At 39.7% G+C, this 51415-nt stretch overlaps 4 protein-coding genes across 6 annotated transcripts; 1 reads left to right on the top strand and 3 right to left on the bottom strand.

Moving 5' to 3' along the window:
- Positions 1-3031: 3031 nt before the first annotated feature.
- vstm4b (V-set and transmembrane domain containing 4b) lies at positions 3032-20353 on the bottom strand. Its single transcript, XM_035667913.1, has 8 exons — positions 20302-20353; positions 17614-18021; positions 8356-8409; positions 8010-8117; positions 7776-7809; positions 7561-7685; positions 6221-6285; positions 3032-5563 (listed from the first exon to the last, which is right to left on the bottom strand). Exons 1-8 carry the CDS (start codon positions 20351-20353, stop codon positions 5438-5440), a joined length of 972 nt encoding a protein of 323 aa, XP_035523806.1. The 3' UTR covers positions 3032-5437.
- A 2905-nt stretch (positions 20354-23258) lies between these two features.
- LOC118332110 (transmembrane protein 273-like) lies at positions 23259-29860 on the bottom strand. The gene is made up of 6 exons (XM_035667268.1): positions 29760-29860; positions 29584-29637; positions 25544-25597; positions 24009-24116; positions 23761-23786; positions 23259-23555 (listed from the first exon to the last, which is right to left on the bottom strand). The coding sequence occupies exons 3-6, from the start codon at positions 25584-25586 to the stop codon at positions 23478-23480; spliced, it is 255 nt and encodes an 84-aa protein (XP_035523161.1). The 5' UTR covers positions 25587-25597; positions 29584-29637; positions 29760-29860; the 3' UTR covers positions 23259-23477.
- A 1855-nt stretch (positions 29861-31715) lies between these two features.
- LOC118329468 lies at positions 31716-41031 on the top strand. Of its 3 annotated transcripts, none has more exons than XM_035663677.1 (3): positions 31716-31875; positions 31961-32067; positions 33351-41031. In XM_035663677.1, exon 3 carries the CDS (start codon positions 33484-33486, stop codon positions 39832-39834), a length of 6351 nt encoding a protein of 2116 aa, XP_035519570.1. In that variant the 5' UTR covers positions 31716-31875; positions 31961-32067; positions 33351-33483; the 3' UTR covers positions 39835-41031. The 3 variants fall into 3 exon arrangements, with proteins under 3 accessions (XP_035519570.1, XP_035519578.1, XP_035519588.1); XM_035663685.1 differs by having other exon boundaries at positions 31735-31875; positions 31964-32067; XM_035663695.1 differs by lacking the exons at positions 31716-31875; positions 31961-32067 and adding an exon at positions 32442-32463.
- Positions 41032-41785: 754 nt separating this feature from the next.
- Positions 41786-44495, bottom strand: LOC118329490 (bone morphogenetic protein 2-like). Its single transcript, XM_035663706.1, has 5 exons — positions 44183-44495; positions 43760-43899; positions 43403-43519; positions 43076-43235; positions 41786-42366 (listed from the first exon to the last, which is right to left on the bottom strand). The coding sequence occupies exons 1-5, from the start codon at positions 44493-44495 to the stop codon at positions 41951-41953; spliced, it is 1146 nt and encodes a 381-aa protein (XP_035519599.1). The 3' UTR covers positions 41786-41950.
- Between the last annotated feature and the right edge of the window lie 6920 nt (positions 44496-51415).

Here is a 51415-nt window from a genome sequence, read left to right on the forward strand (position 1 = left end):
CCTGTATACTTACGGAAGGGATAAAAGAAGAAGAGGTCACTCTTCCAACATGGACTGACCATTCAACACTGGACACTGGATCCGAGTTACTTACAGGACATCCAGTTCCGAGCCTTAATCGTATTCCTACTTCCTGTGATTTCCCCTTGCTGAAGTCTTTCATTATAACTTCTTTTTTGCCTCGGGTCAGTGTAGCTATGCATTACTGTAACCACACAGGATGTGTTGGTTGTAGACTGTGTTTACTATGCATTGTATTTCTATGGACTGAGATGATGGCATGCATGGGTTAGAAAGAGCGCAGACACACGCAAGGGATTCAGCTTTAACAATAGGTTTTGTTTGGCTGTTTGACTGGTGACATCAGTTGTTCAGTTGAGCGTCTGCAAAGCCTGCTGTTTTGTGCTCAGACAGGAAACCAGCGTCAGTCTGTCCCACACCTCGAAGTCTATCTTTTCCCATACAAATGTGGAACTTCTTTTACCTCTGTCTCGCTTCCTTTTAATCTCTCCTATCCTCTCTATACTTCCTTTCCTTTCTTTTTCTACAATCCCACCCACTTGGACATTTTTATTTATCTTACTGATCATATTTTATTGCTATTGAACCACTTCCCTCCAAACTAAGTCTTCTACTGATTGTCTTTGTGTCAACTCCGTGTGTTTTCTTTGTGGGTGAGACATTTTTAAAAGACCTCTGGGGTCCCTTTTGTCCCACGCACACAGTGAGCTTCCTCTCTCTTTTCCTTTTGAAAATAATTTAGAGGTTGCAAGTAAACTAAACCTAACATTTAAATCTCCCCCTCTCTCATTACAGCGCCTCCACCACCACAAGAGTAGCTGACACCCATCCAGGCTGCTAACGGCTGCACCCCTCTCATGTCTCCTCTTTATGTCAACATGGAGGTGAATAATAACTGGAGCACCGGACTCTGAGCTTTGATCACTGTGTTGATATTAATGACTAACAGTGAATGCATATTAATAGCATGTGGAAGCTTGAAGAATACAGTTTTGTTGGCTCTCTTCCTGTAGAGTTCAAGGCATGCTTTAATCCAGTCCATTATATCAGTCAAAATATTTTCACTAGTTGAACTAGGATCATACATCTTTCATGGAGTTAATGGCGCATGGTACAAGCAGGGTCCAAGCCATATAACTTTAAAAACAACTATAGTATATGAGTTTTCTTTGACCAAGAAAAGAGCCAAGCTGCTGCTTTTTAAAAAGATGAAAAGAATCAGCTTGATGTCAATAAAATATATATTTTTCAAAAGCCAGAGACGTTTGCCATTTTACCATTTCTGCATAGAAAAACAATCTCGTATGTGTCTTATATTTGTCATGCTAAATCATATCCACATAATAAAATGCTAGTTTAGCCGTCAGGGAAGCTAAGCATGCTGATATATTCACAGTGACAATGTTACCATGCTTATGTGTAGCAGGTATAATAAAAACAGCATCTTAATTTAGCATATTAGCATGCAAACATTTCAGAATTAACTTTGACCTGATGATGGCTGGGGATGAAAAGCCAAGTTATCTATCGTTTCACTCTAAGGGGAACAATGAAAAAGATGGTGGACAACCAAAGCTAAGAAAAGCTAAGAGTGACACATTTTGACCTTCTGGTGACACTAGAGGAAAAGTCAGGGGATCACCAAAGAGGCCTTCATCCTATGAATGTCTTTATAAAACATTATGGTAATCTATCCAGTTGCAAAGTGATGACCATCGGCATCCAAAGAGCAGCGCCACTAGCATGGATAAAAACACCTCTCTGGTAGTATACTGCATCCACTTTTATATTTATTTCACTTACTGATACACAGTTTACAGATGAAATGAACAAAAGCAGAAATGCTGGAATGTTGATGAATGCAGAGGTCAGTGGTGGGCAGAGAGAGAGAAAAGAGAGAGGGAGTCAGCAGAGAGGCACAATTCACACACATGGTTCTAGTTATCGGACTCCCATTAAGGACAATGTGGTCTGGAACAAACTTTACATTTCACAGTTTAAGGGCATTTTTAAGACACTTCTGCCCGCCACTGAAAGGTCACTTTCAGTCATTTCATATGGATAATACACACTGTGCAAATGAAATATACATAAGAGAACAACAATGGAAAACTGGAATAGTGACAAATGGAGGTTGATAGTGGTTTGAATTGAAATGTAATATATAGGCAAGAGAACAAAGAATGTCAAAGTCCACAACCACCAGCTTGCTGTAAAAATAGGTTATAAATTTGTGGTAACAGCTAAAAATATCTGTCTTGTATTGTACTTCGTTGGGATTTGTCAAGTGATAGGGCCCCTGGCTGGCAGCCATATTGGAAGTTGTAGCTTTTGTGCTACAACTGCTGATTCAGGGTACAATGACTTTCAAGAGACATGGATAACTTCAGTCTTTTTGTTGGTTGAGACGGACTCTTTCATCACACCAATCCAATAAATTGAACATGTATATCAGCTGTTAGCTAGCTAACCATAGTTGCTACATAGTTTCTCAGAAAGTCATAATGTAATGCTAAAGCAAATACCACATATAAGTTCATTCTTAAATGTTTCACAGAAGAGTCAAATCATTTTACTCAAGTTGCTAAATAGATAAATAGCTGGTTTAGCTAACATTTGACGAAAAGGGGGCAAAACAAGGACTTCAGCAGGCATGCAGCGGTTAGTGAGACTTGTATTTGTGAAGGGCTCCATCTCAGTGGTGGGAAATAACTAAGTACATTTACTCAAGTACTGTACAGTTCTGAAGTACTCTGAGTACTTGCATTTTCTGCTACAGTACTTAAAGGTGACAGCAGTCATTCAAAGCTCTAGTATTTGAAGACCTGGGAGCACAAACACCACCTGTTGTGTTCGCTCGCTCCAAACCACTTTGTTTGTTTCCATAACCCAAAGCATCGGTATTTGACAACCTGGGGATGAGACTCAACAATCAACTATCTTTTTCCAAAATGACGGACCCCACCTTTAATACTTACTGCAACACATTTTAGAGGAAATTATTTTATCCAATGTTGTATCTGCGTAATTATTAGTTAACAAATGAAAGATTTTACATAAGAAACATTTAATAAGCTTATAAAATACATTATAAAGAATATACCAGTGGTTCCCAAAGTTTTTGAAATCTGTCCTCTTGTCATGTTTCAGATGTGAATGAGTTGTTATCTTGTCTACAAATGTGACTTTTCCCCTTTAACTTTGATTTCATTTCAATAACAGTTCGAGGCCTGAAAATGTAAACTTATCCAAAGAACCCAAAAATGTATTCAAGTCCCTAAAAAAGGAATCAGAGCTTTGTTTTTCCTTCCTTTGTCTCCCATGAATCAACCCAGGATCCCTTATATTTATCTGGTGGCCCTTGGAGACCTAGGTTGGAAACCACTGAACTAATCTACCAAAGTGATGCAAAAGTAAAATACTTCTTACACACTGATGCATCAGTAAAAATAACTAATAATGTAATATATAATAATATAACACGCTAAGGAGCTAATCTTCTGTGGAACGAGTACTTCCACTTTGAGATTTTACACTGTGCTGATAATACTCTGTACTATTACTTAAGGAAAATAATTTTATGTGTAATGAGGTACTTTAACATTGTTGTATTGGTGCTTAAGTAAAATATCTTCTACCACTACTCCAATCTTCATGGATAACTCCACGCAAGATAGTGGGAGTCTTGGGGGAAGGGAGGGATCCGGTGCCTTTCTGTCTGGGTTTCAAGTTCACTGTTTAAAAAACTCTCCTTTGCTTTTCCATGCCTGAATCCAGAGGATCATTAAATGGAAAAAGAGGCCTAAGCACTTTCACACTCAGATTCATGGAAAGTGAGAAAGCAAGGAGACCGTATGAAGGTATGCAGGATTACAACTGATATGGCTTCTGGCTCTTATCACATCTCAAACAACAAAATAACTTTCATTCAAAGTAAACTATGACTTACATTAAGTTGAAATAGTCGACACAGATGTTAGTTTGCCCCTGTATGTAGATCAGGTGTCACAGTTGTTTACAGCCTTCTGGTTTTATAGTATGTGCCTTTGTATGTTTGAAGGGTGTTTAGCCTACATGTAACTCCACCCTTGTATGTATGTATATATGTTTGTGTGTGTGTCGCCAACAGCCTGTTAAGTTGATGTTGGCACCAGATGAAAGGGCTCGCATGGTCTCACATACTCGCCTGTGGGGGGAGGTCGGAGGGCTAATAGCTACTTTAATATCAACTCTGTGGAGCTGTGGTCATTGTAAACTGCGGCCTGACACACAAAAACAGACTGAACACAGATGTTGTGAGGCAGACAATGCTGGGAACACACTAGAGGTAAATCACATTTGAAAATGCATTGATTCACATCCAGTAAAAGCGGATGTGTTTCATTTTTTTTGTCTCACCTTCATAAATCTGCTTTCTCTAGATGGGGGTTCCCACAATTCACTGTGTAAATGAATTAACTGGCTGCCTTAAGAAATGTCAAAAGATTTCACAGGGACCAGAATATCACATGACATTTTGTTGCATGACAAGTGTCAGCATCAAGAATAGTGTGTATTTAGGAATTTAAAGGAATGATTTGACATTTTGAGAAATAGCTTAGATGAGAATACCGATATTCATGTCTACATTATGCTAAAGTCCGGAGGCAATTAGCTTAGCTGGGGAAAGTCCCAAGCAGGGGAAAACAGCTAGTCTGGTTTTCTTCATAGTTCAATAATAAACCTATCAACACCTCTAAGGCTCACCAGTTAACACAATAATTAACACATTGCATCTTGTTTGTTTTATACACATACATAAATGGAAAAACAACAATTTGTGGTTTTAAATCGAGTTAAGTGTACATACTTCTGTTTGTGGCAAATAACTGGAAGACATTCATCAAGGAACAGTGACAGCACGTAACTTCCCCTAGCCATCTTAGCCAGCTAGCTAGCTAGAGTCAGGCTAGCTGTTTTCCCCTGCTTTGACTCTTTATGCTAAGCTAAGCTATTCACCTCCTGTTTCTGGGTCCGTACTTAACACACAGACATTAGAGCAATACCAACTATCTATCGCACTTCAACTTGGAACCTGTTTGATATGAACTGGAAGGCTCAGATTAACCTGCAAATTCAAATCTCCAATCTCTTCTACAATTGTTAAACTGTTCCGTGTTTAAACTACACAGGATTCAAACATGGGTGCAAAAGAAAAATTCCTCATGAAATACTCCAGTATACAAAACATTTCCTTTTGCATCTTGGTCTTATAAAAGTAAGTTATATCAAAGAACATATAAAATCATATGTACAATAATTGTGAGACATTACACATTTTGCCCTTCACAAATCATCTTAATACAAAATAATACAGACCATAAATAGACAATACTTTTTACATAAGGCAGGGTTACTAGTGGTGTGTGTGTTTCTCTCATAGCTGCTGCTCCCCAAACAGTATCTGAGCGTACACAGTGCCGCTACATGACGCTTTTGCTTCTGGAATTGGCTTCACCAGATCCAGCTCTGCGTAGGTCAGATTCTCTTCCACTATCTTTGGCTGGAGATGTGGAGAAGAGGGAAACGGCGAGGGAAGTGGTATCAGTGGTTAGAAAGACTTTTATGCCAAACTCCATCATTAATCTTAAGCTTAAGATTTCTTGTCAGTCAAAAAGTATTCTAGCTCCAAAAAGTTAGATGTTTTCCTCTCCCATGTCCTTTCTCTGCTTTACAGCATTGGTTTGGTACATTTGAATAGGCTGTGTGCAGACGTCCCTGTACAGGATTCATGGGTTGAGGTTGCCAAAATTCAATTACCTCTTGCCGCATTTGGTACCATTAAAATGCCAAGTTGCCACAGAGCCACTTCATTCCAGTGACAATTACAGAATTAAACCAAGGTTATGTGGCACATTTTATGACATTTTCTGGTACTTTTGTTTGCAGACATTCCTGTCACGCGTTAGTTGTTTTCCATTGAATTTGGCACAATAGCAATGGTAGGATGTCACGAGGAATGCCTTGCTTGGTCTGGTAGTTTTAGACAAAAGGTACCAATGCATCATAGAAAGGATTTCTCCAAAATTATATATGCCACACATACTGTACATATCAAGGTTACACACAGGTGAAATTATATATTATATATAATATTTGGCAACAATAAGAAATGATGATTAAAGTAAACAATGTATAAAAGGGTATGTATGGTACTCACCAACACTACTTTCCTTGGTTGCGGTTTTAAAAGTTTGGGTTTCCGTGTTTTGTCTCCAATGGGAGCTGCAGGGGCAGAACTAATGTTAGTGGTTTTGCAGAGATCTATTTAGCAAATATAATGTATATATTTATGTGCACAACAAGAACCAGACCTCTTTTTCATAACAAACATGACATGTGCTCCCCTTCACATAGTGTTTACACAGATAGTTCTGATTATAATAGAAAAATGTCTCAAGGCCCTTACTGATTCTAATATTTAAAATTCAATCCCACTTCTAAAGCGGCTGCTCTTATGAGTGGAGTTCTGAATGATACACAAGAATCATTCACCTCTTTGGCTTAAAGCTGTGTTTTTATATGAACAGTCGATAAAATAACTGTGTAATGTGAGTTTGGGTCGCCTTTAGTGATGAACCAACAAAGGATTATCACCCGACCCTGTTGTCCCTCTCAGCTTTACAGCATTATAGCGTCTTTTAGCTCAATGTTTTGATGTTGCTAGCTACAATTTAAAGGAATAGTTTGACATTTTGGGAAACATATTTACTCACTTTCTTCCTGCAAGTTATATGTGATGATTGATGCCACTCTTGTCTAGTCTGTACAGTGTATGACTAGAAACAGTGGAAAACAGCTAGCCTGGCTTTGTCCAACACTAACAACCACCTACCAGCACTGATTAGCATGTTATGTCTTGTTTGTTTTATCTGTACAAAAGCCAAAGTGTAAAAACGACTGTTCGATGCCTGGCAACAGTCAGAATAGTAACCTTCCATAAAACGGCAAATTTAGGTTTTTACACAGGTTTTTGTTCTGATTAAACAAACAAGATAGAACATTTTAATTAGTAAGCTTTTAATGATAAGATTAGTTGCACAAAACAGCAACAAACAGCTAAATATAATCAGCACTAAAACACTTCAAAACCTTCCTTCAGGAGTATTTCCTTGTCAACACAGTTCCCACTCAAATCTTTCAACCGTGAGTTGGGAGGAAATAAAGGGATTTGGGAGCTCTACCACAACATGATGACCGTGAAGACTGTGCTGAAGTTTTTTGCTTTCAGTGAAAGCCCCATCACCCGAAACTTTATGTGTGGAAGGGGTGGATGTTGGCCTCACATACCAGCACATAGTCATGTTTGGAAAGCCAAGTAGAACAAAGTGAACCAAGAGTAAACCTCAGTTTGGACCGATGCTCATTGAAGCTATTTACGTTGTACAGTTGATGAGCTACTTGTGAGTCCTGTCTTTTGTTGACAAGGTGTGGCTCGCTTGTGATTGGACAGTTTGCATTTAAACAAATGTGACAAAACTGTGGTTGTCTCTGGCTTACCTTTTGCTGGTATCTCTGGTGGTATCTCCTCTTGATAGTCTCTGCTCCTTTTCTTCCTGTACCTCCTCTCTTTCTTAGGCAGAGCGGGAGACATACTGACCACACTGGTGACTGTCTCTCCTGAGCTGGATTAAGACAAGATTATGAGAACTTCAGTGCAGTTAAGAACACTTGAGTGTTTGTTAGCTTTTTGTGTGAGGCTTTTTAAATCTTACCTGTTCTGCTGACTTTTGACCAAGTGGTAATTATCTGTAGAGATATAACACATTTAACAAGATATGTAATATCTGGTGTGGAGATTATTGTTCTTGTGTAAGCTCTGAATGACTCTTCAGAGAAAAAAGATGAAGAACATAATGCAGATGGCACAAAAGAGAAAACACAGACATGAGAACTAGATTGATAAAGGTCAAAAGTCAGTGGGGAGTTATCTTGATGTGGCTGCTAACCTTTTAACCTCTGCTTCCTCTGTATGTACTGGCAGGTTACCGTCACCGTGAACATGCACATACACAGCAGACCCACTGAGCAGATCAGCACTGCACACAGGTACACATCTGAAACACAAAAATACACACACACACACACACACACACACACATCAGTCCAACAGTGCATCAGCCTCATGCCTATTGCTTGACTCTACACAAAAATCTGAAGGAAAAAAAGTACATGTTTTTGCTGAGCTATTTAAGGCACTGTACTATATCGTTTGGGTTGGGCTATTTTTGCCTGCCAAGGACGATACAGTGCCAGTCCACCACAAACACACACACTAAAAATATGACGACTTACCTTCAAACAAGCTCCACAGGCTTTCTTTGGCCTTGGTGACCGGTAGGACATGCACTACAAGAAGGAAAGAGAGAAGAGAAGCATGTTAAGTCCACAGTCATCACTGTGGCCTCCCTGCCGCCTGATTACACGCTGGTTAGAGTTTAAATAAAGCTAATTGTAGGAAGACAACGAGCCGAGGTTGGCCTCCTCCCTGCCTGATCCCGTCTCTGAATCACTGTCTCAACGATGAAAAAGCATAAATAACTTACTAACTCAGACATTAATGCAAACAGTTTAGAGTTTAGAGATATTCATCATCACAAACATTTACCTCACACTCCCCAAAGCTCTGGCAGTTACCCTCTCTTTCACCTTCACAACAAACTGTTGTGGTAAACAAAGCAACCCGTCCCCATTTTGGTAATGCAGTGGTTGCATGTCCCACCTCAGACTTGTTTTTTTTTTTATTGTGATATCAACAACATCAAATTGTTCAGATCAGATCAGGTCCAATTGATCTACAGGTATTCAAACATTTTGAATTTAAAATTGGAGTTTCCTTGTTTCACATGGTGGTAAGTAAAATTCATAGCAGTTGCCTGAGACAGTTCTTGTAATTGTTAGATTACTTTTTTGGCTTTTATTTTATAGTGACAGTATAGAGAGACATGGTTAGAGAAAGGTATGACATGCAATGAAGGTCCTTAGCCAGGAATCAAACCGTGTTGCATTTAAGGGGTACACACATTAAGGCTACCCAGGAACAATGGGTCCTTCATTTGGGACAGAGGAAAAATAGACTTCTCATTTTCAACTGGTGACCTTTGATGGCCAGTATAGATGACTGCTGCTGGCTAATTATTAACATTAAACACTAACATTAACCCCCGTAAGTTGGAAGCTCTTTCTATGGTTGACTTTCTAATGTCTTAGCTGGCTCAGATAAAATTAGAACCTTGCAAAAGGTCATAAATATATGCATTTTGGTTCTGTCGGTTCATATCATGATATCTGATAACCAAGTTGTTACGATGCAGAACAGACTTAAGTTAAAACTTGTATCAAAAAAAGTTAGTATCCTCACCAGTTAATGATGATCACTGTATAAGTCCTGGACATAAAATGTAAAGTTAATTAGCCCTAGTGTTATTGTATTATTAGAAAATATGTAATGTCAAACTGCTTGACAGACCTACCATGCCTAATTACGGTTGCTAAGCTTTGACTGGACATGATGGGAAGAATTAAAAGCAGTTAGTTCACACAAACCTTAAAGTGTGCATCATTCACTCAAATGCATGTGACTTAAATTGTCTTTTCAGTGTCAACATATCTTTGCAAGATATGGCTTACTGGTCATCCCAGCACAGACCAGATAACTGTTACACCCCAAAAATTAATGGGGAATAAAGGCAGCCTTAATCTGTGTAATGAGAATCCCAGCTATGTGCTGCTTGTGTTTAAAATGAGTGAGAAAATGTTTCCCATACTCCAAACCTGAAATCTGGCCTCACACACTCACTCATTTCTCCACCCCATCTGACCACAGTAGTCTTAACACCGCTGTACTCTTGCTGAGCTGGTGGTAGGAAGCTTGTGAAGTGACACCCACCGGGTCATCTTGAAATACCCCAAACCACCAGCAGCTGATGACAGGCAGGCCCGCCACGCCGGCTGGATACTTTCCCACAGGCAGACTGGCTGTGCTACATGCTGACTGACTGACTGACTGACTTGCCATAAGCATGCTTCAGAAATTTCCAAAACACATCTACACAGTGGGAGCTATTGCATGCATTGACCCTGCATTTGACAATTTAAACTAGCGTATGGAACCCTAAAACTCTAAGGTATAAAGCAGGGCGCCCGGTTAGCTCAGTGGGTAGAGCTGGCGACCCATGTACAAAGGCTGAGTCCACTCTCTCTCTGCCCCACTTTGCTGTCTACCTTCGGCTGTATCAATTAAAGGCAATAAAAAAAAGTCCCAAAAAATACAAAAAAAAAAGAAGCTATATAGCAACGTAAGTAATCAAAACTGCCCTTGTGATAGCTGACAACAACTTAAAATTGCTTTCACATTAGTTCCTATTGAACACCAAGGACGACTGCCCAATCACAACTTTCATTGGGGAAAACTGAGATTAGATTTACAGCCGGTGCCATAAAGCTGTGTGGAACAGAGTGCGAATTAAACTGCCAAACATCACATAAAGCAGTGGGATGTTTACTGCAAAGCCTGCAGCTCTGAGAAAACTAAGATTAAATCCTAGAAAAGAGTTTCTTCAAAATGCTGCATCATCTTTATACCGCTACAGTCAAACTACTTATTCTGTTATAGGATAACATTTATTAAAACTAAATGTCACTACAAGGCCAGCAATAACAGGGTACCGTTATACAAAAGAAAGACAGACAGCACATATTTCACTGCTTCACAGAGCACTACAATGCCAACTTTTAAAATTAATGCAATAAACAGCAGTGTTACCATTTTGCCCAACCCATATTCAACTGCTTTCTATATTCATATCAACCACATATGGGATGAATTTTACTTCAAAATCCACTAAAATGCTGTGCAAAGTGATTGACATTTCAGGTTGTTTCAATACTTTCCTGAAGACTGTTGGTTGAAAGGCTTTTATCAACAGACTGTTTCTTGAACTTCCCTTCAGATTCGGTCCCCATCTGCGAAACCGCTAACCTTACGCTGACCATATGTGACCTATTTCTGCTGTTTGGAAAAGACTGGCCTTAAAGGACCAGAGTGTAGGATTTAGTGACATCTAGCAGTGAATTTGCAGATTTCAACTAACTGAACGCCACTCGTGGGAATCAGAACGGGCTGTGAAGTGTGTAAGAGAAACTCAAGGCGATCTGCAGCATCTGTAGCTAAACACATCTCATTCTAAGGTTACAAAAACACAACAATTCCTATGTTCAGGTGATTATACACTAATGAACATGGTTTATATTATATTCCATTTCTGCCATTGATCCTCCTAAATGTTACACACAGGACCTTTAATCATTTTAAAGGGAAGATAGACACAAATAAGAGTGGATTATTACGTTTTTTGCAAAATATTTACAGTTTAAAAGGGTTTAGGGTTGTGCTAAAAAGGGCTGTCAAAGGTTCACTTGCCTCCTCAACTTGTTTCTTGGGATTTTCAGACTTTCAAAAATTGCCACCAATCCAAAATATAAAGCAAAACAACATGAACAAAAGTGCCCTAATAATCACAGAGATTTCAATGTAGACATGTCTATTTTTGCTGATCAAGCTACAAACTACAAACTAATTATAAATGACATCATATAGTTTGGAAGCTTGTGAGGCATATCTTATATGATAACACTGATGCTGTAATGTTCCCTTTCCCCATTACGTCATTGTTCATGAAACTCTCAAACCCCCAGTGTACGTTACAGACAATGCTGTTGGTGGTAAAACTACAGCACCTACATCGGTACATGGCACATACACTGTCTCTTTGAAGGCTGCACAATCAATAATAATTTAAATGTACAATATGTAATTTTTGCCACTCAGGAGGTTTTTACCAGAAGCCGAATTAATCACAGAGGTCTCCTCCTCTCCACAGCGAACGGACACAATCATTAAAACAAGTAAAAACACTGGTTCACAAAATCAGTGTCTCTCCGATGCTGTTTGGTGGACAAAGGTCGAGCTCAGCTTGTTTCTCTGATAACTTAAGATCCAGACATTCGATGACATCATCTGGTTAAAATACATAGTTATAATTGACCAAAATCTAAAAAATATCAATAAAATGTGCCTTAAAACTGGATAAAGAGTCAGTTTATGACAGCTTCTGGTAGACAACTACATTGCTGATGCATGCACTAAGAGCATGAAACGCACCGTTACCTGAATAAAATAATTTTTTTCTGGGTTTGTTGAAAACGTTTGGGATAATGTAAGTACACAACAACAAATTACCGTATGTAAGATAGCTCTACCATTTATAGAAATTTCACTGCAGAAATATAGAGCTTTAAAACAGAAATTCTCCCACCAAATGGCAGACCTGCCCTCCCTTCACAGTAAATTATTCACAACGTAAATCTTGATGACATCTATGACGTTTATGTGGTGTTTTTGCCTCAGGTTCTGTGTAGCCCTGTCAGTGTGGCAGCTGTACATGTTGGAATAATCAGACATGAGATAAATCTGTTGTACTGCATGCCATAAAACTGGCTTTTATGCCAATCTAGAAAATGTCTTCTTTTCACAGCGACATTTGAATGGCTGACAACTGCATCGGACTACCGTGGAAACATTCGAACAAACTGCGTTTTGTTCAAAAGAGCCACAGAGTTGCATTCATTTGCAGACTGTATTTCAGTTTTGTGGCTCTTTTTTGTGCCCCAACAAACCCAACACTGTAAACTTCAATACACAGACGTGAACTAGAGTGAATAATGATCCTCTGTGTCTTCACCATCTACTTGGTAAGTCACTGCTCTAATTTACTATATTAGAAAAGACTGGAGACACACAGCAACGTTGTGTGTCTCAACAAAGCTTTGAATAACTAACCCTTTAACTTCCTGTTGTCTCTTTGTATCTTTTCTTCCAAGAATTAGCGTAGTCCTGTGTTCCCATTATGGCAATAGGTCTATTTTGTTGGCTTCTTATTCATACTGTATGTCCCTTTTTTATGTCTATGGAGATGTTTGTGAACCCAGAACTGTGATATTTCTGATTTTTTTTCCCTTTTGAAGCTGTCAATAGAGTTCTGTGTTCACTACACTTAAACCCACGCCACATCCGTGTCCCGCGTACCCCTTGTTAACTTGCAATCGCCCACACGTTATAAAAAATACCTAAGAGTTCACTTTGTTTATGCCAAGAGGAGACTGTCCACACTGTGCACTGCCTTCAGTTTTTCTACCAAACCCTCTGACCTCACTGGTTGTGTTTATTCTAGTAGTAGTGAGCAGAGTAATGGGAGTTTTGTGTGCGAGAGAGATTGTGGAAACACCTGGTCACCTAATGTTATCTGACCACAAGAATTCGACAAAACACACACATTGGTGCACATAAAGTCTCAGTCATCTGCTGGTTCTCATCTGAAGTGGGGACCAGGAGCAATAGTCCCAGCGGGGTTTTAAACTTTCAGATGTGTAGCTGATGTTTATCATAGCTGTCAACTGTTGGTGTGGATACTGGGAAGAAATACCACTGCCTGCTGGTCCCCGGGGCAGAAATAATGAGATTTTCCGGTGTTGTTGGAGCTTTGGCCTGTCCATTACAATTACCCAACTTAGATCCTGGACAGTATATTTCAAAGTGTTTGGTATTAACAACTCACAATTCAAATGGTGATGAAACTGATTAGTTTATCTTAGAGTTAATTTTGGTTTCACTGAATTTTAAAGGCTTAAAGTGGAAAGCCAGCATGACAAACTGGGGGTATGACATTTGTAAGATTTAAGGGTCCAATGGAGGATGGGAAATGTAGCATCCAGCATTTTTGGGGCTAAAGTCACACAAAGAACTTGAAGTCAGAATATCTCAGGCTGTACTGCTTTTGACTATTCTTTTCATAAATCTGTCTCTTTGAACTTTGTGGAAGTACAATATTAATCTGGTAGAGTACCCTTTAAACTGGTTGTCACCTAAATTATACTTCTCCATCTAACTAAACTTATCATCCTTCCAAGAGGACACCATTCAGTGATGTTTATTCTTATATTCCTAACCATTGACAATAAACATTTCCAGATTCAAAACAAAATTCTCCTTTTTCACTATTTTTCTTTTTAATAATATCTGAAAATAATTAGTTTCACTAATTCACCCAGAATTAGTTTTTCATTTGTTTCCAAATCCCCATAAAACAAACCCAGACCTAACTTTAATCAATCTCTATTTATTCAGAGACATTGTCATATGTAACAGAAATTGTATAGGTGTATGGGAAAATACAGCCTTCATTCAAATTTGATGTTAAAAGCAGCAAAGTATAGAACTAAATCAAAATCAATATGTAACCAGTGTAATTGCAAGAGGCTGCAAAGCTATATTTGGAGGTAAACAAGGAATTTATTCTAGTCTTGACCAGAATTGTGCGCTTCCACTTCCTTCTGTCGTGTAATGAAAAATGAATGATGTAGTTTCATTTTCTACACGTATTGCCATTCATGTCATAATTGCAGTATCCATTTAAAAAAATGTCGCAGAGGCTTTTTTTATTAATATCTCTGAAACCAGAATGGCTGGCGCTTCCTTGGATAAAAATAGCTCACCACATCCTTGACCACAAAAGGTTCAGAGCCAGACAGAGCCAGCTGCCCACTCGACTGTCACTGCAGACAAACATTAGAGCTTTACCTTCCTCAGCACAACTATCTCTTGTTCCATTTCTGCTGAGTCTCTCTGGACTCCTGTCTGGTCTACTTTTGGGAGGAAACTCCATGTCAGGTCCAATGTCAACAGCTCTCGGTAGGGACTGCGTGTCTGCCTGGGCCCAGACTTGGCTGTGGACAACCCGAAAGTCACAGCCTGTACAACGCTTCAATGGAAAATGTGGTGAGCAACGTCTAGTGTTGTTGAACACTGACAGCACTACAGCAATGAGATTCAATTAGATGAATTGTCTTTAGATTCTTTAATTAAACTACAGATAAATGCCTCTCCAACTGCTTTCTGCTGACCTTTGATGTAACACTATCATGATTGAATGTACAACCATTTCACAAAGGTTTCTAAATTCTAAAATCAACCATAACTAGGCACGGGAGGTTGATACCTATCTCTACACTATTTATGGTGTCTTTCCAAAAACCAAAAAACCAGGATGGATTAAACTGTGTGTTTATCTGCTCTAACATGAGCTGTGCGTTATTTCCAAGGCAATCATTGACTAATTACATGAAGTTGCACTCCAGCTATCTCAGCCAATGTTACCCCAGATAGTGTTAGGTTAGACCTCATCCTGAAAGCCCTTTCTTGTCGTCATATTGTCAGATGTGTTTTCAAATTGAACTAAAGTATGTAAGGTGAAAAACGAAACTGTGATATGTTATTATGAATTAGAGATGCACTGATTAATTTTTTTTTTTGTTCCAATCTGATTCCGAATTTGGATATGTACCGATATCTGATACCGCTTCATTAAATTGGTAGTACTGTATGATGCAGCGCTGCCACCCTTAGGAATGTTGGCAGGACATAATCTTTAAGCAGGATATCGTGTATGGAACCACTGAGTGCATATTGAGGCCCTTTTACAAGACTCTGATTTGAAAAGAAAGAAAGAAAGTCAGCAGAAGATGCCATTTTCATCTCATTCAGGAAGCTAATGGGGAGAGGGGCAGTCAATTCACAATCTTCAAACAAACAAACAAATGAAAAGTTGGGCGAAAAAAACTGCTTTTTAAGAACGTTTCTGGTTTTGTGAAAGTGAAGGGATTTCTGGGCAATATCTGGTACCAGTCGGATTTGTCATCCATTCCGTTGTGTGAACGTCTCTTGTGCCAGCGGTGGCATTGAAACCTTGCACTCTCTCTGCTCTTTCTCCAAGATCATCTGCTCAGTCAAAGCCGCAACTTATTGCGATGGATAATCCTTTTATCTCCAGACTTGCTCCTAACCAATGACATTTCCCCTCCGCAAATCAAAAGCAGGACAGTGTTTTTGGTCAGTGAATCAACTTCACTGCCTCTTCAGCCAGATGAATTACATCATCCAGTTGTGGTCAGAGAAAATGCTACTACTGGAGACACAAAATTGCTTCCCTAGGACAAATAGTTTATCTGCTATCTTCAATGTACTGCTGTAATGATGTTAATTTAACTGGGGCGCCTCTTTGAGTCTGTAAGCCTTGAATCATCTTCCCGTTTTTTTAAACCGACATTTGGAGACAGAATTATTAACACAACTGCGGTGGCACAAAGAGCTGTTAACGCCCCTTCCCTCTCCTTCAGATCCAGTCATATTTTTGAGGTCTAAATTACTGAGAGAGAGTTTAGCATCTATGCTCTTTTTCCATGCTCATCTTGCTAAAGCCTCAAACAGTTTCATGTGTTCAAAGCTGGGAGCTGCTCAAAAGCAGTCACAGTTTTTCTGCTGCTGGCCCTGGAAGGTCTCTGCAGACAAACCTGGCATCTGTGTAAAACTTTTTGTGGTCTTACTATTATCAAAACAGCATTTGTCATTGCTTCTGTTGTGGTTGCAGAAATAGTTAAGTCTCCACCCTGCACCATCAAAAGCAGTGATGTCATTCTGTGAGAAACTGGGCTACAGCTACTGGTTTCTTCTACCAAGAATAAACTGGAACAGCCTAATGAAGAGGTTCCCCACCTTTTTTGGCTCAATTTTAAGTCTGACAATTTCCACATACAGTAAGATTCATGCATTCCTGAGTATAGCACCCAAAAGGTTTGGAACAAATCAGGAGCAAATTGTTAATTAGCAAATAGCTAATAGCTAAAGCCTGAAGAACTTGGGTCAAATAGTAGATAGATAACAGACAGCTAGAAGTTATGTTAATGAGCCAGTATCTAATGATTAGTTCAGAGTTATTCTGTGAATCTGCACTAACTAATTTTCTAATGAATCAGTCCTGATTAGTGACACATAAGACTTTATTATAAGGTGTTTGTATTTACAAAAGTTTGCTCAAGTAAAGTGGTACATGCAAGTTGTTAATGGCCATTTTAGTCTAGTTTGATTTAGCTCAGGCTTGAATTATTTTTTATATATATTTTGCCTAAATGTGGCTAGATACGCTGTCACACTGATGAGTAGATGTGGTTGGTTTGGAGAACCAATGTCCTGTTCTTCCATTGGTCTATCCAGGATTACTCATTTGGCAAAATACTGTATGAGTGTACTGAGTGTTTGGAACATACTGAACAAATGCGTGGACAGTGGAAAACTGGGTTTCTTTAAAATATTTGATATTTTTGTCTGACATAAAAGCTTGAATGAATAAATGAGTCCAGGCTAACCATGCTCTCTGTGAAGCAGCAAAATGCAAAGAGTTTAAAGCCATCTTTGATGCCTGTGTGTGTGTATGTGTGTTTCGTACTAAAAAGAATGAGTGAAGCAACCTTTAGGAAACCCTATAAGCACTACAAGATGTGTCCACTGTTTCTTGCCTCACATTGACTTCACTGAGGTATTCTTGGCCTTTATCGTCTTATCTGCATCTCGACAAATGTGAAGCAGAGCGCTTGCTTGGCAAATCATTCCAGTGATAAGAAAAAGACAGGATAAAATAACACAATAAATCCAGCCCTCACCTCTGAGCTCAGTAGCGGCGGTGCAGTTCGATGAGGCCTTCCAGCGGTCCTGGTGCTTTTTAAACTCCTGCACCCGGCACATGTAGAGCCCCCGGTCCCCTTCAGACACATTCAAGATCAGCAGGTCAAAGATCTTCCCCTGCTTCACCACCGTCAGCTTCAGTTTGGGCCAAGGGAAACTCTTAGTGTAGTTGCCATAAAAACGGGCCTTCCTCATGTTGACGCGGGCGATGAGGAGTTCGTCCTCTGGCCGGTCTGTGCCTGCTGGCAGGAAGGTCCATTTTACTACTGGCAGAGCAGCGTTGCGGCGCCGCTGGGACACGACACAGGAGAGTGTGATATTTTGACCCTCCTGAGCCACTGTGAAGGGGGAAGGGGTGATGGTGACGTTGACGGCCAAACACAATTCTGGAGAAGAAAGATTTACTTATTTAATTTATTTTAGAGTCTGTATTTGGTGCATTATGTATGTTATGTATTTTGTAGGGATGACTGATTCTCTATTATTTACAATCTGATCACATCCAATCCTTCATAAGCTGAAAAAGATGTCAGGAAGTGGATGCTGGTTATGTCCTAACAAAACACATGTGACTTTGAAGACATGCTCCTATCATGTTTCGGCTGCATGTTAGTTACAGCGACCCTTTGATTATGACAGAGTTGAGGCATCTCTCTAAACACATTCAGCTGTCTTCCTGTCCCTCCATTGTTTTGTCCATGCCGCAGATAGATAGCTGACTACACTGGAAAACAGAATTATGTGAAACTACAGTATACATTTATTTGCTTTGTTTGATTGTTAGTTGTTCTAATGTAAAACTGAGTTAAGAAAAGTTGAACAAATCTTTAGTGACCTTGAGAAACAGAAAGAGTTCGAGTATCTTTTCTAGAAAGTGAGGGAGTTTTACAGTCAGTTCTTCATATGATGCGTTTTTCTGTAATGTTAGCAGCCACAGTATCATTGGGTCATTTTTACAAGAGAAATTACAGAAGAAAAGACATCCCTTTCTTCATTTTGTTCTCCTGTTCAGGTTTAACAACTGTATCATGATAAACTGAGACTATCGACTATATATATATAATTAACACTCCCTGCCAAAAGTAGAGGGAGCAGAAAGAAGAGAAAAAAACTGTTTTCCTATTCTTCAGTCATTGTGGCATTTTTTTTTTAGTCTGGACATGTTTATAGTAAATGGTAAATTCAGATTTACCTGCCTTAGGACGTAGTCTGACAAAGCTTGAGTTCATTTTTGACCTTGAAAACAGCAGTTGGCCAAACAAGTCCCCTTCAAGGTCAGTTTACTTGAGCTTTTGACTGTATCACAGTGTATCTTCAGCGTTAGATGACTTTCCTCAGTTGTTATAAAACTGGAGATGTTAAAACTTGACATTATTTTCATTATCTCAGTTTTGTCAAAATATTTTTCCCAGTTTTGTCAAAATAATTTTCCCAGGGTCTAGAACTCATAAAAAGTGCTCTGTATAATTAATTAATTAATAATAAGTCATAGGTTCAGTCTGCATGCTTTTAGATCAGTGTAACAGTTATTGTCAGATCTGTGTCAAATGGGAGGGGAACAATTTAATTCATATACTCAAAGTGTGAGTGTGTTTATGACAAATTATTGAACAGTTACCAAGAATGCAAGGAAATGTTTATTCTAAACTATTTCCCTAAAATAACAAGTACTTGGGTAAAGGAAGCCCTTTTCATTCCACTTCCAAACGTAAAGTAAAGTTGACTGCAGCTCTAAGGGTTTAAAAATAATTTACAACTGAGTTTTCAGCAGAGCAGCATGAAAATATATCAACGTAACAAATATAGTGAAAATGTGTTCCAGGAACGTAAGCTAGACGTCATGTCTGAAATCCATACAGTCCCCATCTCCTGTGGGTTTGTTGTTGCTCAACGGTCCTCTTTCCTGTCACGCTGACAGCTGCGTTGTTTTTGGCAGCGTGACGACATACGTAGGTGAATATTGAGGAAGAAACTTTATTGCTGCAAGCGTTGCATGACAATATATCACACATCAGTTTTTCCAATCCTGGGCAATTTCATATTGCACACTTTCCGTGACACGCAAGCATTTTACTGTCACACAGCTCAGATGCTTTCAGCTCAGTGCGTAATTAAAATCTGTGGCACTTTTACAGTTTTGTCTATCATTTAGTTTTCAGTGACAGAACAAAACAAAGGAAATATAGTTGAGTGGATGGAAAGTGGTGTTTTTGTGTTGCATGTTGATTTTGAGCTCCCAAACATTTAATAAACTGCTGTGACAGATGAAACTGAAATCAAAGTTAATTAATGTAGAAGTGAGACTGCAAGCTCTGTTTTACTTTCAAACACTCAGGAAAACCACCCATTTTCACTTTGGAATCCCCTCTCATCTCTGCAAACACATGCAACTTTGATAAACTTGTTATTTTCTTGCCAACATACCCTGCAATCTTACTTGGATCTGTATTTATTTCAGCAGAAACTGGACTGGGCAGAGACTGTGTGAAAGAAGTTTTATTTGACAGACCATCTTATCCTCCAAAAAGATTTCTCTTAATCTCCTCAACCATCACCCCAACATCCTCTCTGATTCTGTTTTCTGTGAAGCTTCTCTGAAAAATATTGGGAAACACTTTGTCTCCACCACATCCACTCTGGTATGAAACAAAATAAACTTTTCCTACCTCCAAGCAGTGCTCGAGTCAGGAGAGCGAAGACCACAGAGGAGATCTTCATTTTCCACGGCTGCAGCCTCCATAAACTCCCAGTTAAATGCCTCTGAAGAAAAGAAGCCCCAGGTTTCCTCCTCCTCCTCTTCTTCTTCTACTCTTTTTTTCTCCCCCAGCCGAGGAGTGTAATATGAAACATTGGACGCTCTGTTTCTACTCAGAACCTCCCTCTGCCCCTCCCTCCCCTCCTGTCACACACAGTGAAAACACATTTGGCAGGCTTACGTGCCCCCACACACAAACATATGCACATGCACACAGAGCAGACGGAAACAGACAGGTGAGCATGTGCGAGGACATCGGCACACACACACACACACACACACACCTCTGCTTCTGGCGAGTGAGTGGGAAATGTAATTTCCTGTGCAGGATGGAGGGGAGGGAGGGCTTGTGCTGTTGAGATTGACGCAGAGCAAATCACACTTCCAGCTGTGGAGGACAGCGGGCGCAGACCAAAGTCAGGGCTTTTATTTGGGAACACACACACAGATGCTGACAAAGACGGAGGAGGGCGGGTTGCAGTCTGGGTTTGTGTGTGGGCATCTTTGTTGCCAGTGAAATGATGGAGAAGAACATTTAACATAATTCTGCATTTAAAGTTACTCATTTATCCCAGAGTTTCCTCTAGTGTTAAACCAGCGTGGTTGCTCCCAAAATTACTCCTCAAACACCATATTGGTTAAATTGTTGCATCTGCCTGCGTGTCTACATTAATCTCCCCTCATGTCTTGTCTGGGGTAACAGGATCCCACAGTGAATCTTTGTCAGCTCGGGGTTTTTGGGACACTTTGCTGGCTTTTATCAAACCCCAGAGAGCAGCTCTGTGAAGATCTGGGACACTTTTGATTTACAGATAATGGAAGAGACGGCCTGCAGGGCCTCATAAGTGCTTCTAGCCTGGCGACAGTTTTGACAAACATGGCTGTTCCCTTGACAAAGAAGTCCCCACTTTACCAAAGCTCTAGAACCTTCTGGGATTCATCAAATTAGGGCTCTAAACACAGCGAGTGCTTCTAATGCAGTTTTTTCAGCCTTATTATCAATTCTGCTGACAGATCTTTCCTTAATGTTCAGAAAAAATAAAGCTCTTGTATTCCTTCACTAGCTAGAGTGTACGTCCAATATTCACTATCTTTTAGCTCCACCAACGCCTAAGAAAAATATCTGGCTCTATAGCTGCTAAATTCTGAACTATGTCCACCAGCTAGTTGCAAACTTTGTCTGCCATTTGGTGCTGGACATGTAATGTACAATGGGATTGTTTTTTCTTAAAACAGCTACCTATTACGGCTGGAAACCAGTTTAATGATTGCCAAAACATTAAAGTTGGGGGTCCGTAAAACCAAAACAATGAGCTGAAAGATGCTAAAATGTCCAGTTTAGCTGAGAGAAACTGCAGAATTGGGTAATAAGTCCCTGATTCATCACTACAATACACAGTAATTTGATCCATTGCTAATATAAAGATATTGATTACAGCAATTTTTCTTTCAGGCAGTAAACATGACTTTTACACCTGCAGCTCTGTCTGTGTGAACTGTACAGTACAGTGGAATGATTAATAAATAGAGGAAGTAACAGCTGGAGTCAGTCATTGTATATTTTTCTGTGCAATGTCTTATAACTACAAATAGATTCCGCGCAGGAATAGGGCAGCAGTTGTCCATCGTCAGTGCAGTAAACAGTGAGACTTCGAAATGACTACATCTGTTAGTTATTATTCTGTGTTTGCGTTTAGGGTTACCAGGATATTAGAGACGTTTCTTATATTGGTTCTTCTTCATCCATCTCTGGGCTCGAGGAAGCAGTCTCACAAACTTGGCCGTAGACCCAGACTCCTAATTAGGAGATATAGATCATATGGTACAGAGTTGAAACTGTACAAAAACACTATAGCCTGCACAAAACGTGCTTGCAGTAAGTGGAACAGTGGATGAACAAAATCAGAAGAGAACAACTTGTCTTGTAACACAGCAGACATTTTGACATTGAAAATGTGTTTGTGAAGATTTTTTTTATATTTAAATTAATATATATTTATATTAAACTTTGGTTTCCAAAGGTTGAACCTCAGCTTTTAAGCCAACATGGAAAAGAAGTCCTTTGAGTGCGGGAAATTTAAAATTCTGCAAACTCGCTAGTAAAGACCATGTGAAGTGATTGAAAGTTCCGGAACAGCTACAAAACAAAACTCATCTTGTGCTGTTATATAAAGTGTTTTTACATGAATGAGTTCCTCTGGCTCTCAGATCATCTTCAAAATAAGTTGTTTTGGGTATAAAGTGCCTTTTAGCATTTTAGCAATACATCTATAAAAAGTTACTGAAAAACATTGCCATAATATGATGTGTTGTGCTTGTCTGGGTTGAATTTGGGTACATTTCCTTCTGTACTGTATGTATCCATAAAATCCCTAGTGGAAGTAACATTGAGCCACCCACAGTGCCATGCTAAAGGCAACAAGCTAATTCTCTAAATACAGGAAGACCCTGTAAGTGGAAAAAGTGCTACAAAAAGTAACGAGCTGAGATGAAGGCACAATAATAGAAAGGATTTTTTGATGTCTGATATATAGGACTTGAGAATGTTGTTAATGATCGGAAACATCAGTAATTTTTGTTCAAATCAAAGTACAAAGAATTGGTTTACAAGGCTCCTCTGGTGCTCAGATGTGAAACTGGACTGGTTCGGCTGGGGTTGTTTTTTTCTTGGAGGTAAATACTTCCCCCTTGTGGAAAATGTATGAAACGCATATACTGCAAAGGATTTCTGCTGAGTGGTGTTAAGTAATCTCTGTGCTGTATGTGTGTCAGTAGAACAGTTGGGTTTTCCTCAGGAGCAGTGAGACGAAACACAAATATAACTACATATCCAGGCTCACAAATGGCTGACTTTTCAAATAACACAACTCTCCACAGCCAAATACAATTATTAGAAATGATCTGCAGACATTTATTATGAAAATGATAATGATACATGTTACTGATGAACAATAATGAGGTAAACGAGATCTGTATTTATGTGTGTTCAATAAAATGTGAGGGGACGCCCGGCCGCCTGGTTGACCTTCTACCCAGATGCCACTTTTGCAGGGTTCGCACCATCCTGCAAATCACTCTGCCTGACCTTTAACATCGCATGTCATCGGACACCGCCGCCACGGGATGGTCTGATTGGCTGAGATGGCTCAAAGTGATCAGGTGAGGCTGTGGTTGAAAGTAAATAAAGGTAATAGGAACCTATGGGTTAATCCTTCAAGTAACAAAATACAGGGCAAAATACATTTTTGTTTGAGTCATTACAAAATATTTAGGGTCCATCTTCATGTCTTTCATGATGAAAATATACAAAGAATTATTTTTTTGTTTTGTTTATTTAATAATTATTATGTTAGTATTAGTAACATCTTACCTCTGAATGTGTCTTTGTTCTACCAACTGTAGGGACAAAGAGATTGACATATTAAACCATGATATTTATATTTCATACAAAGCAAGTAATTTTCCAATTGCCTAACTTTCATGTGATTTAGAATTAGATTTGAGAACCAGAAATTCAGATCACACATCTGAGAAGACAAATTTAAGAGGAAGAATTGAGAAATGTAAGTTGTTCAATAGTAAATGGCTGTAATGTGATCACACAGTCCATAACCTCACCTGTGACATTATCGTTGACCTGCTTCCTGATGCTGCAGACCTTCAAAATAATGAATCCAGCCACCAAGAACAGGCCGATCCCAGCTCCGATCAAAACATACTTAATGTCTGGAGGAAAAACAACCAGCATGCAGCCATTAACAAATAAGATGCAACAGAACACGGGTTTGGGAAATGCCAGCTCCTGTTCAACCCTCCTGACACACGTTCGACAGCGAAAGGGGGGAAGAAGAGAAGATGTTTGATTTCACAACTTGTTTACTGTGTGGAAGATTCAGTCATGGTATCATGCTCCTTTCCACAAATTTCATTGCGTAATCAGTGTTTGCAATGTGAATCCTGGGCATCTGGGAATCACTAGTTACTGCTGGTCAGTCTGTGTGCCGACACTCTTAATGAGAGTTTGACTCCTTCAGAAAAACACTGGAAGTCGATTATACAAAGTGCGCCACTGCAGAAGGGCTTCTTAAGAACCATTTTCACTTAAACAAGAGTGATTGGAAAATTCAGTTCAGTCCAGCTGTTGTTTACCACACAACAATGCCACACTGTGACATTATGAAACATTAATAATTCACCCATTTTATTTTAATTAGGACTATCATGTGCTAGAGAAAGCACCTGTAACCATAACAAGCATACAAGAAGAACAATTACACAAGCAAGAACACTTTGAGACGCTTGATTATTTACATGATATCATATTATATTATGTGTATTATCAGTACCCGAATTTGGCCAAAAAGGGGGCCAGTACCTTAATTTGGCACAATAACGACAACATAACCATAAGTGCCCGTTGTACCTAATTCTTCGGGTGTATTTTAGCCAATTTAACTGTTTTCTCAGCATTAATCTAGCTAGTTGTAACTTTTTCCCATCTGTATTCTGCCCATACTCTGCCTGTGATCAGCTCTGACCCTGACATTAACCCTAGTTCTCATGCCTAACCCTAACCAACCAGCTGGTGGGGAAAACAAATCAAGTGTTTGTGGGTGGCCAACAGAAGTTAGGGTACTCATATGGACTGATACTCATTGACACCCCGATTTTGAATAATTCGTAGAAAAAAAAAGTCAAATTATCCAGTTATTTACCAAAAAAGAGCAGATTAGAAGAAAGTGAAAGAGAAAGTGTAACTTTGTGCTTTCCTCTCCTGTAATTTATCTCGTGACCCCTAAAATATATCTTGCAACCCATTGTGGTGGTTCGGCTCCAAAGGTTGGAACAACTCAACATCAATATTCCTTAGGTTTGTCAGACATCACATTGATTAAGAGACCTCAAAACAGGACTGTTCATCTAAATGGCTAGATAATTAAGCTGAAATGACTCTAAAATGTAAAAAGACACAGAATTATACAACAAACACAAAGTAATTTACTGGGCACCATTTAAGTATTGTTGCTGAATGAATCTTTTAACAGGAGCTTCTACAGAAGCTGCCGCTGTATATGGCTCATACACATTGACCAATTGGAAATTACATCAGATCTATCAATCCGACTGTTCTTCAGTGTAAATTGTTGACTCACCTAACCTTTCTTCAGAGTCTGCACCATCTCCTCTCACACTCATCAGCAGAAACTCTGAAACACATTGTTTTCAGTTAATCATTTTCAGGTCACAAACAGGAAGAAGGTAAGACCACAGTGTATCAGATAAGGCCCAGGTCAGTGTGCAGCATCTGCACAATTCAGTGCACAAGAAACAGTTGCACAACACTGAGAAATCATGAAGCGCTCCCACGGACCTCCAGTATTCTTGAGTACTTTTTAAACATTGATGGAGCTCAAGGGCACCTTGGCAGTAGTCATTGTTCCCAGGTTTTTACCACTGGAGATATGAACCAGCCTGTAATGAGCTCTATGGCGGTTAGAGAGGTTAACCTCTGTTCTCTGGCTTTTGCCTCAGATAACATACAGTAAAGATCCCATAGAGGCTTCAAACCAGTTCACACCTTGATTTACAGCAACACATGAAGACGTGTCAGCTTATAGTGAGTGGAAATTCATGGTCAGTAAATGTCACTTTAACAAATAATCTGACATGCTGAATGGGTTTAGATGATTCATGTTTTCTCCTCTGCTTCATCTGTAGGACGATAACTGGAACTTCATAGTCATTCTTGCTGAACTTTTATGGCAATTTAATTTTTTTTTAGAGTGGGATTTCAAGTTCAAGTTCAAGTTTTACTGTAACATATAATGGGTTTTGGTGAAACAGAGCATGCTCAGTAAGTGACTTTCTTACACTTTAAAAAGCACCAGTCACATTCCTCTGGCAGCTCTGGGACCTGGCCTGTTGTTACTGTATCATCTATAGATAAATGCAACTGCTCAAATGCAACTGCTCAGTAGGAAAAGGAAACTGAACAATCTGGTCATTTATTAACCAGCGTATTGTATTTCATTTTATTTATGTGGCAGAAACATTGCTGAAGGTCACAGGAGGTTACAGAGTTGGACCTGTCATGGCTCAGTATATGTGTTATGTATCAGTCTATGGTAATTTAAAAGCATCCTGAGTGTGGGAGAGATAAAGTTTCCAGTGACCAGAGTGCGACCTCTTACATAATGTGTCAAGCAGAGCACAGACAGTCTGAAAGCTCGCTGCAGCTTTATCTCACAGCCCAAGTACAAAACATGTGTTGCAAGAGAGACAATAACAACTTGTACCACAAACATCACATCAACACTGCTGTTCTTTGCTCCAATGCCTTCAACTTGCTGCAATGCAAAAAGTAAATATAATGCATTGATTGGTTGATGTATTGATTATTCAAAGTTGCTCAAAATGAAATAAAATGAATAAATAAAGATTAATATGTATTCATAATTATAGCAGTCCATTAATGTTTCCATCAGTTGTTGATCAGTATAATAACACTTCCATTCGCTTCAGCCAGGACATTTATGAAAAGGTCAAGTTAAAGTCAATACATCCTTTTGGGCTGAAATATGATTTGTTTTAGCAAATGCCTCATTTCGTTATGTAAAATCACTGAATTACCAAGATGTCAGTTCATCAGAAGTTGCTATATTTAACAGCTGGGGAGAAATAACGCAGTTTTACCTTTGGCTTTAGCTCAGGCTAGCCTTCCATCTCACTAGCTAGCTTGTTTTAGCTTCTTGCATGTTAAGTGCAAGTAACAAATAGAGTGTAGTTTGTGAAGTTGTCCACAGAAATTTAACATTTCTATGGAATAAACATTTTTAAAACATAAAACAGATAGTGATAATTATAAATACTGATATTATGAATAACTGTCAAGGTGAGCCTGCTGACATCTAATGATATTTGCCATCATCTTTGTGAACAATCAAAAAGCTCACCGATCATTTATGGACTCTGCTCCTACAGTAACTCTATACAGCAGGCTGCACAGTGTGTGTTGTTATTAAGTCTGTACGAGGTTTCATATTTTTTACTACAACATACAGAAGCCCATTGTACTCACCAGTGATGAGGACTGCCCTAATAACAGCTGACAAACAACCACACGTCTGAAATGCTCTCATCTCTCTTGTTTCTGGACAATTTACTGACTTCCTGTGAGTGCTGTGCGTCTTTCTCATATAATGACGAGCGATTTCCTGAGCTTGTGGGTTTCACAGCTTTGCTGATTTAAAGATTATATCTCTATCTGACTTGTAAGCTACTATAATGCTGTACTATGAGTATTACCAGTAGTATTGCTTGCTGTGTGGTCACTCTTTTCCCAGAAAGAAAACTGTGTTTACATGACTTAAACATCATTAAAAGTGAAAATGTGTTCCAAGAACTTCACAAACTGTTGCAACACGTTTTAACAGGTGTGTCTCTCTTATACATTCATATTTTCAATTATTTAAAAAAATATATATATTTGGGCTTTTATTGTCTTTGATCAATAGAGACAGCTAAAGAGTGCCAGGAAAGGGGGAGAGAGGGGATGACACGCAGCATAGGGCCACAGGTCAGATTCGAACCCTGGGCCACCGCTGCAGGACTCAGCCTTGGTACACAGGGTGCCAGCTCTACCTCACCTGGTGAGCTATACAAGGTGTTTATAGTTGATGCCATTTGTGTATTTATTTATGTATTTTCAGCTTGCATCTCCTGACTGACGAGCAGCATTAAGTGGTTGGAACTGATACTTGTTGACAGATTGCTAAACGCGGGTTACTGATATTGTTGTTTGGGTGGAAAGATTTGTGGGCCAGATGTTGCCACAGCAGACATGGCGTTATTCAGACTGACAATAAAATATCATACGTCAAGGTCTCTGCTCAAACCAGACTCGGGCATTCCATGAAGTTGATTTGGCGGTTGGTTTTCAACCACGTTTAACATCTTGACTTTTTCATGCGATGATGATGTAACTGCATTTGCAGCGCATTAATGCTCTATGATTGGTCAGCCGTCTGCTGTATGAGCCCTCAAGGGTCTCAGTTATTACAGTCCTGTCATCACTCCCTTCACACAAGGCAAATAACGATAAAGTGATGTTGCATTGGAGCTACGGGCTGCAGTCTTGGCTGTCTTCATATTTTATATCTATGAAATCAGAAAAACACATTTCTTCTAGACGGGTCAAAACACATTTACTACCTGTGCATCACTGCTGAAAACAAAATCTGCTTTCTACAGTGACCTATTTGACACTTTCATTTCACCATGCTCAGGAAAGGATAATGAAATGAGTTTATGCTGCCAAGTGAAACAATAATAGAGGTGGTCGATAACACAAAAGATCTACATGACAATGTGATACTGCCCACTAATCAGGATGCATTGACATGAAGAAGAGAATTTTAAATACAAAATGCTTGTGGTAAGTTAGTGTTTTAGTTTTTACAATGTCACTAGATCTTTATATCTTCTGTATATGATCCGCCTCAGCTGTACTTAAGTTACCATACCTGAGTTTACTAGCCTGTCAGTCCTGAAGGCCAGTTACTGCCTCTACCTGTCTGCCCCAGTTCTCAGCGGGCATGAACTAGCATGAGCCAGGCTGCTCGCTAGCTCCTGCGGTTTCACAGCCAACAAGAACACATGTGGGTGTCAGTCATAATGATATAAACAAAGACTGAAGCCTGACCCTGGCGGACTGGACTTCATTCTTGGGTGTCTGTTGTCCAACTAGCCTCTATCTGCTCTCTGCTATCAAAGCAGTTTTTTTCCGTTGCATCATGGGTAATGAGCCAAAAAATTCTGATATGTTGGTCAAAACTTTTATGAATGTGATAGACTATAAAATAGTCTATACTCTACATTGTTTGTAGTCCCTGTGTGTGCAGATGTTTAAACGTTTAGCTTATTACATTAGCATCAAAGCCCAGCCCTCTTGAAAAAGAGATTAAATGGATAAAGGTAGAAAAGATAATACAGGCTGTCCAAATCTTTTTTATCTTCATAACAGTTTATATTGTGTTGTAATGTATTTAATGTGTAGAAATAAAAACAACACATTACAGTTTAACAAGTCAGCAGACAGCTTACAGTTTGGAATTATTTGCTGAGCAGAGATGGCTAGCTTAGCTGTATTCACAGTGAAAAGCTCTAAACAAAACCTGTGTGAATGCAGGCTTACCAACAGCTCGACAGTAGACGTATTCATCTTCTTTTGGTGGAGCCCAGCTTCACCCTTGCGCCAAAATAACACACCATGGATCAGTTTCTCCACTCCTTACAGCAAACCAATGAAACCCCTAATGATTGGCAATGATTATGGAATTATTTAGAGAATTTCAAATTGTAATCTCTTACATTATTCACAAATAATTACAAAACTACAAACTGTTCCCAGCCATCCAGGGCAGCTGTGGCTCAGAGGCAGAGCGGCGTCCCCACAAATCGGAAGGTTGTTGGTTCAAGAAAACACCATACCAACAGTGTCGCAGGTATCCTTAAGCATAGATACTGAACCCAAATTGCTCCTGATCGCATTAAGCATCGGTTTGTGTATGAAAGAGTTAGATTCTGTTCCGATGGACTTTGGCCATCGGCTGTGTGAATGTGGGTTGAAAGGGTGAATGGCAATAGTGTAAAAGCGCTTTGAGTGGTCGGAAGACTAGAAAGGCGCTATACAAGTACAGGTCCATTTACCATCTTTCAAGCTGATTTTGGTCTGAATTTAGCAACTCCCATTACGGCATGGGATAGCGTTTTGGCTATGACATAGGGAATAACTGGGTCGCTGGCAGAAGCACTGGGTCTAATTTGCTATCGGAGGGTTGGAGGCAAACAGAGAAAGGTGAGAAATATGCTAGAGGAGGAGGTTTGGTGCGAGAGGGGAAGGAGGGAGCAGGCCCTTGTGAGGCCTTATTCTGGGCACGACATGACTGCAGACAGTAAAAGGGAAATGCTGTCACATACAGTCTCTATCTCACAGCTTGCTATTCTCACACTGCTCAGCAAGTCTATCACCCCAAAACAAGGCAGGGACTTTTCCCAGTTTAAAATGAACATGTCACATTATCTGCAAGTGCAATACGTATATGCTTTGCAATACAAAAAACTCATCAAATATGATTTGTATAATATTTATATCCACTGCATTTCAAGGGAGACTTGGACTAGGATTCATGTACTCTTACATTGTGTATGCTCAGTATTTGTGCATCCAACATAAATTTGTGTAATATTAAGACCATTTTTGCATGTGTTGCTGCCTAAGTTCAGTCAACTAACACGTAGAGGGTTAGTGATTAGCTGAAGTGTGGAAGTTGGCAGAGAGGCATGCTGTTACCTTATGAAATACAACGTGACAGAAATAGACTGGCTTAAATATGGCACCTTGATGGAGCCCTGTGGATGCTGGGGTCATGGATTCATGGAGTTGTTGTTGGAGCCAAGGAAGGCTCAACTGATTTTTTCAGAAATCCTCTTCTGGCCTATACTCTTGAAACAGAATCACCAGATGAAGGTGATACTGTTGCCGTATGAACATGCTAGCAAAAATGTAAATAAAAAGCAGAACAGCAAATCTTAACACTAAGTGTAAATGCATTGGCAGTATGCATATTGTTCTCTTGTGACATAAAACTAAACTGAGCCACACAGTATTTCTTAAACACCTCACTTTCTCCATTTAGGGAATGCACAGGGTCAACCTTCACATGTGACCTTATCCATTGACTTCCTCTGACTCACAAAGGGTAACAAGTCAACAAAATGCCCCCTCCATTTCAGCTTAATCGCACGGCAACAACAGCTGCATTGGTCCTAAAACTAGACTATCCGTTCACACACAGTCATGTCCACAACATGGCCTTGTAAACACAGCTTGAAAAACAAGAATTAGCCCATCCCCACCATACTCATATCAGTCAGCAGACATATGCCTCTAGATACCAATCAATCTCCACTTCAGGGACTGTCATGGTAATTTGGAGTCATGTGATGCAATGGACTGTATCAGAAAACTTGTTTTCCCTCTGTGACGAGGCAAAATTAGTAAAGAAATAAAAATAGAATACTAGCCAATGGTGTTGGCAACCAGGTAAGTACACCTGACACCTCTGCATTGTCTCCACCAATACCCAAATGATTGATACCTCTTCTTCACTGACATGAAGGCCCTGTCATCTTTTTAAAGGTGCCTAACAGTAAAGAGAAGGTCCTTAAGGGAGCCTATCAGCCCTCACTGCTTAGTTACAAAAATAACCAATGACAGTGTCCATTTCATCCTCCTGGCCTGTCTTGCCCTGCCACTCGACACCCACTGTTTTTTCCAATGTGAGCTAGCTAGCTGCGTTCTGTGTTGCTGCTCAGTTTGGCCACACCGACTTGTGCATCTATTTTGGTATTTTCTGAGCTCGCTATCAGGACCCTGGCCGCACCAGTGCATTTGAACATGGATCTGAGGGCTTGACTCACTTTGGTGAGTTTCCTTTGTTTCTTCAACTTCAAGAGAAAAAGTTGGTTTACCATGAATGACAACGGCTAACGATAATTAATTTTTTTAGCAGGTGATTCTGCACTGGATTCTTGGATTCTACATTGAGGATTTGTGTTTTTGATACCACTGTCTAGACTGAACGGTTACACACAGCATGAAAGACCCATCACACAGGTGAGGGAGCAGTGTGATTATATGGATGTTTACAAAGACATGAAAAATACTAAAGGGCCAGCGGACAAAATATAAGAGTTTTTGATTCGGGCTAAACATTACCGTCCAAAAAGACCTACAGCACAAGGGCCCCTCAGAATGTCTGCATACATTGCTATATAATCATTTTACATTTGTATTGTCATAAAATTCTCACTGATCAATGTATGAGGGAATTATAAAATGATATTCCAATGCTTGTGCCTTTATACAGTATAGTTAACTGGGCTACCTCATTCCATGGGTATAAATACACAAGCAGATGCTGGGAAAGTACCGTGGTTGCTAACTGATCTCTGGTTATGAGAGCTGGAAGACTGTTGGCAACCAAAGTCTCCTGGAATGCCAAAACATTCTGTAAGTCAGACTCAAGATACAGTAAAGTCACTTAGTGACAGTCTTATAATAATTAACATAAACATGAGTCTTGTGACAACTGAGATTGCTTTCAAACTATACAGTTTTAATATACAGACACAATCTAACATATCATTGAATTATTGAAAGTTATATTTGTCTCAATCAATCTCATCTGCTTATAAGGAGAGTCGTGGTTTTGTGGATAGTTAAAGAGTTGAGTTATCTGCCAGTGGCTATGCTCCCAGGTCAGGACATATAAATGGGTTAATGAGCTATTCTAAGACCTCACCCAGATAGCTAAAGTAAGCTACAGTAGAGCAGCTGCTGCTGAGGCGCTCTGTGACTGATGTGATGATTTACTTGCGTTTCCTGCACTTTGTGGTGTAAACCTGCTGGAACGAATATTGTTGTAGAGCTTTGCATGGGAATCATCTATGTATTAACCAAACAAATTCATTAAAGGTGAACAATAAGATGATTGCATTTGAAAGGGACCAATGTGAAGCATTGGTCCTACCTTGAAATGCATACACATGAACACTGGAAATGTTTATCTGTTCTAACAATGTTCCTATAAATGGACTAGGAGCTGTTCTTATAGCCACTAACAGTATGCTTAGTGATCACAGCATAAGACACCATTCAGTGCTTAAAATAGCCAAGCACATGGTATGAAGTGTTTGTCTGCTGCCTGCATAGTGACAGCATGGCTGAAGCCGACACATGTCGTGTACATAAAGGTCATCAAAGCAACTACACAGTTCACAACCTTTTATAGTAATCATATGCTAAAATGATAACTGTTTACCATTTGTGACTAAGTATAATGGTATTAAACCAAAATCTTTAAACACTGACTGATTTCAGTTTTGTTCTGTTTTTAGGAAGTTTACATATCCCACCACTTCCCAAATGTCCATCTGAGCTGGAAGACAACCAAAGGATCTGCAGAGTGGCAGCAGTTGTAGAGGAGGCAAAGCAGGTGATGCGCGAAACAGAAGGAAAATTGGTGACATCATGAGCTGTGTGGAAAAGCGACACATGAGCCATCGGGTGGGGAGCATGCTCCACCATCGCTTTCCCAATGGCTTCACCGACTTGTTCATGGACGAGACTGACCGCGAGGTCAGCACTCTCACCGATCGAGCCTTCCGAAGTCTCTGCGTTGGAGATGACGCAGTTTATAATGACGAATTGTTGTATGGATACTCACCTTTCAGCTGCCATAAACCTTTGGTGGGGGAGCCTCTTAAAAAGACTCATAATAAGGAATCTAAAAAGCAAGGGCAAAACAAAAATGACAAAAATTATGCCCAGCCATGGAAACAGCAGCATCAGAAAAATATATCCCACATGTCGTCTTTCCTCAAGGCATTAAGTGCCACAGAGGAAAGCTGTGAGGGGATGTTCATCAAAAATGGAGGTATGACAGACTCTAAGGGGGAATCATGGGATAAGTCTGCACTTCGCAGCATCCAAAGAGAGCTCTCGGAATTTTCCTCGGATTATCACACCAATCTCACAGAGGGACATTACAAGAATCATCATCGACATCACTCTGGTGATGGTTCATCAAACAAAACAGGCAAAGATGTTGCCCTTCCATCAGGGAAATCCTCAAAGATCAAAAATGGGAAATCCACTGTCAAACTAAGGAAACTTAACATCAAAAACTTTTTTCTCCACAGTGAGTTTAGCCCTTTCCAGTTGTGGAGAGATTTGAATCAGTTCCCCTTTGGCCAAGAGGACACAGTTCTCCCAACAGATAATATACCTAAATGGTACGACTTGCCTTTTTACAAGGAGTTGACAGAGGCACACAGAAAAGAGATTCTGCATACAGAGGAGGCACAGTCATGCCAGAAACTGGCAGTTAGGCCCCCTCCTCCCACTGCTCCTAAACCCATCCCTCCCCCTCCTCCACCAAAGGTCCTGCCAAAGCCCTCAGCTACTCCAGCTGAGAAGAGGTGCTCTTCAGATGGAGGGGATGGGAGTGCTGCCCCCTGGAGGCGCAACAGGTCCAGGGCAAAAAGTGTGATTCCAGTCAACCAGCCTGGTATACCACCTCAGGAAAACAGTTCAAAAACAGTGGATGAAAGTATGTTTTTGATTAAAAAGGAACCTAGATCTGTGGAGGTAAAAGCAGTTGAGGAAGTCAGCTCTTTGGCATCTACTCCGTTCAGCATCTGCCAGCTGATGACTCCTCTCATTCCCTCCAGACAACCGACAGAAACATCAGAAATCCTCCAAGGTGTCCTTTCGCCCTCTGCCCTTGACCTTCCAATAAGACCACACTCTGAGGCCAAACTGACCCCTGAACCTCCAGTCAAACGGGACAGCTACAAATCACTCGCCTCTAGCATCCTCTTTAATCTGAAAGACAACAGAAAACGGGTGAAAAGTCGTTACAGCCCACCTAAATTCAAAACTTTAGAAGTGCCTGAGAGTGGCACCCAATCTCCACAATCAGATTATCTGAAACATACACAAGCTGGCTCAGAGGGCAATGCATCTGGCCTAAGCACTCCTGCAATTTTAAAAGATGGACAGACAGTTTTCAGTCCTATACTGGAATCTAACAGCTCTTCAACAAGTGATCTTACTAAGCATGATACTGAAAGACCTCTTTCGGATGATTATTTATTATCAAATCTCCTGCAAACCAAAAGAGAGGCTGCAGGTAGCACTAGTCTTGGTGAGGAAAATCCCATATCCCCCTTTATACACACAAAAAAGACCAAGAGTCCCCGGGCTAAAAAGCAAAACTACCCGTCTCTGAATTTGTACAAGAAAGCCAGCCCTAATGACAGTGATATGAAATATCTTCAAGTCCGAATGAGCAATGGTGCTGCTATACACATAGACCAACGTACTGAGACAAATGAACTTTCACCACTCACACTAAACAAAGAACTCTCTCCAAAAGCGCTGCCAACAAACACAGGGCTTTCACCAAATGCTTTAAATATCAACAAAGATCGTTCACCCATAATTTCACCCCATGCACTTGAGAAAGAAGGGTTGTCATCAAATGTATCAGTAGGGAAAAGACCACCAAATGTACCTGACAAAGTAAAACAACCTGCAAAAGACATAAAAGAAAAATACTTGGGAGCACAGCCTGTTAGTTTTAAGGAAAAGGATACAGGTGGCCAACCAATAAGTACAATGGATGTGATCAGAGCAGCAAGGGAAGCAATTAATGCAGCCAAAAATAAAGCTCTATCTGCAGCTCAGTCAGATAGCATCAATAAGCCCATCTCAGAGGAACTGAGGGAGAAAGGAATGGACACAAAGGTTGTCTATTCAAAAGAAATCTTTAAGAGCAAGAGGGACGGTTCAGTAACAGAAAACATCAATGTTTCATCTGAAAGTAGAAATGAAGCAACAGGTGCAACCCATGTAGGCAAAAAAGGTAATGTCAAGAAAGATCCCCCGCCAGTTCCAAAGAGAAATTTTGTTAAGTCTGATATTCAACTTGTACTTGACAAACAGCAAACACATAATGTTGACAAATTCACTAATGGTGATTCGGGAGATGTGAAATTAGATTTACCATCAAATGAAAATGAATCTGTCCAAAAACAGGGCAAACTCAAACATATATTCTCATCCAGACAGAACAATTATATAAAAAGTCAGAGATATTCAGTCACGGATGAGGAACAAGGACAGGAGTTTGAGGAAGGCAATCTGAAAGTGAATAGAATGGAGACGGATGAGGAGATGATATCACCCAGAGAAATAAGAGATAGTGAGCATATCATTAATGACTTGCATGCTTTGAAAGAGCTTGAGAGAGCCAGACTTGGCGATCGAATTCTCGATTACGCGAAAAACAAATTAGGGGTTATTAACATAGATGAGGAGACGAGGGCTAAGAATGATTTGATCTCAAGGGAGCTACGGAATATTAAGAAAGGTATGCTGTCTATGAGAGGGAACACATCGGCTAAGAGAGAACTATTTGTAAATAAAGAGAAGGAGCAGAACAAGCAAGAGGTTTTCACAAAGATAGACAGTAATGTCATAGTAAACAAAACACTTTTAAATGACAATTATGACAAAGCTAAAATGGCCCTTGAAGAGATCATCTCAGAGAGGCAAAAGAGAAAGAATAAAGTCACAGAGCAGGATGCAGATCCAATATTTGATGAGAACGCTAGTGATGAAGGTTATGCAACAAGGGTACAGCAATGTAAAAAAGCTATGAAAGATTCTATGACAGAGGCCAATAAAAAAACAAATGGCAGCAGTCTTACACTAAAAGAGAAAGATTTAAAAGAGAGGTTAGGTGACCTGAGAGACCACAATCACATGAGACAGATCCTGTCGCAAACTGAACCTAGACTTGGTGAGACTCTTGTATCAGGTGGTAGGATGGTGATACCTTGTATGGAAAATACTGGCAATGAGTTAAACCCACTCATAAAACCTAAAGCTAAACATGTTAATGATAAACTAACTGATAATCCAAGCTATGAATCAGAAGAGGTGAATTTGAGACACATGGTGAGACAGATGTCTGAAGAGAGTGGAGAAAATCTGATGAACCAAGATGAAGGCAAAATGAGAGATGTTCCTCCTGTTCCTCCTAGGATCAAAAAGGGAGGGAACAGAAGAGATGGAAGTGTTACTATGGAGACAGATAGTTTAAAAGATGCAATAGAAGAGGATATCTTTAACAAAGATGAAAAATGTGAAAATGGTGAGGTAAACTTCAAAGATATGAGAGGAGAGAGGAGTACAGGCTCAGAAAAACATGAGTTAGGTAGTGACCTGTCTACAAAAAATGTTGTACTAGGTCAAACCGAAACCAGTTCTGATAAAGAGAGGGGGGATGTAGTAAATAATACAAGTTCAAAATTCATTATTGAAACCGATGCCGTTATATATGAGTCTACAGAAAATGAAAATAAGGCAAATAACTTGCAAGCAGATAGTAGCCCCACTAGGGGAGCCACATTTGAAAACAGCAATGCAAAGGCACAGGAAACATACAAGGTAAAGCGGAAGGCTCCTTTAAAACCAGACCTTTTAAACACACCAGATGACAACGTAACAAACAATTTAGTGGTAAAAGAACCTGACAAAATAAACAGAGCTAGTGAGGAAATAAATGTGGATTCAGAAGCTCTTGATGAAATCCCCAGGAATATAATATCACCTTTGTTGTTGGTAAATGGTGTTAGCATCAATCAGAGCCCACCTGATCAAGCCAGCTTGTCCTCAAAATCATCCTACTTCTCTGCGGAGAGTGCACTGCACAGAAATACTGAGACCGAGTCAAACGTTTACCACTCTCTGGAGAACTTGATTGGCGAGGTGGAGGAGGCTGATGAGGTGATGCAGAATATTTCAGAAAGCAGAAAACAGGATTTGGACAGGACGGAAGTGGAATATTATTCTTTAAGTGATCATGAAAGTGAGCCGGAGGTTGTAAGGCAACCAATAAAATCTCCTCAAAAAGAGACTGAAGTACCGTACAAGGACAACAAAGAAAGAGAAAATGCCACTGCAGATCAAAGTTCAACTCATGATGAAAATAATCAGACACCAATGTCACCCTCCAACACTTTCTCTCCAACTTTGGGGATCCCAGCCTTATTTAAGGTCAAAGACAACACTTTCAGCAATAAGTTGAAGAAGACTGCACATCCCTGGTCACCAAGATGTAGTCTGAGTGGTTCAGAGAGGGGAGATGAGGAGTTACATCAAGTAAAGAAAAATCCAGAACTTCCTCCGCCAAATGAACCTGCCACTCACTGTAGCACACCAATCCCAGATGAAATCTTCAAACCTAAAGAGATTGCATCAAACAGTTCACCTCCCCTGCTGCTGTCTCTTTCAAATCTGCCAAGTGAAAATCCAAAGAAACCACAGGTTGGAGTGTTCCTAACTGTCCCACAGGAGGAAGACAGATTTTCTGGCGTGAGTCCTTCATCTGAAGGCGTGGAGAGCCTAACAACCAGCACAGCTGACACAGCTGATGAGTTGGGAATGAATGTGGGGGAAGTATCAAAGGTTCCCAGTGAACGGTCTGGGTCCACTTGCAGTGGTAATGAAAGCCAAACAGGGCTGCCCAAACCCCCAGCAGTCTTGCCCAAATCTGAAAAGGCTGTTCTCAAAGCCATTAAGCTGGCAAATAGAAGGATGAAGAAGGAGGAGGCCCAGAAATCCTCCCACAAGTCATCTCAAAGCAGCAGCAAACACAGAGTGGATAGAAACAAAAGTGACAAATCTGAGCACAAAAGCAGTAGAAATAGTAAAAGCAGAGAGCGGGAACACAGAGAAAAGATTGAAAATGGTCACAATCAGAGTAAAAGCCATGGTAAAAATGACGATCGGAGTGAGCAACTACTTTACGAAAGAAGAGGCCACAACAGTGAAAACCACCATCAAGACAAAACAGACAGGGGCCACAAGACTAGGAGACAGAGCCATGATTCGGTGGAAAGCAATAACCTGAACAGTGAAGCACTACCCAGTGTTGCAACAGAAAGGCAAGGCCGCAGCAGCAACAAACATATTCGAGATAAGCCAGAGCAAAGACACTACAGCAGCGATAGGATCATCAGTAATGTACCTGTGTACAAAGCTCACGTCACCGACAGACCCACATCGGACAGGCCATTGCACCGATCACAAAGCATTGACAGGTACTTAGGAGATAAAGTGGAGCGCAGGCTCAGTGCCGATTTGTCAGTCAACGAGAAGCTTGATCCAAGGACCCAACGCATTGAGAAATCCCTCATGGACGAACTTCAGCAGAGAGGCCGTACCAGAGACAAGGCGAGCAAAGACAACCCATTGAGAAGGAGTCACAGTATTGATACGTACAGCACAGACGTGCCGCACCCTTCAACCTTGTCCCGCCAGTCAAGCCACACCAGCCACACCAGCCAGCTTTCTCGCCAGTCTAGCATTGAACATGCCATTGTTACGCAGTCCTTTCCTATGACCCAACGTAAGCTCCTCCAGGATCCAGACTCTGGGCAGTACTTCTTTGTTGACATGCCCGTACAAGTCAAGACGAAAACTTTCTTTGATCCTGAAACAGGAAGTTATGTGCAGCTGCCAGTCCAGCCGCCAGAGGGTGCCGTTCCTCAGGCATCCCCCTTGGAGGTTTTGACCCCACCTATGGTTGTGTACCACAGCTTTGTCCCGGTGCCTCTGTCTCCCATGGCTCAGAAAGCTACTATCCAAGCCACTCATATGACACCAGAGGAGTTTGAGCAGAGACAACTAGAGAGGTCAAGGCAAAGGCACTGTAAGGAAAGACATCAATATTTAGAGCCTGTCTGTGGTCAACATGACCACATGTTAGGGGAGTTTCTAGGCACTGAGGAGCTGGACTGTCCGAGCTGATAGGCCATGAGCTTTGAAAGGAAAAATCCCCCCTCCGCTTATGCTGTTTTGTGTCATCAAATTGTGGTGTTCATTGCATTCCAGGGATTATTTTGTGTTCAAGTGTTCTAAGTTTTTGTTTCCACCTTCACGTTACCTAGTCTACTTTTACTCTAGTTAGTGATTTCCTACATTTGCTATAAAAGTTTCATTGATGAATTTCTCCCTGTTTGAATGCTGGTACGATAACTACTCCAGCAAGAAGCCATTTTTTAAACATCTTTTATTTTTAATACCCTTGTAGACGTGATGGAGATATTTCAGTGTGATGTTTGGTCTGTTATATACAGAATAAAAACACACCATGAGCAATAAGATGGACCCAGAAATGCAAGGCACACACTGTTTTGAACAGTGTTCAAGTATTTCAGGGTGGATTTCTCCTTCAAGGCTTTTCATTTAAGTGTCTGATCCTTGTATTGCTTTTGTTGGCTTAACTTACATGACACAGATGCTATGCAAGCTTTGTGAGGCCTCGATCGCTTTTATGAAGAGACACAAGTTTGACTTGAGTGAACTGACGGGGATAATTAATTTGTGAATGAATGAATTTTTGTCGAATGCTGGGTTGACAAATCTGTGTAAGATATTTTTGAGAAAGATGAAAGGAACATGGACAATCCATGTACATATTGTATTTAAGTGTAAACAGAGAGAGTTAAGTTTGAATGTAAATGTGGATTATTTATTGTAAATGATGTTTGTTATACACATCTACAGTGGTATTGGGGTCTCCACTGCATTTCAGGTATTGTGTGGTGTTTTATTAACTGCAGTTTGTTGCGTTGAGATTTCTTTTTTCACCAGACCTTGTGCAGTCACTTGAGTTATCCTTCAAGGTACTTGAAACAAATTGAATTCATTGAAAAATTTTCTTTAAATGGTAGGTTACTGATTTCAACTGATCCAACTAAAATTAAAAAAATTTGCATGCTAGCCTATTGAAGGTCTTTGATACGACACACATTTAATATACTGTCTAAAAGCTTTAACTGGCATTATGGCAATTAATATTTTTTTAATATGCAGAGAAGAGGAAGAGAGAAGAATTGGTTTTGCAAGTTTGTTGCATTTGGAATTTTTTCTAAAGTAGAATAAAGCAGGGCTGTATTGTGTCTGTGATCCATTCCAATAAAAAGAACAACTGTTGTTACAGACTTTTATTGTGCTAGTATTATTAATTTCACTGCAGTGTCATTCTTCATGTAAAGCATATGCCTAAAAAAATGAAAACTGCTAAACCTGCTTTTAAAAATGTATAATGATTGAACTGTTTCGATTGTTATTATTATGAGAAAGTGAAAATCAGCCTGTGTATGCTTTTATTTACTAATTGGCGCAACTACACAAGTAAGAACTTTAAATGCTGAATCTTTTTTGACAATTCTTTCCGTCTGGATGAATTTTGAATTATAGTGGTTCACAAGGGCCTATTCTTATTCACCATCCTGCTGCTGCAGTTTTGAGTGTTAATGTAATAAGATTAAGAAAACCTATGTTTTTAACCTATGTCAAAAATGTACAGTATTTGTATTTATATTCACATTGACTGTTTGCATTTCAAATCATTTCATGTTTTTTTTTAATTTTGCCTTTCACCACTCTTTAACTTGTGGCATCCCAGTTTTGCAAAATGGGCCTTTTAAGGCTTTAAATTGAAAAAAAACAAAACATTAGGATTTCATCAAGAGGGAAGGCTGGCTAATTACCATAGACAGTGTCACCAAATCAGGGTCCAGGATCCTTTAAAAGACCTTAATATGGGTCTACAGTGCCCCAAGTACTATATGTTATAATTAAACTTCAGTTTAAACTTAACAACTAGTGCATTACTAATCAATGACTAAAAACTAATCTCAACTAAGAATCATTAGGTCTATGGTAAATCTATTTGGGCATCCTTTTGTTAAAAGGGTTTAGAATCATTAATAGTTCAGGAATAGTTGTTTTATTTCTCAAAATAATACAATATTTAAACATATGCACGGAAATAGTGTTTTAATTCAACTCAAGCAAACCATCATCTCCCCATCCCTCATAGTCCCAGTGTTAAAAAGTGCAGGAGGTGCACAGACTGTCAGTGACAGCCACAGCTTAATGCCACCATGTCATCATACTGCTTCAAAACCACGTTCTCCTCATCATCAAAGTATAACAAACTTATGGACTGGAGTTTGTCAGGAACACAGCAGGGTGCTCCTACATCATCGGTAGAGAGCTTGAGCGCATGCATGATGGAGCGCACCGTGGCGTGGTTGGTCGCTCTGAGGTTCCCCCCCAGGGGGAACGGGCAGGAGCCTTTGCAGTGGTAGGCGTTGTACCCCCGGGGAGAGATGATCCAGCCAGACCAGCCGATCTCCTCAAAGTCAACGAAGAGGGGAACGCGCTGGCAGGACTGTGTGCGCCCGTGGGGAAATAACCCTGGAGATGAACGCCGTCTCCTGTTGTGGTGGTCGTGGGGCTCAGGTGCTGCTGCTGCAGGTTGGGCTTGTCCTATGGAAAGAGGAAGATGATCACATTAGGTTAGAATGCCATCATAAATAAAAAGCATTTCATATTTGGCCCTTTTTGGCACCGGTAATATTCAATTTCAATTTGCTAAATTCAAACAAAATGGCATCTTTCACACTTTTACATTTTAGACTTGCCAACAGTTATAAGTCCTTCTGTTGGCTGGTGTATAAACAGAAAATGAATGAAATGTAAACCATTTATTACATACTTATATAGAACTTATAGTTGCTGAATAGCTCTAAATGGGTGTGTTGATATTTTTTATTTATTTATTTTATAAGCAGCAGCCAGTTAGTTGATTCAGGATAACGTTAGCATTGTTGTTCTAGCTAACAGGGGCTAACTGGCTAAAGTTGGTAGCAGTTGTTGAGCTTGCTAGTTTAAGAGGAGGAGGGGTATAAGATTGGCTGAAAGCTGAGGGGGGCGGTGACACTTACGCAAAGTGGAAATATAAAAAGGGTATCGTGTGCATAATAAGTGTATTATGGAATAAAAAGTGGCATTATGGAATTAAGTTAGCCATGAAATGAGTTATAAAGAAAAAAAAACCAACAACAACATACTTTTGTAAATGAAAATGCTTCCCAGTAAAATAATAAATAATAATGAGTTTGACTAATTACAATATTATTATATTATAATATTGAATATTTAGTGGTTCCATACATGATGACTAACATCACCTTACCCAGGTATGACTGGTTTGATGCTCCTGTCCTCCCATCGTCTGAGAATATAACCAGGTAGGCATTCATGTCCGTCACTGACTCCATCCAGTTACCAGAAGGAAGTGTGGTCACCACAAGGATGCCATTATTCTCCTGGCTGTTGCGGATCCACTTTGACACCTGACATTCAGAGCAAGATTGAACATGTTAAATACATTAGTTGAGAAACACTTTACACACAAATGAAACACAGCTCAAATACATTTATGCACAAAGGCAATGAAATGACCAGCCTGTGTAAAGACAAAACATTTAATAAATGAAACAAAGAATAGGGAGGGTGTTACCGTTTGAGTGACATTGAAGACTTCCCATCCCTGTGTGTAAAGGGGCACCAGTCTGGAGGTGATGAGGTTTCCTCTCCATGGCTTCACTCGGCTGTCCAGCACCTCATACAGATCCACCTGGACAGACACAACATGAAGCTGTTAAATCACTGTGTCCATGAAAGGCATTTTTCTCATCATAACCTTCTAACCTCAGTCAAAGTCTTACATCTACATACACTGAAGAAGGATGACTGCTCAGAATAACAACTCATATTCATAATGCTCTCTGGTGCACTTTGCACAAGTTATGACTTAATGAAAATGACATATCTACATGAGAACAGATTAAGTAATGTCAGACAGAAGGAATTTTACCTTATAGAAATGAGGGCCATAAGACTTTCCGAGGTAAAACTTCTGTTTCTTTCTGAACCAGCGGAACTCCGCTTTGATCATTCTCTCGTCTCTGCCGAAAGACGACAGATTGAAGAAGTGAAACCTCTCTCCGGCGTGACCTGCAAACGGGAGAATATGAAACACATCTTTAGTGAAATGTTTAAATAATCGTTTGTTAAAGAACTGTAACAAAGTTTTTTTAAATGATCTGTTTAAGAGGAACGATGGCTGCGCGTAACCGTGCGTAATTGTACGTTTGGATAATAATTACGCGCTCTAATGCATAATATTTAATGATGCTGTGAGGTAAAAATGTTGACCTAAATCGAGCTAATATATTGTCCAACATACATTCTCACAAAACAATCGTAGTTCGTGCGTAAATGTCAGTTTGATATTCACCTTTGTCCTCGAAACTCCGCACTATGTTTCCTTCCAAAATCTCCTTCTGGCTTTTCGGGGTCCCCTCGGAGACTGACACCGCGTTAAAAAGATCCAACATAAACTGAGGCGCCTTCTTGTGAGGAGCCACCACTGGACCCCGAGGTAAATCCTTCATGTGGACCAGCGCGCCCAGCTTCTCCTTCGCCGTATGCGTCGCATCCAAAGCGTCCTTCCGCCCTGCTGTCCCCCCGTCCTGCGGGATGGCGAGCGGGGTGACGCATCTCAGCTGGAGAGCTAGGACGAGGCAGAGGCATAGAGCTCCTGTTGTCATTTTTAGTGAGAGTGGACTGAGCTCAACACCTGTGGGACGGCGGGTGATAAGAGCGACCCGCTGCCTTTGATGACAGGCTGCCCCTGTATTCAGCTAACACCAGAAGATGATTGGGCCGTGATTGATGATGGTGGAAAAGAAAACACAAAGGAAAGGTGAAAATGACCCGAGAGTCAGCCATAAAGATACAAATAAATAAATGACTAATTTGCCTTAATTTGTAGGTCCAGGTTACAGTAGGTTAGAGGCCATCTGGCTCACATTTGACCCGCTCAACCAAACAGAGTTTTATCAGGGAGAGAGAGTTTGTAGGGATATGGAAGGTTTAGTCTTTAATGCAAGTTGTTTAAAGATCACTTAAAAACGTGATAAATCCATCTGATAAGAGTCACCATAGAAACGATTAGCCTATAAAATAGTGTGTCGAAATGACCCGTTTGACCTCATAAAAACCTATTAATACTGAATATGGATCGTGCCTGCATTATTGGAGGGATAAAAAATGAATACATAATTAAAGGTATACAGGTATGGTAATAATTTATGTTTTAATTCACTAATTTAATAATAAATATGACGGATTCACCCTCATTATGGATAGGAAGCATGTTTTATGTATGACTCTGCATGATTACAGTGGTTTTTATAATAGGGACCAATTAGCGGGCCAACCAAATAAAGTTATCCCCATTATGATGTTTTGTCACCGGTGCTCCACATCATGTGTTTCTCGGCCCAGTTGTCCGTTATCAGTATGAGGCCAGTTGCAAGAGAGCAAACGAACAGCCGAGCCGTGACGCAAATGAGGCGCGTTTTCAAAAGCTGCTTGTTAATGCGCACATTTCCCCTAAACGCAGTCGGTCATCGTGTCCCCCCGAACCTTCTCCCTCCCCCCACTCCCCTTCTCCGTTACTGTTTGGATAGTGACTCAGAGAGTTAACACCGAAATCAGCATGACATGTTTATTCTTCCCTTAAGACGAATCCGAGATGATCTCCAATTAATCAGGTCGAACAAAAGGGATCAAATTCTCAAGATCATCGTGCTGATCAATAGCCCGCTCTCTGCCCCATTGTTAATCAAATTCATGCCGGTTACACAGGAATGATGATCCCCTCACTTAGGGGCCATTACTCACGTTTTAAGGCCCCTTAGCGAATGGGCCTTTTTCTGATCTCTCTTGTATCAGGCAGTAGCCACACTGTCAGATAAACCACAGGATAGATTATAGCTATAAACACTGTAAACAGCAAGATACCAGCAGATCAAATGATGATTGGATTTGCTAAAACAGGACTTTTTTTTCTACATTTCATGCAGGATAATGTCCTTTATTGTTAAAATTCAATTCTACACTTTAAACTTTATCTAGGAAAAAAAAGAGCAAAAAGTTAGAGAAAGTATTATTAATAAAAAGCTAGAGATTAACTTCAGGTTAGTATATATCAGGAAGAAAACAATGTGTAATATATGTTGAGTGCCTTCTTTTGGGATGGTGTAACTTTGTGTAAATTTAAATTAAACAAAGGAAATGAGATGCTGAGGAAGCCATTACTTAAAGTGCAGTAAAGAACAGCACATTGGCTGTAGTGCAGGGTGTACGCAGGTATACACCTACTTATCTTTCAGCCAGCATTGGGCTGGATTTGACAGTTGTCCAATTTTCCTGGATGGAGTAAGGAGGAAGCAATACTTTGCTCATTATGCATAATTATGCAGTTGTGTGGGCCAATAATTATGCAAAATCTGCACCTCTCCTGTGGCTAATGTTAATGTCATAGTGATCCTTATACTGCCTGACTGCCTAAAGTAAAGCAGCAGAAGTGACAACGTGCAAATACTACTGGCCCATTTTCAGGATGAGCTAAATATGCAAGAGTAGTCTTACATGTCACTTTTTAAAACACAAGGCGTTTATCCTTTGCCGGACAGGCAAATTGGGGGTGTAAATTAAGAGTATACCCCCTTCTCCAGGCGGGCACTGCTACACCACTAGCTGTGCGTCTTCCTGTGATGTATGTGATCCGTGTTCCTCTGTACATGTGTGTTTGTGCGTGACATCTGGCACGTGATCATATATGAGACAGCTGGTGGGTGTGGGATGTCCTCAGTTGTTTACACTGACCATGTGCTGATCACAGATAGACTCACAGGGAAGCCCTCTGACGTAGATTGGTGCAGAGCTTTACCTAATGGCTAAGGACAGACGACAGCAGACTGTGCATATGACTGAAGATGTACAGTGACCTCTATAATGGAGCTCGGAGCCAATAGAGGTTTTTCTACAAGGTTTTTAGAAAAAGATACAGTATCATGTTATTTTCAAATTAATTGCTTATTTGCTTTCTTAGACGACAAGGTGTATAATTATATATATATTATATAATTCTCATATTTGTCTGTGAAATATGAAGCTATGGCCATGAGACAGTTAGTATAATTTAGCATAAAGACTGGTGTGACTGAAGGCTGGTGGGAGCTTGCCTGGTTTTGTCCAAAGATGAAAAAAATCTGCCTGCCAGCATCTCTGAATCTCTGAACAAAAACCAAAGTGTAAAAATGACAGGTTGTAGTTTTACAGTGGCACATAATGCACTGTAAAACCTCAGGTTGACATTTTTTTCTGTAGCAACATTACACAAGCACTCACAGGTGTGATAAATACACCAGGGTCACATGACTAATTATCACAGTCTTCATTCAAGTGTTTTCATATATCTTATATTATTTTGTTTATAGGCGGTAAATGGTATGCTATGACGGGAGTCGAAAACTGGGGGACCTGTGTCTGTATTGCAGTTCTTGAAAGTCTCACCCAGTTAGGTCCTGTGGGAACTAGCAAGTAAATATTGATGGACTGGCCTGACTAGTATGGAACCCCATTTCCACCAATAAAATAAAAAACAAAATGAAAAGTTTGCCTTGATAATATATTTTTTATTTTAAGTAAAAATTCTGATTCTGAAGATAAAAAGTCATAATTATCAGATAGAAAGTGAAAATTCTGAGATAAAAAGTAAAAATTATAAAATAAAAAGTCATAATTATCCTTAGATGACGACATGAACATTTTTATTATCAAGGTTTCATCTTATTTTTTTATTTTACTGGCTGTAATGGTCTTCCATAGGTTCAGGCTGGAAGCAGAACACAGCACTATTATAACTTGTTTATCATATTAACTCGGTTTCTGAACAAAGGTAAGTTCTCATATTTGAAATCAATTTATCTACTATTGTGCTGAAGTGCTGCCTGAAACTAGAGTGTGGGTAGTTCAGGATAATTTCCCTCCATGAATTGTCAGCAAATGTCCAAAAAATAAATAAATAATATAATAAAAATAAAAAATAAAATATTTTTTTTCCACAGCAGACATTTTAACTAGTAGTAGTGTGAAAATCACAGATGTTACTAATAACATTAATGATGGCTCTGATCCATTCAAGTGTCCCAAATTTATGCCAGTGTGATAGTGAGCCTCCATGCTCAATTCCAGCACCCTAAAACTGAAGCAGCTAAATGGAATTCAGCCATCATTAACTTTATTATTCACACCTGTGCCACCTGTGACATTTCAGTACAAAAAACAAAGCTAATGTCTTATTCCTCTTATTACTGTCACATCACTGAGTCTGTTGTCACAGGATAGATGCAGTGCTCTCAGTTAAACAGCAGATGGAGCTATTGACTTAGGCATGGAGAAAACAGAAAGAGCTGGGTCCTTGTTTTTAGTGATAATAAGTATGATCATACTTAAGTATATGGTTTAATATGGCTATACTGTATATCAAGTGTAGGTGTTTTGAAATTATATCACTGCTCCTGTATGAAAACCATCATTTTCTTGATTCAATTAAAGGATCTGATATTTCAAAGTTTGGATGATGAACTCATAAATACATGTTGCTTAAGCTAAACTGCAAGGTTTGTCCTGAGAGTGGCATAAGGGTTTTCATTTGAAAGATACCCCAAAGTTATTTTATATATTGTCTAAAGTAACATTTTAACAAATTAAAAATGTATTCGTAAATGTATTAATGCATTCATATTTATTTTGAAGTTGAATATTTGTCATCCAAATCCATTGATCTAGTTAAAGTCCGAAGTACTTGATTGTGGAGTTCGACCGTTAAACTCTTTTTCACAGGTTTTAGGTTCAGGATTTTTCGGGAGGGGCTAAAAGTATAGCTCGCTGAAGCACTGGAGCCATACTTAGCATAATGGTATAAAACTATGAAGACTTTTACACTCTATGTAAATGTTGAAATTACGGTATTTTTGCCTGAGAATTGATGCACAGCATGCTGGCGATGAACCCCTCAGATTTCCTCATTGTGTACGATGGATGGTGCATTAGCTTTAGTGTGCTGTTGTCTACTCTTTCACCCAGGGCCGCCTGGCTCCACATCTGACAGTGTGTCCATGTGTTAATGACTTCACCTTGTGTTAAATACCTCTACTGAGGCAATTAGAGACACATGGAAGGCATTTGCTACAAGTGCTGGCCACTGCTGCAACTCTGTTTGAATGAATAATGAAGAGGAATACAATCACAGCAAAAGTGGAAACATATGACAAGGGTGTTGAAGTCAGCCACAATGTAACGTGATTTTTTAAAAGAAATGCATCTCTATTGCTCTGATGACAAATAAGCAGGGTCAGCAGTCATTTCAGTATGACATGTCCACTTTAAACAAGAGGGTCTGTCATCTCTCTGTTGTTGCTGAGGTTACTACTAGAACTAATAATGTCATTGATAGATGGTTGGTGACTATTCAGAAATGCAACAGCATCTGTCTCATGTCATTTCATTACATACAATACATTATTACTGTATGCTTAAAGAAATACAACATCATTTTGGAAAAAGAGAGTTAGATGACAAGATCAATAGGCTACCATGCTTACATTTGTATGCTAAATGTGAAGTGAGAGGCTGCAGGTGGTTAGCTTAGCATAAAGACTGAAACAGAGGAAAACAGCTACCCTGGGTCCATCTAAAGGTAAAACAAGCCCATCTACCATCACCGGTAAAGCGGAACTAATTAACAGGAAGTAACTGCACCTAGCCAAGACATAGTTCTAGCACGTAACTCCACAAATTACATTTCAGTCTTTGTACGGATTAAACAAACAAGACAATGTGTTAATTAGTGCGCTTTAGTTGCAGCTGGTATGTGGATTTTCTCACCTAATGACAGAAAAAGGCTAGCTGTTTCCCCCTGTTTTCAGTCTTCATGCTAAGCTAAGCGCTTGCTGGATCTTGTTTTTAAAAATGTTTTTTGGGGCTTTTATTGCCTTTAATGGATAGTGACAGCTGTAGAGTGACAGGAAATGGGGGAAACAGAGACAGGGGATAACACACAGAAAAGGGCCACAGGTCTGAGTAGAACCCATGGCCTTAGTAGAGGCCAGCTCTAGGTGAGCAACCAGGGCATTCCCTTGCAGGCTCTTATATCATATTTCGCACATGGACATAAGTGTGATAACCATCTTTTCAATAACCTTTGGCAAGAAGTGCATATTGTAATAGCTGCAGGTATTAGATCAATTTTACATGACAGAATTGCAGAGATGAAACCTGGAGGCTGTATGTTGGGACAGAATTAGCTTGTTAGGGCAAGGCAACACACTGTAGAGCACCTATAGAGATATACCTGTATCTCTTTATCATTAATTGACTGAATTTGGAGATAAATGGTTGCTACAAATGAATGCCAAAAAAAATCTGACTATCTAACAGCTGGACCAAAGACTGAGGTGAAAGTAAACGTTTTGTAGTTTGGGTATGACTGCATAGCTAAGCAGTGGAATACTTTGGCAAGAATCCCAAAATAACACCACCCTGCCTTTGTCAGGTTCATTACAGCATATGATGTGAATATTATTATTATTATTATTATTATTATTGTTATTATTCCATCCATCCAAAGATGCACCCCAAAGTGCTATACAAAATAGGTAAAAACAAGGTTAAGCAAAAGGTGAATAAACAACAATGATAAATTAAACTTTTGATAACAATACCAATAAAACCAAAAGGAATATTGGTACATATGTGTAAGACTGGCTGTCTGGAGAAACAAACAATATTTCAAATGTGTTTCATCTGTGTAACAGTGATAAATGATATTATGCGCAACAATGTTTCCTAGAGGGAGCATGTATAAATACAAAAGAACAGGGCCCAGAATGCTTCCTTGAGGAACACCATAATCAGTCTCAAATGTGTGTGACGTAAAATCATCCAAACAAAAAACAATAAAACTATCACTACATTAGAGAGACAAACCCATTTCTGAAGTCTATTAATTAAAATGCCACAATCAGTTGTATCAGCACTCAAATAAAAAAGAATAAGGACGACCACATTGTTGTAAAACTCTCAGGTCACTGCTGTCTTTAATATAGCTGTTTCAGTGGTTAGTCCAATAACAAGGGAATTATTCATGACACCGTTATAAAAGTATCTGTAATAAAACTTAATGACATCTTTAAGACTAGTCCAAATGGTACCAATTTAGTTAAGATCAAGGGAATAAATCATGAGACAATTATACTGGTCTCATGACAGCCATATGCAATATCTTATCGTTATGTTAATATGTTATGACAGGTTAAGCTGTCTTGGTTTATGTCAAGTTGACATAACAAAGACATATCCTAAACAATGTCAACTTTGCACTCAGTCACATAACTGACTGAATGACAATTAATGACAACAGTCAACCAAACATTCATAAACTCCTTGTTCATAACAGGTGTCATGTCAGTCTAATGCACACCCCTTCAAGTTGTTATCAAATGATATTAAAGAAATAGGCGTTTCTCTCTTTTCAAATAGGCAAATAGGGGACACCCTGGTAGCTCATCTGGTAGAGCTGGCGCCCCATGTACCAAGGCAGAGTCCTTGCTGCAGC

This window comes from Morone saxatilis, unplaced genomic scaffold (genome assembly GCF_004916995.1).
Source record: "Morone saxatilis isolate NCDOM2014 unplaced genomic scaffold, NCSU_SB_2.0 Contig1, whole genome shotgun sequence".
Classification (NCBI taxonomy): domain Eukaryota; kingdom Metazoa; phylum Chordata; class Actinopteri; family Moronidae; genus Morone; species Morone saxatilis.

Bases quoted from the DNA above. Each gene is read 5' to 3' on its own strand.
- vstm4b (XM_035667913.1), bottom strand. From the start codon at position 20,353: ATGAAGATCTCCTCTGTGGTCTTCGCTCTCCTGACTCGAGCACTGCTT. The intron at 8,118-8,355 runs GTAAGTCGTCAT...TTTGTGTTTCAG, and splicing joins CCTGTGGAGCTTGTTTGAAG to ATGTGTACCTGTGTGCAGTG. The intron at 7,810-8,009 runs GTTAGCAGCCAC...ATATCTCTACAG, and splicing joins GAGGAAGCAGAGGTTAAAAG to ATAATTACCACTTGGTCAAA.
- LOC118332110 (XM_035667268.1), bottom strand. From the start codon at position 25,586: ATGAGTGTGAGAGGAGATGGTGCAGACTCTGAAGAAAGGTTAG. The intron at 24,117-25,543 runs GTGAGTCAACAA...TTTTTCCTCCAG, and splicing joins AGACTCTGAAGAAAGGTTAG to ACATTAAGTATGTTTTGATC. The intron at 23,787-24,008 runs GTGAGGTTATGG...TTGTCCCTACAG, and splicing joins GGTCAACGATAATGTCACAG to TTGGTAGAACAAAGACACAT.
- LOC118329468 (XM_035663677.1), top strand. From the start codon at position 33,484: ATGAGCTGTGTGGAAAAGCGACACATGAGCCATCGGGTGGGGAGCATG.
- LOC118329490 (XM_035663706.1), bottom strand. From the start codon at position 44,495: ATGACAACAGGAGCTCTATGCCTCTGCCTCGTCCTAGCTCTCCAGCTG. The intron at 43,900-44,182 runs GTGAATATCAAA...TCCCGTTTGCAG, and splicing joins GCGGAGTTTCGAGGACAAAG to GTCACGCCGGAGAGAGGTTT. The intron at 43,236-43,402 runs GTAACACCCTCC...TCTGAATGTCAG, and splicing joins TCTTCAATGTCACTCAAACG to GTGTCAAAGTGGATCCGCAA.